General features: G+C 41.2%; 1 protein-coding gene across 1 annotated transcript; it reads right to left on the bottom strand.

The window, feature by feature from the left end:
• Positions 1-15535: 15535 nt before the first annotated feature.
• TRIM24 (tripartite motif containing 24) lies at positions 15536-69946 on the bottom strand. The gene is made up of 19 exons (XM_058022549.1): positions 69553-69946; positions 49083-49201; positions 40301-40448; positions 38231-38363; positions 36819-36935; positions 35705-35819; positions 34947-35093; positions 32225-32342; positions 30723-30988; positions 29558-29722; positions 27896-28075; positions 26005-26140; positions 25329-25401; positions 23857-24025; positions 23013-23311; positions 19931-20063; positions 18893-18967; positions 17562-17711; positions 15536-16529 (listed from the first exon to the last, which is right to left on the bottom strand). Exons 1-19 carry the CDS (start codon positions 69944-69946, stop codon positions 16320-16322), a joined length of 3147 nt encoding a protein of 1048 aa, XP_057878532.1. The 3' UTR covers positions 15536-16319.
• Positions 69947-72089: the final 2143 nt, after the last annotated feature.

The raw sequence follows: 72089 nt of genomic DNA, 5'->3' as shown, positions 1-72089 counted from the left end.
GAAACCTGCTCAAACTGGGGCAAATACACATTCAACAGACTGTAAGGAACAGAAAGGTGAGTTCTCAATTCACTGGCCTTCTTTGTAATCTAATGTTTGTCTCCTGGCTATGCAAATGTTCGTAAAACAACACAGATGACTGGCCAGGATCAGCTACAGATCAGTACACAGATATAACTCTTGATGAAGGGGAACAATGACCTACTGGTATTTACTTTACCTCTGCTATTTTAGTTATGCTTTCTAGTACATTTCTAAATAAATGCCCCTCTTGCTTTAATATTTAAAGATCTCTTGCACAAGCAGACAGCATTTTATATGTCTATTCATATGAAATCTTGTTGTCTGTAGTTATGTTTCTTCATTCAAAAAAATCACATCCTGTAGGCCTCTATAATGTATTCTAAATTCATTGTTTCAGTATTTCTGGTAAAGTAGTTTCTTGCTCTAGATTTACTGTTCAAGGAGCAATCTTTGTGATTCTATGAGTCTATGAGTTGTGTACTTGGAACACAGAGCAAATCAGCAACATGGGTAAAAACGTTTATGAACAACTCATAATATTTATAGTGTACATATTTCTTTGTTACATGGCACTGCTCTTAGAATGTTTCAGAAACATTTCTGAATGTCAACATCTCAATTAATGCAATAAATATTAATAGCAAATGCATTTGTTACCTTTAAAATTAGACCCAGTGAAATTTTGGGGATACACCATATAAAATAATTTTCCACTACCTTTGTGCTGAGCTAAAGTGATGGATTTTTCTTTATTCCTGTTAGTTAGGGTGGATATTAGGAAAAGGGCACTGGAACAGGCTTCCCAGTGAAATAGTCACAGCCGCAAGGCTATGAGAGCTCAAGGAATGGTTGGACAATGCTCTCAGGTACAGGGTGGGGTTGTTGGGGTGTCTGTGCAAGGCCAGGAGTTGGACTCGATGGTCCTGATGGGTTCCTTCCAACTGAGAATATTCTGTGATTCTTCACAGGATTACTCAGATAACCCAGTGTGTTCCCTAGTGGGTTTTTGCCAGTATTTAGGTTTGTTTCATCAGCAATTGGATTTCCAGACCTTCTGCTTTGCAAAGAAAAAAACCTCTTCTATTTTTATTAACTTTCTCATTAGCATTAATGCGACACTGGATATGTCATTTCTGGGCTTCTGCCTTTCAGGCTCTGATTTGCATGAATCTGGTTCTTCAGCTTTTTTTTTTTTTTTTTGGGTGGATATTGACATCTTTTGGAAAACATTTGGAAAGTGCTTTCATGGGACCCCTGATAAGACAACCCAAAGGCAGTGGGACCTGTTTTGCCAGCATTGCCACTTTCTGATACTTCTTTGCTGGTGGTCTTCTGCTACATTAGTTGACAATCTATGAGCAATGATGCAGTCACAATTAAGCCTGGTCACTATATGGCTACATCCCAAATTTCTGAACTCCAGGGCATGTTCTTGGGTGATCTTTTTTAGTTCCCTTCTTGCTTGTGATTTTGAGCACTATATGCATTGCTGTTGGTGTTCAAATCCTTGATTAATGATGTAGTTACCACTGCATCTGCACAGCTCATTTTTTTTCTTTTGGCAACATTTCAGTCCTTATTGTTGCAGACCTCAGTTCTCAGCCTTTGCATCAGTTCTTGAACCTGTTTTCACAGAGAAATGTTAGGTGTTATCTCCTTCAGGTATTTCTCTATCAAGGTAGAATGGAAATGATGCATCATTGCTTGTAGTTTCTGCAGCCTTAGAACTGCCTGGGGGGAGCGTAGTTTGCTTTGCTGAGGAAACAAAATCTGAATTATTCAAGAGCTTTTCTGCTATATCACATAAGTTATTCATACATATTCGTATTCTGAAGCTACAGCTCTAGTAATGAGTTTTCAGCACAATACCAACTTTATTTGAGTCTTTCCTGACCTCATGGTCTTCCATGAGACCACTGTGAATGCATAAATTCTTTGCTTAAATTATTTGCAAAATTAGTCTTGGCTAAAACATATTTGTGATAGCACTTTTCCTTCTCTTGTTGTCCTACCCTTCTCTTGTAGAAAAGCCCATTTCTTTTTACAGACCGGTTTATTGCTTTATAAAAACGTCCTTTTGGAAGGTGGAGTCTCTTCCATATTTTAGTATTTAGTCTTTTTCATATTAACACAAGTAACATTTGCTGATGGACTATTTTTATCTTTATTTGTACCCATTCCAAGACATTTATGACCAGGCTTTCCAAGAACAGCAAAACATGGGGTCAGGACCATCTGACTTTTCATTAGTCTCTGTATGTGCCATTGCAATGACAAGGTTACAGAGTCTGTTGGGATAAAAGGAAACCTCTTCTAACTCTCACTTGCCCTCAAGTAGTGGCCTCATCCTCTGTGTCTTTTAGCTCCTTTGGATTTGCAGTGGTTTCTGTGTTCAGTGAAAATCTGGTGCCATCCACACTTAATGTGTTTACCACAGACACTGAATCTTCCTGGTGATCTGCTGCATTGTTGGAAGCTCTGGCCTTCAGCAGATGGTTGTCCTGAATTTCCATCACCCATATGCTGAATGAATGCCTTCCAGGGTGTTTTTGAAAGCAGCTCGAGAATTAGAGTGGATGAGATTCCTGAATCAGTCTCAGGAAAAAAATAAAATGGAGATGCATAATTATTCCTTATCCACATCTCTGTCTCTTGGCACAAAGGCTCTTTGCATGTTAAGAACCTCTGTGTGAGTACCAGGTAAAATTCTGATTGGTCTTGGATCAGTGAGATATGCAGTCAATGATAGCAATTAGCCCCACCAGTGGCAGAAATTACTTGAATACAAAAATGAATGAAGATTAGGGGTGTTCATCATCATGCCACTAAAGCTCACTTCTTTTTTCCTGTCTAGGACAGATGTTACTTCATAAGTGATGGTTACTGCTTCTTGATAGGCTCTATCAAGGAGCAGTAATCCAGGAATCCAGCAGGGGCCAGGAGAGGATCATTTTCCATCCACCAGCTCTTGATGAAATCCTAATAATGAAGGTCAAAGGAATTCACTTGTTATTAGGTTTGGAATGAAAGGTGCTATTCCAGAGGGGGATATTCACCTGTTAAAATTCTGCTGGGTAAAGGAAAAGAGGGAGGAAGCAGCTGGGGAATGACCAGGTGGATTCAGGGGAAGACATGGGAGGGAGCTCTTAGGTAAAATACACTTCATGGCTGCCACCAGGAAGAGCCCAAACTGCCTTTCTTTCCAAGCTCTGACATTCCAGAGCGGGGAGCAGTGGTTAGCACATCCATTTTTATATTCCTTAGATGCCTAGTGCCTTGTTGGGAAGAGATAATATTTGGAACTGAACAAATCCAGGGATGTAATTCCTTATAGTAAAGCCCTGGGGTTTTGATATTCTTCCAGCAAGCAAACCCAACAGAGGGAATCCTGGAGGAGGTGGAAAACACTGTCATTGGTGGAATTCCTGGGAAATGGAAAGCAGCAGAAGCAGGAAGAACAGAGCTGGAACCAGACTCCAGCTGGGTAAGGCAGACACCAAATCCTTTGGAATTAGAACTAGGCAGGTGTGAGAAGAATTAATTGCTGAATTTGTACCACATGGATTCCTGAGCAGGATCCCAGCAGGGAAACTCCATGAGAAGATGCAGACTGGGGACTGTTCCCAGATGGGAACAGTGAGCCTTGGAATTGTCTGAAGGACAGCACAAAGATCAGCTGTCAAATGTGGAGATGTTATAAGACAATTACTCAGGAATGTTTAGTTCCCAAGGCAAGTGAATCTCCTGTCTTTTGATGCTCAGAAATCTGGGAAGACCCCAAGTAATATAGGGAATTGACTGGCAGATAAAACTGCTAGGGAATGGTAGGGAAAGTCATCCTATTAGGGAGACTTGTTTTGTATAGGAATTATGCAAAAATTATCCAAAAGAACAGGAATCAAATTGGACTGACATATTCCTTGGAGACCACAATCCGGTGGGAAAGCTGAGAGAAGGAAACAAAGCCTAAAAAGGCAAGTGAGCCAAATCTGCCAAAACCCTCAAATGGCCACATTCCCTGGCATTGCTGAGGAATTCAGGCAAGCTCCAAGAGAAAGGTGAGCCCATATGGAATCCTTTATGGCAAACCATATCCAGCTGTGACCCTTCCTGGGGAAAGCCATGGGATAGGTTATCCCAGTTTCAGAGAATATGTCATTTCCTTGGGAAAATCACTTTGCATAACTTTAATGGTTTAGCCTAACCTGGGATATCCAAGTCCATCCTCCCCAGTGGGGAGAGCAGGAGTACATCTGGACATGGAGAATTTCTGGGAGAGCCCTGGAGAAGAAAGAAGGCTCCAGCTTTTGCAGGTCCATGTCATTACCCATCGTGTCAGCCACTCCTGTTTGATCCCAGTGGATTTGTCCTCTTGTATTGAACGTCAGCAGCACTAATGGCTGGGAATTGAGCAGCCTTTGGTACTTCTTCTCCACAAAACCTCTCCATCCCACCCTTCAATCCTGTCGTGCACAGAGGAAAACCACAAAACTTCATACTTTCCCCTCTCTCCTTCACTTTGCCTCCTCTTTTCCTGCAGGCTTTGGGCTATCCAGTCTTGGATGTTGATTAGGCAGAGCACCTTGAAAGTTCAGCTCAAGGTGGGATTGGAGCAGTGTTAGAACCACCATGGGTTCTCTCAAGGTTTGGTGTGAGAAGCTACATCTTGGGAGGGGCTGGGATTTTGTGCTGTGCTGGGCTTTTTTTTCTTTTTTTGCCTTTTGGGCCACCTCAGAGGAAAAGCTGGAAACCAAACCAACTGAAGGGGATTCCCAAATTCTTTTCCAGGCCTTCAGAGGAGGCCCAAATCCACATGGAGCTAGAAGAGGACATGAGGAGAATGGGAATAATTGAGCCTCAGGACTCTGCACTTCATTATTTTAATGTGTTTGGAGGTGCAGGAAAAATCAAATTGCAAGGAAATTCTGTGTCTGTAACATCAAGTGCAACCTCCTTAAAGCTAAGTCCTTGGAACAGGGTTTTCCCCAGGGTTAGTCCACATGTGACGTGGAAAATCCTCAGCAAGGATTTTCCAGCTTTTGGAAAAGCTTAGTAGCCAAACAATATCAAATTTATATCAGATTTCTATCAAGTGTGGTGTTTATATCTGAGACTACTCAGTTCCTTGGGTGTGAAAGTCCTTCAAGTAGCAAAGCTTTGCCATTTTTGAGAATTCCAAGCGTCGTGCCCCTAAGATTCTTAATACAATATTTAAATTATTAATATTTAATTGAGACAATATAAAGTGGATTTGTTAGAGTGGCAGAAATGTTTTTTTTGCCTGGTAGTGTGTTGGGATAATCAACACTCCTTATATCAGAATTAATTGGTCCTCCTTGTTTTCTTTCTAGATTGTGGATAATTGGGGAGAATATTTGGGATAAAGAAATGAAGCGCATGAGGGAAGCTTCATGTTCCCAAGGGAATGCTTTAGGGATGTACAGCTTCTGAACTACACAATTAAGTCAGGCTCCCACAGAAACCTTCCAAAGCTGGAAGGGACAGGGAAGAAAATTCCAAGAGTGGTGTGGGAAGTGCTTTCTCCCAGGTCTGGACACTGCTGAGGTTGGAATGATTTAAAAATATTCCTTGTCCTTCTCCTGTTCCCAGGCCAGGACTCAGCTGGTGTTCCCTGAGTGGCTGCAGCTCCCTGGATGTGGAGGGAGGAGGTCCCTGCTGGAGAGTGGGAGAAATGGCCCTGCTGGTTGCTGGGTCCTTGGTGGGCAGAGAACTCTGATCTTGGCAAGATGGTCGGTGAGTATTGAACCAGTCCTGCCTCCTTTTAAATTAGTCATCAGCAGGGACCACTTTTAGCCAGCTTTAGTTAAGTTTCTTTTTCACAGATTTCTTATTGTTTTGATCATGACATCGCTAAAACCTTAAGTTTGCTAAATTAACCCTGAAAAGTTTCAATGTACAAATCCTGAAGGAATTGGAGATTGGATATCTGGGCTCTTATGGCCCTTCAAGGCCATGTTGGGTTTACCCACTGATTTTGTTTCAAGGGAAACTCCAAGTTAAGAATAATCAAAATATAAATCAGGTCTCATGAAACTCAGCTTTCCAAAACTTTTTTCAGTATCAAAAGAGATGGGAATATCTTTGGCAGAAAAGCACCTGTGAAGCAAAGCAGACTTAAAATGGCTGTAAGAAGATTACAGAAAATCATCATGTGTGGATAGAGAGATATAGAGAGATAGATGGATAGATGGATAGATAGATAGATAGATAGATAGATAGATAGATGATAGATAGATAGATAGATAGATAGATAGATAGATAGATAGATAGATAGATAGATATAAAGTAGATATTTTATAGCAGTTGAAGGTAAACTGTCAGGGTTCTGTTTTGAAATATTGTTTTAACAATAAAGTATTTATAGTAATGCATGTGTTTTTAAACATTTAATATAGAAGCCTAAATCTCTTGCTGATTTTAGAGTATTGCATTGAAAGTCTATGTGGTTTCTCCTCTTTCCCTGTTCCCAGAGAGTTCCTAGGAAACTTCCGTTACCTATAAGAAGGTTGTAACATCAGAACTGCTGATTTCAGTGACTTTATCTGAACTTGATATATTACCTGTATTATTGTTTAGATGCATTGTTTTACACAGAACTAGGGGAAGAGAAAATTGAAGGAAAGGGTTGTGGAGAAGGGGCAGAGAAAGGATGTAGAGAACCTCAATTAGGATTTAAACCCTTCAGTGTGCTGGGTCAGTCTCCTGGCAGGAGGTGGTGAATGAGATCAGTCAGTGTTGAAGACAGGTGTTCTGTGGGTTTGTCCCAGCCAGACGAGGGTGTGGGGGACACTCTGCAGCCCAGCCAGGGCAGGGAGGGCTGAGGGGACAGGGGGGTCTCCTGAGAGTGGTGTCACACGAGGCAGGTGCCTGCAAAGGTGCACTGTCCTTACAGAGATGGCCCCATGGTGTCGGTTTGCCATGTACCTGAGCCCCTGGCAATGGGCTGTCTCATTTTGTAAAGGCTGAGTGTTGCACAGAACGATTCTGAATTATAATTTGGGATGTTGTGTGCTATGGTGAATGGTTCACACTGGAAAGCTTTGTGCATAGGTGGCTCTGATCTGCTGGGTTTTGTGCTGCTTGTCCCACTGCAAGCTCTGAGCAAAGCAAGGACGTGGCAGCTCTCTCGCTGAGTTGGCATCCTTGCCCTCAGCAGTCGTGGATGCAGCAGGCACGTTTCTTGCCTGCTGAACCAATTCTTGGGGTGTTAAGGCTGACATCCAGTGCTAAAGAAAATTCCTCTCTTTTCATGTGACAGCAGCACTGACAGGAGAGGGAAGGACAGGGGCAGAGTACTAAATCCTCAGAATTTCAGGTGTGACACAAAAGAAAGCTCAGAGTGCAAAAAGGGAAATGTGTGCCCAAATTGACTTTGGAGGAAGTTTTGCTGTCTGTCCTTGTGCAATTGTGTCTTCTGAAAATGTGACCATTTTATTCATTGTGCTGTACAAAACACTTCTCATAATTACAAGGAAAGGGATGATATTAAAACTCGAAGGAATTTGGACGTGCAGAAACAACCTATTCTTTCTTTTCCAGTGCAAGGTGCTTGATGTTAGGAAATATGGAAAAGCAAGGAAATGGTTATAGTTGAGTTGGTCTCTATATTTTTTACCCCCCTTTTTTTTTTTTAAACAGAGGAGTAACTGGGAAGGTTACAAGAACTAAAGCTGGATGTAATAAATCCCTAAATCTTAATAACAAAAGAGGCTTAATGGAGAAGTTAACAGTCCTGTGAGGGGATTATTTTTTAATTCTGAGGAAGTACACACTGCAGACCCATGAAATGCCACCTGAAGGAGCCTAAGTCAAATTGGACTTTTTTGTAATTTCCTCACGTTGTTTTTCTTACTTTTAACCTCAAGGGCTGGCACATGCTTCTCCACAGTCTCGCCGTCCCAGGAGGGCACTGGGAGGGTCCTTCTGTCTCTGCGGGAGGCGCCGCTTCACAGCCCAGGGGAGGAGTCACTCATGGGGCAGGGGAAGCCAGAGCTGCCCCTGTGAGCTGGCAGGGGGACCGGCCTGATTTAAACAGCTGAACTCAGCAAAGTCACACAGGGACTCTGCTGCTCCCCCAGCTCCCGCCAGGATTGTGGACGCGGCTGAAAATTAAGGGAAAGTGACCCACATCGAGCTATTTTGTTGTGAAATTGTGTTTGTTAGGAAAAGAAGGTAAGGGTGAGAAATCTTGGGCTGAATGGGTTTTTTCCATGAAATACCAAAAGCAATATTGGGAAACTTACTGATTCTATTGGTAATGGCTATAGCACTTACCCTATTAGTAATGGCTATATACTCCTGCACTTATCCTATTAGTTTTCCTATCAAATACTGGGAATTCAGATACTGTTTAAATGGAATCGTCTCCTGTCCATGGTATTTTCTTGGTTGTTTTTTAAAAAATGCAAAAAGCAAAAACTTGGTCAGTAATAGTTAAAACTCTTGTTCATGACCAATGAAAATGGCTGTGTGACAGGCAAGGAACACAGCCAGGAGCAGGTGATGCATTAATTCTTGAGTGCAGATCAACCTGTCATCCATAGTGGGGAAACTTCTCTACCCCTTCAGAGCACAGGGACTAAATTTGGTTTGATTTAAACCAGGCTTTCCCTGCCCACTCAGGTGGGGCAGCCACCAGCCTGTGACACCGGAGCTGGGGAGGAACTTCAACCCTTCTGAGGACTGACCCCTTTATTATTCCAGCAGAGAGAGTCCTTTTGGGGGGGATGTACAGATGTAAATTGTTAGACCAACGTGCTGCTCTCCAGAGGAGTTTGACTTGTTTTGACTCACCCTTTTTGGGGGTGGGGGAGGAGGTGGGGACTCAGGGGCTCCGATGTCATTTGGGGCACCCAATGTCCCTGGGAGAGCCAGGATGCTGTGGAGGAGCAGGAGAGTGGGGAATGAGGGGGATTATGCTGGGTGCCCTCCCTCAGAGGGACCCAAAACTGCCAGAAAATTCATAGGGAGGGAGTGTGTGTAGAATAATAAAATCTGTCAAGTTTTAAATTTTTCATATTTTGACAAGAAATACTTATTTATATATAAATTCATTTAAAAATAAACCCTACCTACTCTATTATACACAGGAATGTTAGAAACTCTAAGTAGAGATGTGTAGAGTTTGAAAGTAATGACATAATGTTTTTATATATGAATGAAACAATCGAGTGCCTGAAAATAGAAGATGCTCGGGATGAAGGAAATAAAAGGGCTCGATCCCAACTTTTCTCTCCGCTCTCTCGCCACCCTTCGCTGAGCTGTGCGGTGGTGCTGCCGCCTGGCGGCACAGAGCGGCACTGCCGCCCCGGCACAGCGCCCTGACCGTCCCCGCTGTCCCCGGCTGTCCCCGGCTGGGTGACACGGAACACCGGCGTGGCTGCCGAGCATGGGAAGCGCAAGAGCCGGGACAGAGCGAGGCGATGTCTGGAAATAGTAGAGGGGTGAAGGAGAGTTAGGAGTGTAGTCAGGGCCACGAGCGGGACCAGGCGATAGAAGGAGTGCAGGGCGGTGGCTGAGAAGAATGACAGCCGTGGCGCCGGTTGTGCCGGGCGGCAGAGGCGCGGCCGCACCGCGACACGGGCTGGGGACACCGGGCGGGCACGGTACGGATAGAGCTGCCCGTGTGCCACTCTCAACATGGCGGCGCGGAAAGGACGCCGCTGTTCGCCACTCCCAAGATGGCGGAAGTGGCAAAAATCACGTGACAGGACACGATAGATGCCCGCTCGGAGTTGAGCCACACTCAAAATGGCGAATGTGGCGGGACCAGGACAGAGGTGTCCCTGCCTCTGCCTGCTGCCGTTCGCGCAGCTCTCGCCAGCCGCTGGCGCCGTTGATGCCACCACCCGTGTCCCTACACCGGGAAACAGCGCGAAAAATCGCTCTGAGGGCGTTGTGTCGGCGTAAGAGTCGGGTGGGGATTTCAGGCAGCCGATAAAACAGACGCCCCTGTGAGGAGAAACGGGCCTTTAATCGTACCACAGCCAACATGGCGGTTTAGCCGGAGATGGCTTCCGCCAGCACCCAAGATGGCGGCGATGGGCGGGAGTCACGCGGTGCCACACCAAAGATCGGGTTCGTCACGCTGCTGAGTGCACTTCCAAATATGGCGGTATCGTGCGCATGCGCCTTGACAAGGTAAAAAATGGCGGCCCGGAAAAAACTCCTCCATCTATTCGGGTGCCTCAACGCGATCCCGACGCCGGCGCAGCGCTTTGCGCTGCTTTCCGCGGCGTTTCCCGGTTCGGGGACACGGGCTGTGCCGCCAGTGGCGTGCGGGGACGCGGGCTGTGGGGACACGGGCTCTGTGGGGACGCAGGCTGCGGGGACGGGCTGTGGGGACGGGGGCTGTGGGCCAGCGGCGTGTGGGGACGCAGCAGCCTCGTGTGTATGTGTGGAACCAGCCACAGCACTGGCAGCCAAATCTAATCTCTGTCAGGTTTGTATCAAATGAGGTGTTTATATCTCGGCTCAGTTCTCTGGGTGTGAAAGTTCTGGAAGGAGAAAAGCTGAGCAGTTTTTGAGCATTCCAGGTGTGCTCTCTGCTGGTCTGTGGTGCCCAGAGCACGGGCAGGGTGAGGGAGATGTGAATCTCCTCTTTGCTGGGAATTCTGTGGCACCACATGAAGGAACCGGCCAGGCGGGCACTCTGTGTGTGGCAGGGATGAACAAAAGGAAGGGAGAGAAAGGGATGGAGCTGAGGGATTGCTCAGACACACTTACATGTTCTTCCTCCTTCTGAGGAAGGCTTTCAGCCCTTGATTCAGTGAAATCTCTTAGGGCTGGGAGCAAGCCAGCAAACCAGAGCTGTGGTGTTTGGTCAGGGGCGTTCCTGGGCTCTGTGGGGCAGCTCTGGAAGGGTGGAAGGAAGGAAATGGTGCTTTAGGGTCTGGGGCTGACACAGCAGCTCCCAAAGGCTCCGATGGCAGCTCAGGGAGAGACGAGGTGTGAACCCTCCCTGTCCTGCCCAGTGGAAACAACTGCCCCAGATGACAGGGCAGGGAATTGAAAATCCAGGCAGGCAGAACCCACTGGAAATCTGAGGGATTTTCATCAGGCAGTGCTGAGCTGCTGACACAGAATTCTGCAGGTTCCCAGGAAAAGTGAGTTTGGATGGTTCTGTTCTAAGATATATATGGGGCACAGGGAAAGAGAAATGCATTTATGTGGTAGCTTGGGACACCAGAATATATGGTTCTCAAAGCTGAATTGGCTTTTTGTTTGAAGAGAGACAAAATTAATATGGTAGATTGTTGAAAATGGTGAAAAAGTGGAATGAGAGGTTCTTTTTGACCCAAAGTGAAAAGGCTTTTTTGTTTGTCTTGAATTGTGTTGCCTGGCTTAGGGATATACGGCAGAGCTCACTTTTTTCTCCAGCCGAGTGAAGTGTTATCTTTTTAATTCAGGAAGGGTTTGCTGTATGTGTAATATTTCAGCTGTAATTCCTCAGTGGGAGAGAGCTTGGAGCAGTCAGACTGAACCCAGCAGGGCAGGGAGGGAGCGCTGCCCTTGTCCAGCAGTGCCCTGCAGGCCGGGAGGGGGAGGAAATCCCAGCTGGGTTGGAATTCCTTCTTCTGTGGCATCCAGAAGGTACCTGAGTTTGGAGAGAGGAGTTTGAGTGTGTGCTTTGTGTGCACCTGGACTCTGTGCTGAGGGTTGTGCTCCTGCTGGGCTTCCAGGGCTCTTCTCTGCAGCCAAGAGCTGAGGTGTCAGTAACTGTGGTACTGAGGGCGGCTCTTTGTGCTAATTTGGGGTCTCTGGCTACTCTGAAAAGAGCAGGAGCACAGCAGTGACAATGTTTGTCCCAGGGCTGTCATCCTGGCAAATTTCACTTGGAATTTTTCTTTTCGTACATGTTACCCGTCAGGAAAATTTGCTGTGGATGATGTGAAAGGCAGGGAAACAGGGACAACATCTATCCCAGGAGAAGAGATGTGAAAAATGCATATTTTATGATTGGCTTTTTGCAAATATTAAAATGAATGTTATATGTGTTATGTTAGAAAGTAATGCTGTATTAATTCTCTTCTGTTAAATATAGTTTTAGGTTATAACATGTTAAAATAGAAATGATGCTATGTGGGATACTTTTTTTAAAGAAGGGACCTACATCGAGGTAGCAGCCACAGGACACCTGAATCTTTCAGAGAAAAAGAATTTATTGCCCTTTTATCAGAAGAAACAAACTTCTTCCTGCCTTGCTCAGTCCTGAAGGTGCCATTAGGATTATGAGGAAGAAGTTAATGATGACCAGACAGAATCCTGTGTTTGAATGGAATTTATGCATCATGTATGAGGTGTATGAATATGCAACAGGCTGTTGTTTTTAAGGGTTAATCCTCTGTTAACGTGGTTTCTTTTTCAGGCTTATTTTGCACAGAAATAGGTACCCGGACCCTCCGTAACTCTTTGTTCTTATTGTCTCATATTGTCCTAAATCCTAATTGTCCAAATTTGTATTACTCTCATTATATTACTATTTTTATAACCATTTTATTACTATTAAATTTTTTAAATTCTAGAAACCAACTATTGGCGTTTTTCACAAGAGAGATCCTCTCCTGTCCTGTCCTGTCCTGTCCTGTCCTGTCCTGTCCTGTCCTGTCCTGTCCTGTCCTCTCCTCTCCTCTCCTCTCCTCTCCTCTCCTCTCCTCTCCCACTGGCTGCTCTCTGGGGAGATGCTACCTTGGGAAAAAGCACCTGATCATTTCTATTCTGAGATTCCATCCTGCTGCTTATGGTTTCCCTGTGCTGAGAGAGGTGGAAATGTTTCCCTACGAGTGTTGTCTGCCAGTCACTAAAAACAAGACTCTTATCTTCTTGTGTAAACTAAGTTCTCCTTATTTTTCCCAACCTCACTGAGAACACAGGAACTGGAGAAATGATCGTAATTTTTTCCCTGCTCCACACTGCATCTGTACCCCTTGATGGTTCCACCAGGACCTGTGATGGAGTGCATGAGAAACATAAGTTATTTTGCTGATATTATTGGATTCTTGGTATTTTGCTGTGGTTTTGAACTCTTTTCTAGTAAAGCTTGTAAATCTTTTAGATTAGAACAGAAAGCCATGGAAAACCAGCCTGGCTTGAAGGGGTTTTAATAAATAAAGTGGCGGGGCTTTTCTCTCCTTTATGGACACCGGCTTTGAATAGAGTGATTTTCCATACAGGAGAAAACGGAAAGAAAAAGGGGGGGGAGGACAAAAGGATAAGAGAGAAAAGGGAGGCAGAGCAGAGGCGTTAGAAGCGCTCTCCGCGCCGCCCGAGGGCCGGTACCCGCAGCCCGTTCCCATCGCACCTGAGCCGGCCCCGGCCCGCCCATGAATCGCGGCGGATCCGCGCCCGCTCCGCTCGCGGCGGGGATGCTCGTCCCGGGCTGCGGCGGGACCGGGCCCCGAGATCTGGGTCCGGCTCCTGCCGGTGTCTGCTGGGGGTCCCGGGGGGAGCCGCTTCTCCTCGGCGGGCGGGGTGCGGGATTTGGGCTGGGCTGAGCGCCGGGATCGCCGCGGGCGGGAGGAGCCGCTCCGGGCGGGCGCTGGGGCCGGGCCCGGCGCTGCCGCTTTGCTCCCGCTCGGCCGGCGCGGGGCTGGGGTCCCGCCGCGGCTCCGGGCACGGTCCCGGTGCGGCCGCGGGGAGCCGGGGCCGTGCCGCTGCCGGGCCCGGGCGGAGGGCGGCGGTTCCCGGAGCGGGCGCTGCTGGATCGCGGCTGGTGCTCCGGGACCCTCCCGCCGCCGCTCCCTCAGCGCGGCCCCGGCCCCTGGGGCGCCGCCTGGCGGACGCGGAGCGGCAGCGGCGGCTCCGGCCCCGCAGCGCCCCGGGGATGCGGAGCCGGCCCGGCCCGGAACCCCGAGGGCACCGCACCCCCGGGCAGAGCGACTCCCTCGGAACGAGCGGCGCTGGATCCCCGCGGGCGGGAGGAGCCGCTCCGGGCGGGCGCTGGGACCGAGCCTGGACTGCGCCCGGCGTGGGACCGGGACCCCGCCGGGTCTCAGTCCGGCTCCAGCCACTCATCCGACACCTGGGGGGTGAGACTCGATGCTCTCCCTCCTCTCCCTCACTTTCTCTGTGGCTCGGGGAAACTGTTTGCTCTTTATTTCTGGAGCAGAGGAGACCCCAAATTGGAAAGAGCCACGAGGATCATTAAGCCAAACGGTGATAAGTGATTGATCCATGTGGGGATTGAATTCAGAATCTTGGCCCTGTCAGCACCCTCCTCCAATCCCCTGAGCCAGTCTCAGGCTCATGAGGAATGTCCTGCCTGGGATGGGGATGGCTGCTGCCAGCAAGGGAATTCCTATGCAAATGTAGCTCCTTCTTTCCTGCAAATGCTGCTTTACACACCAGCCCCTAGACTGGCTCTAGAGCAGAACTGGCTGGTACCTGGCATGACAGCACAAAACTTTTCCAGTAACCCTGGGTTTCCTGCCCTTTCCATCATTTACCCAACAGCTGTAAAGGTGCTCATTCCATGTCCCTTTCCAGGGAGACATGAGCAGGACAAGCCCTGAGGGATAAAGTTCTTCTGGAGAGTGTCAGGGCTGGTCCCAGCTGCAGAGGGGCGTTTCCTGCAGATGAGTGTTCACAGCCCAAAATCACTGCAGGTGCTGAGGCTGGGGCTGCTTTCCTGCCCCAGAGCTGCATGGAGGCCTTGGTGACTCCCACTCCCTGCCAGGAACGTTCCCTGGTGTTTGCTCAGTGTGTCCCAGCTGGCTGGAATGCGGGAGCCCCAGGAAGGGAACCAGCCCCTCTTGTCCTCGGTACGTGCAGGGGAGGAGCTGTGCCTCAGTGTCCTGCCCGTGCCACACACACGCCCTGGAATGGGCACTGGGATGGATGTGGATAAAGGGCTGCCCACGGCTCCTCAGCCAGGGGCTGCTCTGACAGGCACCTGGCGATCCTTCAGCCTGGACAGACCCCCTGACACCCCAGAATTACCCCGAGGAGCAGCTGCCATTCCCTGGGAATGTCAGCACGGGGCGTTTGCAGAGGGGCTCACACAGCAATTCCCGGTGCCGACCTCCCGGAGCTCCCGCACACCCCAGGTATGTCCCAGCCCCCCAAACCCCTTCCCTTCCAGCCTGAGGACATCATCCATCAGCAGTGTTAAAGTCAAGGGAACCTTCCCTCACAGAAATGAAACCCCAAGCAATGCCCTTGGAGATGCCTTAAAATAAAAGGTCAGAGTCGGATGAAGTTTGGAGTTTTTCAGGGAGCCAGCTGAAACCACAGAACTGATGGAAAGCTTTCACTGGAGGTGTGCTCCGAGGGCAGAAGCAATCCCAAGCTTGTTGTCAGAGCTTCTGGAAAGTAGATGGAACAAAATAAGGCAATTCATCTTCGTTTTCTGGTGATCAGGGAAAGATGGAGGCCTGAAGAGCAGCAATATCTTTCTCTTCAAAGTTGTGTACTTCCAAGTGAATACTGCTTGTATTCTGACATATTTAGAAATGTAGGAAAAGAACAAGAAATTGTGCACAGAAAGGATGCTTTTTCTCTCCTCTTTAAAAATTCACAAAAATTACTGCTTTTGCAAACAAACATTTTTCCACTTAAGACTTTCCCACCAACTTCATTAAACAGAGGTACATCACACTTGAGACACCTGTTAAAATAGTACAGAAATACCACAGGCTCCTGCTGGTGGTGAGAAACATGGCGCAAACCAAAATATTCTCTTCTTTACTTCCTCCATTAGAAACTCTCACACAAATTCCTCTTCTTTGTTTTTGTTTGTTTGTTTGTTTGTTTGTTTTTTAAAGTTATTTTTAATACCCTCTCCCTTACATTTAAAAATTTCCAGTAACTTCTTTGGGGGCAACTACACTCTCATTATACCAACCAGTACTGCAGGACAACAATGTTACACCATCTTTTTTCATGGCTTGTGTTAAATACAGTACAGAGAGATCAAATTATGGCCAGCCACATGCCTTTGGTAAAATTAAAAGTCTGGTGAGATCACATTTTAAATTCAGAAAGCCACATGTTGAACTCATGTCGTGTTTTGAAGTTCAATTCTGTACAAACTTCTTCAAAGCAAAGTTAAACAGCTGTCACCCCACGCAAATGGCAATTTCTGAGCTGCTCCAGAAAAGAGATGAAAGGTTTGAACTTCAGAGAAGCTCTTCACATGCCTTGATCTCCATTAGATTTGTGTTGCAGTCAGGGGGTAGAAAGTCTAGTAAATATTCACAAACCTACAAGTCAAAACAGTGATACCAGTGATAAATATTTTCAGTTTTTAAAAAACTTTCTGTAGTAACACATGTGGCTCATTTAAAGAACTGCCGCTCTTCTCCTTTGAGGCGTTTTTTCCGGGGCTGTACAAAGTCATCATCCGAGTCATCGCTAAGTTCTGGGTTATCTTTTTCACTCTGGCTGCTTGGCTGTACAGGGAACTTTCTCTCAGGATAAAGGTTCCTTAGGAGGTCTTCAAAGTAGGCCTCGAGTTTCATGCCAGCATCAGCCACTTCTGAATCAGGCTGTGGGTGAATGAACAACATCAGTGCTCTGTGAAATAGCTCTGGACTTAGATCACATTAGTTCTTTTAGGTACAAACTACAAATAAAAACTTATTCATCAGCAGGAATGGCTATGGAGCACAGGGCCCCAAAGAGCACAGAAATGCAGAGTGAGGGCAGATTTTCCAGCCAAAAACCACCAATGATTTTTTTTCTCTAACAGGTGACCACAGAAGCCACTCACAAAAGCCACATTGCCTGGGTACTCAAAGCTGTGTAAAGATTCTAAAAACTCTTAAATCCTGACTGGGTGGGAGCAGGGGGACAGAGTTGTGTTGTGAAACACAGATATGCCCTTAGGGTGTTAGAAACTTTTCTAGCTTACAGATCTTTTAGTTACATAAAATATTACTTGGTAGATAATGAGTGTAACATGGAAGACTGAGCAGTCCTAAAGTCATCCACAGCCACCACAGCTACCAGTTTCCTGAAGCAGATATCAACAGTGTAGGAGTAAATCCTAGCTCTCAGGGTGACTGGATGAGAACCCCACAGAAGCCATGTGGAAAAGCCTTTATTCCCACTGTAATTCTCTCTCATTTTGTGGCCCACTCAGAACGTGCATCCCTATTTCACCACATATTCCCTTATGTGCAGTAGGGGATAATAACTATTACATGCAACTTGAAATCATAAGGGATCCCAGAATGAAAACCCCACTGAATTTAAGATCTGACACAAGCAGGATGAAACCAATTTTTAGATCGTAATGCCCAACATTAACCTGTATGATAAACACTGTCCTTTTCTTTAGCTGCTGTCAGGCCATTCAGCTGTGCTTGCTACCACTCTCCTCCCTTCTGTGGAAAGATCTCCACTGCAGAGTTACCTCAGCCCAAAGCAGTGTCAAATCTGATCTGTGTTTTCACTAGAGTCTCATCATCAAAGTAAGTTTACTACAATAAATTCTTGTGTTGTAAGTTGTACCCCCATTACAGTTATACTGAAAACAACTAAGCCAACAAAGCTGATAAAGTATCTACTTTTCTAACCTCGTTAAATTCAGCACAGTTTTGGAAAATCAGTCTGAAATCAGCCACAAAATCTTCTGGCTTTGTGTAGAATGAATTGGTCCCTTCAAGTCTTCTCTTGATGGTTGACAAGTCCATAGGCTTCTTGATTATTCTGTAGTAATCAGGGACCTAAGTGTGGAAAAAAAGTCCAAAATGCAATCATGTTCATAATTTATTGTTTTTTAAACACTTAGATTTGAGGGAGTAGGCAAGATTTAGTCTCATCTTTAAAGTACAACTCAAAGATACAAGAACTGCACATCTAACATAATGCAGGCAGTTTCTGGTTTAACAGTGATGTATGACAATTTGTTGGCTAAAGTATAGTCTTTCCAATGCCTATTTTAAAATCGAAGAGAAACACATAAAACCTCCACTAAGTACATATAACAGAGCAAGTGAGTTGGTTTGGATGTTATTTTCAGATGTAGTCAAATAAGCTCTCTATTAAGTTTCAGTCTCAAGACCACCATAAGAAATAAGTCCTTTGAAATTATGGCAAATTTCAGAGATATCAGTGGTTTTCATACCTAAACTGTGGCTGTAGGATCAAGAGTTTTTTTCTTTAGAAAGAAGAAGAAAGTAAATAACAATGAAAACCAGTAGTAATATATTTTTTTCCTACTTTCTCCTAACTGGATGCATGTTTTTAATACCCGAATTTAATAACACATGACCATAATATGAATAATAAATTAATCTCTTGTACCATTTTTTATCCTTAAACTCTGTGGAATGTTCTTCAAAATTCTTATTCAAATGGAGTAAAGGCTGCCTAGGAACATACTGCTTTTTGATGAACTCTTTCTCCATTGACTTGTCATGAAGAACACCTTTTCATCTGATCATAGTGGTAGCTCTTTGTAGCTTTGGACTCCTACTGCACCCAGGTACTGTTTACCATTTTAAACTAACAAATTTCCAGTCAATAAGAAATTCAATTTCATATTAGTACTATGGAGTATCCCAATTCTCAAAATCAGGTAATGTTTAAAACCCCCAATTATATCCCAATTTACCTTCTCAGTGATGTAACTCAGGGTATGAAATCAGCAGTGTTAGAAATTACTTTTTAAACTATTTTTGAAGTATTAAGTAAAATCAGTTATTGTGGAATTTTACTTGTAAATCCCCTGCCAACCCAATGCTTCAGCTTTTAACTTCCCCCTTCAGACAGTTTGAATAAAACTAAGCATGTTTAATACATTGAATGTCTGTGGAATTTGACTTATGATAATGGACTTTAGAATGCCACTAGAAACATGGCAAATATGCTGCTAACATAAAATAGAAAGAAGTGAGGTACATACTGTGGGAGGAACTGGATCTTGAAAGGCAGGACTCATTTCATGACAGTAGAGGTATAGCAGCAGTCTTTCACACTTCTGTGCCAAGAAAAATGGATACTGAAGTAATTCAGGAATCCTACACAGCTTATTCTAAAATCACAAACTACAGAAAATACAGAACTCAGTATTCCCCCTTTTTCTTTGTGTACACCTATAAAATTAACTGGATCTTGAACCTTGAAAGAGATTCTGAAAAATACTTCTGTGTGATTTTATGCTTGCTGGTCAATTATTAGCATCTTTACAAGGCTTATAACTTACATTTAATGCAAAACACAAACAGAGCACATGTAAATAATGGTGTGACAAAGTCTGTCCTCCACACACACACACACAATTGATGGGCAATGTGATCTGTCCTAAGATAAGAACACCAGGTGGGAATTGCAGGAGGAACTGTCTGGATGCTTGCATAATTAATGCATTCCAGAGGTAGGGAAGTGATGATGGCTGTGACTGATTTTGGTACACATGGGCCTACAAAGGGCACAAAATGCTCCTGGAGCCTGGGCCAAATGGCAAAGTGACCTCTGAGGATGCAGGGCAGCTTCCAGGTGGATCCCACCCCTGCAGGGCACATCCAGCCCGAGGATGGGAACACTCAGGTTTGGACAGGGGAGTAACAGGTGGGGATAAAATCCTGATGTAGCTCCATGGGTGCTTTGCTGCTTTGCAGTTGTGCTTTCTGCAAACCTGCATGATTCCAGCCGACCCAATGTTACAGCCCTTCTGACCTGCTTATATTCCACACTGCATTGGCAACATTTAGATACTGTGTTAGCAATAAATCCCATCACACCACCCACATAATCAGGGTCATACATCGTGAGCCTGGGAGTCTCCATCATTCTACATGTAGACTAAGACCCCAAATGACATACTCATTTCAGCATATTTACACAAGTTGCCAACTGAAAACAGATAAACACTGACAAAAGTTTCTAACACAGCTCGAAATTGCTTCAGCTTCAAAGTTTTAATTAAAAATTTTATCCTTACCCTGCGGTCTATGGGTGCCAAACCCATGGTGTCTTCCGATTTTCTTTTTTCAGAGCTGTGAGCAGGTTTATCACAGTCATATTCAACTTCTGGCTTGGACAAATCCCGACAGAATGTACAGATCCACTCTCCACTAAGGAAGACAAATAGACACATGGACACCTCAGTGAGGGAGCATTCCTTTGTGGAAGGCTTTCCACATACTTCTGGGTAAATCCCTCAGCTGTGGGGTGAGTTTTCTCTGCATCTCTGTTGTTTTCTTGGTGGTGGTACAAAAAGCTGCTGGCAGAAATGCTTTACTACAGCTTTGTTTCCTTTTTGTGGCACTGGTACCATTAATGGTGTTCTGGACAGACAGGTGGTCTCTACCTTTGTCAATCCTGAGTTTTTTCATTTGAGCTCACAGGATTTAAGGACAGCACTATGAAAGCCCTGTACAAGCATAACTACAGAGAGACTGAAGGAGTCATATGGGCTGAAGAGAAGGCAAAGTCTTAGTGTTATATGTGAGAACTACATGCCCTCTACAAGCTTGATCCTACAGCACATTACTAATCTACAGAGATTACCATAGACAGGATTCTTTGTAAAACTGAAAACATTTAATATTCATGAATTTACAAGTTTGCATAAGACAGTACTGGAGATTTAAAAATCAGTATGAGATTATAAGATAATAAGTTCTGCAAGCTATGTCTACTGATTGTTGAACACAATTTTTGAACTTGAAAGTTTTGGAAAAAAAACTATGAAGAGTCTATTTTTTTACTATAGTTCTCTGCAAAAAGAAACTGCATGCTTGCAGATAACCACCAGAGGGCTGAATTGTCAAACAATAGACAGAATCCAGCAATAACCAGTTGTGAGACCAAATGTATGCATTTACCCAGAAGTATGTTATGATAAACAGAGTCTTCATCAATGGGAAATAGTTTCTGCAGCACCCTTTATTTCAACAGTAAGGCAGAAGAATCCACATATTTAAAAAGAAAATCTTACTGGTTTCTATTCAGAGTGATGCAAAGATTTTCACCATCTGCCAGTTTCAGCATGCAGTGCTGAATGATGGGCATTTTGCTTCAAGAAGTTTTACTTTCTACTGTCTTAACTTCACAGAGTGATTTATGACAGTGTCACCTCTGTGCCTGGATTAGCCTCACAGAAATGATGTGGCAGATACACAAAAATTAATACAGGCTATGACCTAGAGACCTTGAGATACAAGAAAACAAGGAACAAATTAGAGGAAAGAGGTGTTAAAATATCCAAGACTCAGAAGGAATGTGGTAGGTTGGAGTGAAGGAGAAAAGATGCTGTGGCCTTATTAATATACATGAGAACATGGTTTTAAACTGAAAGAGGGTAGATTCAGACTGGATACAAGGAAAACGTTTTTTACAGTGAGGACACTGTGAAACACTGGCACAGATTGCCCAGAGAGGTGGTGGATGCCTTATTCCTGCAAACATTCAAGGCTAGGTTGGATGGGGCTCTGAGCAACCTTTCCTAGTTGAAGAAGTCTCTGAGTGTTTCAGGGGGGTTAAAATTAGAGGGTCTTTAAAGGTCCCTCCAACCCAAAACACCCTGTGACTCTGTGAACCTATGAAATTTCTCTATCCACCTAAAACAGGAAAAAAAAACCAACCATGAAAGCAGCAGACTGACACCCCTGACACAATAATAACAGAATTATTTTGTGTGTTTGAAGGAACTAATGCTCAGAGATTAAAGTTTGTCTGGCAAATTTAGAGTTGGGAGGAAAAAAAAGCAAGTAACCCCAGAAAGATGAGAACAAAAACCTGATACATCAGAAGTCAGGAGGAAACTTCACCTAACTGCTCTGGAGCCCAGGAACACAGAGTACCTGGAGCAATATTGCACCTTTAATGATCTGAACACCTGCCACCAAAGTAGGTTTTGGCTCTCTTGCCCTCAGACATCATTACCTCAGTTTCCACTGAATGATCCGGGAAAAAATGAAGCATTTTAAAGACTTGCTGTTGAGTATTTAATTTTAACAGAAACAAAGTCTTGTAATGCATAGTTATCTGCCTGCCTCAAGATTACTTTTTGTTTCCTTGCCAGAAAAGATATTTATTAATTTAAGTACTTTCTGTAACCTTACTGGGTCTTCCTTATGGCATAAAGCTGTAATGTAGCATTACAGCTGGATATTGAAGTTTCAAAAAGTAAGAGAACCATTTTTATATGCCATTTCAACTGACATTTAAAAGAAAGACACTTCCAGAAGTATGCCTGTTCAGAGTAGCACAGAGATGATCAACCTGCTAATCAAAGTTGCTATCCAAATGTTTTACACCAGTTAACTATGCTGATATTTAATCAGAAAACCTAATATTTAGAAAAGCATTACCCAATGAGCATGTTATGACCAATGTTTTTATCCTTTAATGCAAACAAGCTTATTGCATGACATTTCCAAGCCGGGGCATTGACAAATGCCCTTTATTTCATTTAAAGACACTAATTCCAGAAGCAAATGCCAGTAATGCTTATAACAATAATCTACTTAAGGCTTGATTTTGAAAGTCAAGAAACTGAGCAATGGTTTTGTAACAGCCAACCAAGAAAGCCTAATGCTTGTTTCAACACTGGCTGTTATAAAATATGTCAGTCACTACACATCCCATGCTTGGAGTCTAGCCATGTTAAGCACTGAAGTAATATATTTAATTCAGATTTTTCCTGTAGACATATCTTCTTTATTTCTTTATTTTTTTTTTTTATAAAAAATCATTATTATTAAGGAATTTAACTATTTTCATTCACCCTTAAAACATTTTATGACAGATTGCTAATTCTGTGTCCCAGTTTTAATAATAGATGCCCTAGATGTGATCTTGCTTAATTGTCAAATAAGTGAAGAGTTTTACTAGATTTTGTAGAAAAATTACAATTAAGCTGAAGTTTCATGAAAATTCAGATTTTCTCCATCCTGGATAAAAGACTTTAAAGAAGGCACTGCTCTTCCTCTGAGACTGAAACATTTTACCCTGAGTTTCACAATAGAAATCAAATGTCTTCTAGTGCAATTTTAGATGGAATTTATAAAGTCAATTACCTTGGAAAGCTCATCAGTGTAGGGACATGACAGGAAAGATGGAATACTTTGGGACACTTCTCACAGCAAAGGAGCTTCCCTCCATTTTGGCATACAGCACACCAATCTTCATTGGGATCATCCTCTTTTCTGCCCTCGCCAGCGTGGGAGGATCCCATCCATCCTGTTTTCCCAGGGAATGTGTTCTCCTGCAGTGCCCCTGGCTGGTCATCTGTGCTGTCTGGGGCATCTGTTCTTAGCAGGGCTTCCTCAGGAGTGGAATTGTGACTGGTATCCAGCAGCAAGGAAGTAAGTATGGACTGCAGGAAGAAACAAAGGAAGTCAGATTACAATTATTTATGTGAATTTACATGACCCTAAAAACGTGCTAACTGACCTGAATAACAGATTTATATACCAGCAGCCATACAACTTGCTACATGCAAGCAGAAATTACTAACATCTATAACACAAGCAAATGAACACCAGAAATTAGCTGTGAAAGGCTATTTACTGCTCCACCAATAGAAAAACTAATCTCTGATGGCCCAAAAATCCAGTACCTTGTTTATTGATATTCCTGCACTATGACTAGAAACATTTCCTAGCAGCACCTGAAAATGTCATCTCTGAAAGTTATTCCTGGATTTCCCAGGTTTTCAATGGATAAAAGCAGTCTGATCACACCATTTAATTTAATTGGCAGTAAGCTAGTTTGATTTTGAATTTCACCTCTTCCTTTTACTTTGTTTTTTAGTTTTCCCCTGAAACAGTTCCCAAGAGAATACAAGTAAATTATTTTAGTCCCCATAAATACAAAATGCCCTCCCAAGAGAAAGGAGCTCTTTCCAGCTGCAAACATTACATTCCGAGGCCGGGGTTCCTCCTCCATCTCCTCCTTCACCACCACGATGGGGAAATCAAAGGTCTCGTTTGAGGGACTTGGCTCCTGCTTAATTCTGATGGGCTCCAACATAACAACAGGGACTTTGTGTGTGGAATCAGCTCCTGGTGGCCTGCTGGAGGAGCCAGAACTGCAAATGACAGGAAGAGGCAGGAAAAAAGGAAATTGGCAGTCAGAACTGGACACCTTTTGTACACTGATGCTTTCCAAGACCTCAGGATGTGAATCTACTTTGTTTCTTTGAATCCTGAGTATTATTCTCTTTATGGAATGCAACATCCAAGCTTATTTCCATTGATGTATACTGAAAAAGCATTACCAAATGGGAAAATTTTAATGGCTCCACCATTAAAATTTGAGAATTACTCATGGTTTGACCCACTAGTGCAAAATTTGCAAAGTTCAGTTTCTTTCAAATCATGCACAAAAAAGCACCTTCACTGGACATTGTAAACTACACAACCAAAAAAAGCAGATAAAATACATATTTATATTATCTTGGGAAACTTAAGAGCCTTGCAGCTCCACCAAAACTTGGACTCTACTTTTGGAACTAGATCTGTCTTTTTTCATGTATTTAGTCCTAACAAGATGAGAATGGAGAATCAAACTTTAAAATACCTGCTCATCTTTTAAAATAAAAGTGAAGAATTTAAATCTAACAAAATTAATTCAAGCAGCAGCATATCAAATCACATTTTCAAATGCAAGTAAAGACTCTTCAACCAACCATTTAAACTGTTCATTTAAACTGTTCATAAGAGTCCTTCACAGAATTTACCATGTAAATGGAATAGAGCAAAAGGTATTCCAGATTAAAAAGCACCTGCATTTCCAACTCAAGTAGGATGAATGTCATCTGATTTTTCTCTGCATGAAAAATTAATTTCATGTCAGATGCATGCTCTAATTTATTGCAATGCATTAACAGATCTGCACTCTTTAAACAACGCTGTGTAAATATATTTGTTCATTAATATTCCATCAGTTAGGGATAAAAACATTTGTGTAGACTCTCAGTAGATATCTAGTGCTCACTTAACTGGTTTGTAGCAGAAAATGCTTAATAACCCTCTTTGTAGCATCAGTTCCTTAATTTTGGAGTAATTTATAGTTCCACAAGGGCCTTCAATATGCAGCTTTTTCCTTTAGCTGATTTTTCTGAACTTAAAACCTAATTTATAAATTGTATTCTTTCAATAACACCAACCTAACCCTCATTTACAGTCAATACATCTTTAGATGTTCTATTAATGCATTACAAATGAAATTACTGCTTTTAGAATGCAAAGAGTGCTGTAACAACCATCAGGCCTGACCTGTTAAGAGAGAAGGTGAGACAAATCCACATCTTTATGCATTAAACAGAGAAGAGACTCAGGCATGCTCTGTGGAGGTGGAAGTTGCATTTCCTTCTCTCACACTTTCCTTACCTCTCTCTGCTCCCAACACTGGAGGCACTGGGTGAACGAATTGGAGGGTGTACGTTTGTCACACTGATTCCTCCTAGGACAGAAGGATCAGATTAGAACAGAACACAGGCCTGAGATGTGACTCAGAGAAGTACACACGTTTTGGGGAAAATTTCTCCTGCAGTGAGAAATATCTCATTTTAAACATTTTCATCAAAGGATGAGAGGCATGAGCTCACAGAGGAAAAGAGGACTAAGAAAGGGCCCATACATGCAAGCAGGCTGATGGGTGAGTACCTTGCTTGGCTGACCTCTCCACCTGATCACTGCAGGCTCTTTGGTCTTACTAAATCCAAGCAGATCTCTCAGGAGAACTGCCAGGAAACTCGAAGCTGCGAGCAGGAAGAAGTCTGGGGGACAGATATGAGAGAGACCAAAGGTCTGGGGCCCACAGAGCCAACAGCCTTGTGAGGCAGAGTGCTGAGCAGCAGCCCTGAGCAGGCTGAGTGGGCTGTTAGTGCTGCTAAAATATTATCTCAACTCTACCTCCTATCAGGGTTTCTACAACTTCGTGTTCATTTTCTTATTTCTCATGTTTTATATAAAACAGAATTAATTCTGATGTCAGTGTTAACATTGCCACATTTGATTTTTCAATTGCACCACTTAAATAGAAAACTGCACCACATTCAATTACCTGAGAGGCCTGGGGATGGTACTGAGGAATTTGGTGACTGCACAGTCCTGTTTGAAGGGGGTTTTGGCTGATTCTGCTCCACAGTGCCATCCTTCCTTACAGCATTATCCAGTGTGATGTTTCCTGAACAATCAATCTAAAAGGTGGGGAAGCAAAGGGAAGCAGTTAAGTGTTGGGAAGGGAAAAAAACCCCTCCAAAACAACAAATACAAAACAAAACCAAAAAGCCTCTGCCATGCTGCTTTTTGAAAACAAAGACCAAAGTGCATTTCACCAAAGTTTACCCATCCAAAAGTGAGATGGTTACTTTAAAACATTAATCTTGCTTTCCCTAAAAAGAAAATTAAACAGCCAAATCCAGACAGTACTTCATTTTAAGAGCAGATAATTCTGTACGTGTCGATTTTTCTCCACAGGCTATAGAGAAGGCTTAAAGCAAATATGGAGCTTTCACACACTGAAGTAAGTTTATCCCCACACCTTCCTTGGACTTGCTCACATTAATACTCTTAAAAAGATAATATGCTATACACAAACTTAATCCATGGGTGTTGAACAGGACTGGAAGAAACTCAAAGGACACTCAATCCCATCTGTCCCACATACCCTCTGGACAGGAGCCATGCCCATTGACTCAAAATGGAAACAGCAAGCCAACACTTGCTCTTTCACCATGGCTCAGGCCAGACAACTGAATTTTATTCAGTTGGGGCTCCCAATGCAGCATTCTAACTTTCCATAAAAACTACATGTTCTGGTTTGATGAGGAGGAATGATTTTTTGAAATGTTTGGTTTCTCCCAACAGGTAAGATAACATTTGATAAGACGTATCCAAAGTGGATGCAGCAGCCTTGGCAAGCTCAGCACATTTACAGTGATTTAGGCCATGTATCTTGAAAGCGTGAACTCCATCACATACAAGCAGAAGAGTTCATAATACTGTCACAGAAACAAATATGCTAAAATGTCTCACAGACTCAGTGGTTTAATGACCATGTTGTGTCATTGTGTCACCCCCTTGAAGTCTGACAAATACTGTGACTCTGTAGCCTATGTGCTCCATTTTAATAAAGAGAACACGCAGTATGTAGGTAAAAACAAAGCATGGATAGGAGATAAAGGAAGTAACAGCAAGCTGTGACTAGAAAACCATGACACTTCAGATATCTACAAACCTTAGACCACAAAAAACAGGTTAGGCAGTTATGTGGAAAAATAAAATCACCTAAGACTCAATAACTCCAACATGGACCTCTGGGAAACATGTACCATTCAGAAGATAAAAGATTCTAAGCTTCTCTTTTATACATACTATAGAAGAGAAGCTTAGAAGGTTAAGAAATTATGACCTTACTATGCTCTTTCTGTCACCAGCTCAGAGGCACATTAGAGAATATATGAAGAAAAGAAGTGCCAAAAGGAAAAGACATAAGGAATATATCCAGTATGCTGACCAATAATACCTACTTAAGATAGCTCCTTTAATAAGTTAAAAAGAGATTTTTAAAATGTTAAAAATATACCAGAAATGCCATCGGCAAACCACTGCTATCTATAGACACTGGTAAATGAAAGCTAAGCTAACACATATTTGTAAGAATTTTGTAAGGATCATTATGAGGGCTGCAGAAAAATATGCAGCATACAAATAAACATGTCCAATTACAATTACAACTTGTAATCCTACTCTTCTTTCTTAGTTGTCCTAACAGATGTCTCCCAGAATGGTTCTGAGTATTTCCAGCAACATGCAGGCAACTCTGCAATGTTTATTTCCCAGAACTGTTTCATTTTGACAAACAGAATTTCAGTCTTAAAGGTTTCCACTTCTCACAAACATTAAGACTTCAAAATAGAATCTGTAAAACACTGCCTCTATGTCACACTCACATCAGGGAGCGATGGCAGATTATAGGAGCTGCCCACTGGGGAACTCAAATCTATCACAGGGGGGCCATAATTCTTCCCCTCACACCCAGCAGCGCTGGTCACTGTGGGGCTGGATGGAGTCGATGTGGAGCTGCTTGCAGTAGAAGGGGTGGATGGAGCTTGTCCACTACTGATCTGCCACTAAAGAGAAGAGACAAAAATCCACAATTCAGCTTTTTTTTTTCTTTGCAACAGGTCACATCTAACTGAATATACTGACAAAACTAGCAGCTTAGCTCAGGAAGCTGACTTCAAACATAAAATCCTGATTTACTCTGAAGTTATCTCATTTCATAAACCAATCTCACAAGATGATGACAAGTAGTTGAAAACTATGAATAGAAGAAATGAATGCAAATTCTTAAATTCAAAGCTATGCCTCAGTGCTAAGTATCTATTAATATTTCATGCTGCATTGACAGTGTTGAGGAAGAAAAGTAACAGTTTTTGTTAAATAAAGGTATTACAGGTAATAGGCTGAAGGCACAACTGCTCCAGTGCTTTACCAAATAAACCTGCATGCCTTGAAGTCTTTGATGTTCCCTTAACAACATAAAGTCATTAAGAATTTGAAATGCTGACTGGATCTCCATCCATATATATATTTAACACCATGATATGAAGTGCACAGTCAAGTCAGACCAAATTTCTTTCTCATCTAGATGAATGCAGTTTTCAATGACTTTAATGGAATTTCCTGGCAACTGCAGGCAAAATCTGACTCTGCTCAATTTCCTTTTAGTCAGTCATTTTTTCTACTGGCCTCTAGTTTCAGAAAGACATTACTGAATTATGAGGTATCTTGAAAGAAAGGCTTGTAGACAGGCCAGCCTTCTTTTCAGAGGCACAGAATAGAAGTGACTTACTTTTTATTCTCACAAGTTCTCTTAGATATTGTTTAGCTTTCTTCCATTTAGTTGAATTAGTTCTCATAACCATAAACACTGCAAACATAACTGGTATTACCTCACTTTTCAGGTGACAGATTTGTTTGATTCTTTCCTGCTTACCTATACCCAGTAATAATATGCTTTTTAATGAAGATGAGGCTTCCTAAACACCAATGTGTTTGCTTCTGCCCCAGTTCAGCTGCTGATCAGCTGGGCATTGATCAGTCTCACTCAGCAGGGGTCCCACAATTGTGGATTCTCTTTTCTTCCCTCACCTGTAAGGGTTCACATTTGCCATTCCCTGGGGAACCATGGCAGCTCTAGTTTTTTAGTCAAGGTTTTACTTGCTCACAAGCTCCTGGTGAAGCCACTATTACCAAGATAGACTGGGATTTTCTGATTTGTCTACTCACTGACTGCAGTGTGCAGACAATGGCCAAGCTAAGTTTTGCATAAATGGTCAGAAACCACAGCAATATCAAGTAAGAGAAAGAAACACCTGCCCAGCAGACACAGTGGCTCACCTCCCTAATGCTTCAGCTGCTTAGAAATGTCAAAATGAAAACAACTTGACAGTTACATCATGAAGAAAACTATGGGTATCTTGTCATAGAAAAATAATGCAATCTCTGTTTTAATTGAAAAGCACTCTAGAAGTATAGTATAAAAGATGATATAAGGACATTAGATGTTCAATTTCTAAATGGAGAGTGAAAAGGGAAAGACACTCTACCTGCTTTATAGCTTGCTGTGCCAAGAATGCCATTTGCAATGGGTTGGGCTTCACTGCTGGCCTGGGTAGGTTCTGATTTTGGGGAAATCTCATCTGTTGTGCAGGAAGAGCTGAACCATTGGGCTTGGGACTATGATTCTGGAAATGAATCAAGCGTGGAGGTGCCTGCATAAAAACAATAAAAACAGTTCTGCAAGTTAGCTGAGATCTGTTCTATATTTTCACACATTTTTTACTAAAGGGTCCTTTTAAACTTCTGAAACTCCTCATAAATTATATAAATAGTACCACAAATAAATAGTACCACACCATTTATCTAAATTATCTAAATTATCAAAAGCATTGAATTTCTATGTTAAAACCTGTGGAAGGGGCTAGCAGCAGGCCTGTTAGCTAAAGGAGCGAGAAGTAAGAAGAAGAAGAAGCTGATAAGGAGCTTTCTCCAAGGCCGTAACCAAGGAGATCGAGAGAAGGAAGATAAGAACATTCTTCAGCTGGATGAAGCATTTTTAGAAAGTTAGGTGGAGTCAGAGTAACTTTTCACCAATGGCATGGTATTGAATTATTGTGGCCAATAGCTAAGGTAGAGGAAGGGTAAACAACTGAAAAGTGTATAAAAGATCAGCCATTTTCATTAATAAACTGTTGCCAAGTGTTACTAACTGAGACTGCTTGTGGTCTCTGCTTTATGTCGTGACCGCCTCGACTGCGACAAAAACCTAGTAGACAGTTTTGAATTATTTTATTATATGAAGAGACATAACAAGAGCCAGGGAGAGAGTTTCCAACTTCGAAAGATACATGAGAACATCATTGGGTGTTATGCAAAATAGATGTAACAAAAAAAATTAATGTCATTAACTTTTTGATCATTTGACAAAACCAGAAAAATGTTCCTAAGCACTGCATATGGCTGGATACAACAAGATTTTATTTTTTTTAAATAATAAATACAGGCTGGGTGCTACCACACATTTTGCAAGGCAAGTTTAAAATGTCCACTTCATTTCTCAGTAAAGAAAATGTCCTCTAAACCATCTACACAGCTACGGGCTGGAGACAGCTGAACTTATGTATGTCTGTTTAAGTGCTTCCTTTTTTGTTATCTTTATTTTCTCCTTCAGTGCCATGGAAAAAAAGAGATCTGAACAGAGTCCTGGCTTACCTGATGAGAAGCAGGAGGCTGCTGCATGGCTCCTGGCACTCTGGGGTTGGGCAGAGCTGCAGGTCCTGCTCTGCGCTGCGCTTGCTGCCTCTGAGCCATGACCTGCTGCTGCATGTGCTGCAGGCGCAGCTGCGCCAAGCTGATCTGCGTCGGGAACTTGGAGAGCTGGTTGGGAGGTAAGCTGCCTGGTGCCTGCAAGTTTGCTTCCATCACAGGGCTCTTGGGCATATGTGGTGGAGTTTCCTTATCTTCAATTACTAAAGAACCTATTTTAACCAAAAGAAATAAAATCAATACTGAGGTATGGCAGTTAGCAGAAATGGCAGCACACTGGCAGCGACATGCAGCCTGACTAGAACTCAAAGCCATTTCTGAAGTAATTTGTTTCTTTACTCAGACTTCATTTTATTTTTCTTCACTGGTTCTTATATCTAGCTTATCTTCAAAATTGAACATGTCTGATCATAAACAAAATGGCCTGAAGGCTATGATTTCTGAAACTAGATAGATAAACATGATTTGGTTTTATCTGTCACCTAAAGTCCTACAAGAACCCCAGTGCTGGTCTATACAGGTGCCATTTCTATTGTAGCACTTTTCAGAAAATAAGGGACCATATTTCAGAGGTTCATGAAATAAATATACACAAGAAAAAGTCAACCAAACACAGGAAAAAGTCAGCTCATGACAAACATCTCAGCTGAGCAGCAGTTCAGTTATCACCACACAACCTGACAGCTGGTTTCTGAAAACATGTTTCACTTTCAATTCCTGTCTCTAAGAAAATTATTTATAAAGAAGGAACTTGGAGAACTTCCTTGCTACCACCCAGTGTCCTCGTGTCTGGGAAGAGGAGCTTGTTTGCCTTGAAGAACTGCCATAACACTTTCTGCCTCTGACAGAGAATCACACATCTGCACCCCGGTACACTGAGAGCACTTTCTGATGAAAGGCAGAAAATGTCCCACAGACATCTCACTTCTGCACATGACAGAAAAAAAAAATGCCCACTAAGATAACAGTGGAGAGAGAAAGGAAGCACAACAGTAAAAATCCTGAAAGACCTCTAAAACCTTTAAGTCCCTTGCTAAGCTGTTGAGTTCTTAGGGTGCTTATCGTTGTGGCTGAAAGCTGTCCCATGGGAAAGGACCTGGGAGTGCTGGTTGACAGAGGAACCCTTTCTTTGGATGTGAAATAAGGTTTAAAACTGTGTTCCTTGTTTTAGAACCCAGAAGTTAGAAGTATTGACCAGAAAACTGAAAGCTGCTATTTTCACCATCACATATGCCATTCAAACACGGTAAGTTTGTTAATACTTTATCATAGTATTCATAAATATTACTTTTCCCCATACAATGCCCTGTAAATGTTTCTCACAGTTAGGGAAATATATTTAGGAGAGTAAATGAAGAAATGAATAGGGCAGAGGCTGTCGTCACAAAAAGAAAGCTGCTTTCAAAATAGGATCAAGACACTGAAAGGCTAATAAAAATGTATCATACCTAGATTGAAAATATTCTGAGCCCAGAAGCTGGGATCACAGTGGAACTGGATGGTATTGTTAGTCACTGGGGAAGGATCACACCTTGCTCGGAGGAGATACCGCAGTCGATATGTAATCTAGAACAAGAACAAAAACAAGGGTTTGGTTTTTTCCCTCTGGGGCCAGAGCCATGTATCTGAACAGCACAAGAAACCCAAAAATACACCCCCTCACACCCCCACACACACCAAACAAAGCAACCAATCAAAAAAAAACCACTATCAAAAACCCCCTGAACAAGCCCCTAGAGAACTGAGGTTAAAGACAGAGAAACTTGTCCAAGCTAGAAATAAAAAGGTATTTTTAACATCTTTCCCTTATTCCTAAAGTAGTTTTAAAAAGAATTAACTACAGCCGAAACAAAAATAACAATTCTTCCCTGTAGAATATATATCCTTCTAAAAACTTGGCCATTATATTCAATGAATTTAACTACTCAGATTTACATAACCATTGATGCTTTTCCCCCATGAATCTATTTTAGCCCATTCATTTCTCTTTCAAAGTATGCTGTTCATTTGGCAACAAGTATGATCACAGGGAATTTTCTTTTGTACTAAATTTAAGTTTTCTTCAGACAGCCAAAGAACAGATTTTTATAAACTGTCTTTGAAAACTCAGATTCACAGATATTTTCAGATTTTTCCAATGCCTTGGTTCCAAAGAACTGGACTGTGATTACACAAGAGAATATTCTACCAAATGCTCACAATTTATCTAGTGCCTAGAAAGAAAATGTTGTCTTGCAGTTGTTTCACTAGAAATGTCAGGAACTGATATGCCAAAATCTAACAGGCACTAATTTTAGAATCACACACAGCAGATCCTAGGAAAAAAAAACTTCAGGAGTTCAACTCTTGTCTTTCTTGAGTGATAGATTATTTCCTGGAAAAGAGAGATACTTGGCAAAATCATCTTAACTGTTTAAATGACACAAGATTTTTTTCTTTTAATTTTAGGCAGGTCAGTTAAAGACCATACTCAAAAACCATTTAAGTTGACTCCAGATTTTTAAATGACCATGAAAAAACTTTAAGTGCGTTATTATTATTTTGGTTAGAGATTTCTTTAGGATTTTTGTGTACACTACCAGAATGAAGTAGATGACACTACAGAAATTCCAGGCTTTTGCTCTGTTACCAGTACTGGTCACACACAATTCCTGCCACAGTTTGCTCCACTATTTTCCTACTATTGTGCACACACTTGTGTTGTAAATAAACTCCTCCTGGTTACCTTGTGTTAGTAGTAGTGAACAGTACAGCCTGAGAGTACAGCCCCCAAGCTCTAATGCTGCCTTTAAGTCTGATGGGCATTCCCTCCTCTCTCCTGGATATGCTGGAGCACAAGTCTGACATGCAAAACTCCTTGGAAATAGATTTTTCCAAATGCCCACAGATGGGTTATCTACTCAACTCCCAAGCAGCACCAGCTTTCTAAAGCTCAATCTGTTTTTTTGAAAAATACTTTTCATTTGCTGAAGCTTTCTGGGCTAGATGATCCTTTCTTTCAGCTGCCTAATGTTTATATGATTAAGATGTGTGAAACACAACTTGTTTTCTTACTCATGTAGCAGAGTCTTGATGGCAACACTAAGCAATTATAAACAATATGACTCAGTTTGATGTCCTTTTTCTCTATTCAATTTTTAAAAAATGACTGGCTGAGGCAGTGTAAGGCAGATCAAATTAATTGAACTACTTGAAGTTGATAAAAACAAGTATAATTCTACTATAGCCTGCAGTATCAATAATGGGTATTAAAAAAAAAAAAAAGGAAGGAACACCACCAAAGACCAACAGCAAATTCAAACTCAAACAAAACAAACCCCACCAAATACCCTGGTAGGTACTCAACTAACCAATGAGAAAATATAGAAAAAAACTTCATGAACCAGTTTATAGGAATTGGGGAAAAAAGGCATCTAGCATCTTTCTTCAGCATTGCCCCAGATTTTTGCTGTCAGGCAAGTACAGCCTAGTAACCTTTGGAAAAATCAAGGTAAGCTTTTGGGTTGGGGTTTTTTTTTGTTTTTTTTTTTTCAAATTTTTTAGGATTTCTGTCCATCATGAACATTCAGCTTAGTGAGACAACATAAACTCAAATCTTAAGGGTCATTATAGCAATGAAATATTTAGCTTTGTAATTGTTTGTATGGACAAACAAAAACTTTAGTTTAATTTTTATCCATTCTGAAAGTCTTTCAGTGGGAGATGAACCTGACAGAACCAAGACATACAATAATATTTACATTAAATGCTAGATACCAGACACTATGATATACAAATACTGTTTTTCATGAACTCAGATGCTGTGGCATCTGTACTTTATAGGTACTATAAAGAAGCACAATCATTATGTAGGACACACAACATATTTTTGTCTGTATTTCATGTCTTCATGGTTTTCAACCCACAGAAAAGGAGTTGTTCCTGCTTCTGCAGATCTACAACAGTTCTATGGTATTGTAACAGGAGAGAATGATGACCAGAGAGCTAAATTAACAGAAATATTCTGTATTTATGTTTAAGAAAAAACCATAACAACCATATATAAATATTCCAATTAGTAAAAAATCATTAAAAATTCTAATACCCCAGTACTCCAGACAAGCATGTGCATGCATATCTGAGTTTACCCTATCTCTGGGTGAATGGAGAGAGCTGTCTTCCTAACCTTACCAAACGTTTACTGTACAGCAGAGCTGTGCTGCTCCCACTGGAAACTGCCCATTTGGAAAAATTCATGACATGTTCCAGCTGTTTAGAGAGACCTGCCACTTCCTGTTGTTGCTGCAGAAGTTTCATCCTGTGCTCTTTTGCCAGAGTCTGCAAGTAGAAAAGCAGTTCCAGTCAAAAGGTTGAATTTACAGTTAAAAGGCATTAACTTTCATACTGGTAATTCACAATGATCAATGGTTTCACTTAGCTCCTCTAAAAAGGACTCCTGCCCCCTGATGCAGCAGCTATCAAACAGAAAAGTCAGTACACATTTACTCAAGATATCAGGGCTTTCTGTCTAATGACACATTTTAACATATATTTATATATATGTATGTGTGTGCCTCTCTACACACACACACATTCTCTTTTTAAAACACAATTGGAGATCTTATTTTTCCAGGTATCCATTCTAGATAATTCTCTCCTGTGACTTGCTACTGGATTACTGAATTTATGAAAAGATCTGACAGAACACTTTTCATGCATGATGTGTGGAATTATGAATTGCAAAAGCATGGAGAAAGAAACTGGCCGCCCCTCAAAAACCAAATTTTCCTCCACCAAAAACCCCACTTGCTCAAGCAGTTGTATAGGACATCTCTCCACTTTGGAATCATGCACAGAGGACTAAGGCTAGAAATTTACGGTAATGTGAATACATAGAAAAAAATTTTAAGATTTAAAGTTTTTCTTTCTTAGGATAGAAATGAAATTACCTCCAACTGATGCAGCAGAGCTTTTCCTTTTTTATTTATTTCTACCATCAGTGTAAATATGGCAACTTTAATATCCTGTTCCACCTGCTTTTGATTCTGATTCACTTCAAGAATTCTGCAAGTAGACAATATAGAAAATAATGTTCTTTAGCTCATAAACCCATCTAAAAAGTATTTTAAAAAAAATCTGTGGCTTAGACTACAATACTTCTTGTCAAATGCAGCAATTAATACATGTATCATCAGATACTTAGAGCCAGGAAAATTACTGGGAGAAACAGAGCAAGTAACAGTGACCTATGACAAAATTCATTAACTGGTTGCAAACTCTAATGCCATACATCTGAGATCTGTCACTATTAAATGCTCATTGTAATTGAAGTTGTTGATTTTCAGAGTTCTGGCACTTTTCTGGACTGGTCCATGCCAATCAAAACTGCTTAAATCTAATTTCCATCTAAGGCAGAATGGCACTAATTTAGCTGTTTCAGCAACAGTGCTCAAACAGCAAAGCTTAATGTTATCCTGGGGAAACCTCTACTGCAAAGATGAAAGGAAGAGTTCAAGCCACACTTGGCATCCCCAGCTGTGCTGACCCTCCCTGGGTACTGCAGCACTGAACTCTGCTGGAGGAGCAGCCACAAAGGCTCGCTGCAGATTGCATCTTACAGGTTTGTGTTTCTCCTGGGTTTGTAGTACCCAGTGAATAGAGCCCCAAGCACAAAAGTACTACATAAATCTTCAAATACATGTCACAAACATTATGAAAACATGAGTCATAACCTTTCACTTTCTACGAGGGATCTACACTAAGAAAATAAATCTGCTGATGGTGGGGAGGCATTAAGACTGTCTTCTACAGTCCTTATTGCATAAGTTGTTTTGTTGCACCCAAGAACTGCTGCCCATTAAGTCCACAGGCTGAGCAGAAGAATTACCCAACACAGCCAAGCATGCTGAACAGGCAACAGCCACTAGAGTGAACTTTAGAATCCCTCTTTCTGGAAGAATAAAAGGAAGGAGGTACAAAATACACTAACTTAAACATTTCAAAAAACTACAGTAGATGTAAAGTTGCCTTCAGTCAGTTTTAACCTCATAATCTAATACAAACCTGTTATGGATCTGTTTCCCTGTATATTTTATGTACTTTGTCTTCTCCATCAATTTGGTGATTAGTGTCTCAATGATAACTTTCTGGTTCTGAAAAGCTTCTTCTATAAACTGGTACCTGTAATAAAAAGCAGTGAGGATTTACACATATAAAAGGTGTTATAGACTTGCTAAAGAGCAGAGTGACTTACAAAATAATACTTCTTTAATTGAAGAAAGGGGCTACTCAAATCCAAAACTTAACTGTCATCATGGAAACATATGTCAGCAAATGCTTATATATTTCATTTATAGTATATTTAATTTACAGTCTATTTTCTGTCATACTGGGGTAAGAATTTATGATTTTCATAAATACAAAAGGATTTTGTGTGACCATAGCCTAATTTTAGCAAAAAAAATGTTCTGTGGTAGTCATCACTTTGAATGTGAAAATGCAGGTAAGCTATTACTTCATGCCAGACAAGGATGCAGAAGCAGAAGAGATTGCTGAGTTGGTAAAAATTGGCAACATTTTAAATCAAGGAACTGAAATCTGAGTTTAGCAATCTGAGGAAAAAAAGAGGTGGCACATTATAAAAGGGATATAAATCCTAAGGAAAGGAGAATAAAAGAGGAAGACTGCAACTCTGCAAGAGCAATATTTAGCCTGTTCCAAGATGCAACAATGGCCAACACTTCTCCACCTACTGACATTCACCTGGTCAGGCAAGCAAGCTCTTTGGGTGGTTGCAACAGGTATAACAAGCATATTAATATTTAACCAGGGTGCATCTGCCCCAAAATACAACAGTATGTGTTAACCAGCAAGATTTTTGCCTTGTACCCAGAAGTTTTATATAATTCTGCTTTCCAGCTCCAGTCACCAGTAAGAGATGACCAAAAGAACGGCAACAAAAAGATTTGACTGTTATAGTGTTGTCAAAGTACAGTATTAGCCAAACTGCAGGTTAACTCTTCCTCTGAAAGGGCTCTTCACAGAAAAATGAATTCCCATTTTCTCCATTTGAAATGGTTTGGTAATGTTGTTATATAATCTTGGTGAAGGACAAATGGAGAAATTACACGTAAGTGTACAGTTGCATAACACAGCCCCTGTGTTTTCTAAGGACTCTCTGAAGAGCTGCATTGCAACAAATTCTGACCAAACAACTTCACTGTAAAAAAGGTCTTGTGCTCAAGTCACCAGATTAACAACTGGAAGAATTAGGTTTTATACAAAATGTAACACACACTCATCAGTCACATTCTTTGGGATACAATCTCTGTTTTTTTGTGAGTTTCATTTCTGAGCAGAAAATTTTAGTTTTCACTTCTTCCACCTGACTGTGCTCCATACAGCTAGAACTACAATCTACTTCAGGCTACCCTCCAGCAAGTGAGATGGATAAAATGCACACTTTGCTTTGATACCTGTGCTCTTTGTGCTCTAGTAACTGGCAGTCTCTGCAGGTCAGCTTGTCACAGGTTTCACAATACAACTTCAGCTGCTCCTTTTTGTGGTAAGGGCAGAACACTGGTCGCTGACTGGTCACTCCAACTGCCTCTGTTGAATAAAGGAAGATGTTGGTACAGTCATTCTACTAACTGGTTCAAGATTTGCACTCTCCTGTTTTTCCTTAGATGTACCAGCGTGTGCCAGGTCTCTCACTGAGACTGTAACAGCCATGAGCTCAAACTGCAATGTCTCACTCTTCTTGCTCAAGCATGGAGCTAGCACCCTTTCTATTGGAAAATGTCTAGACCTATTTTAACATAATCTCTTCTGGCCTCACAAAACTATTTACAAAAGGAGCAGCCAGTACTGCTGCAGCTGCAAAAGACATTGCACTATCAGTAGGTTCCTTTCTTAAATGGAGATGGTTGACTTAATTTGTACTCTGTCTTCTTTCTCAGCTCACTTGGTGGAAAGGGGTTTGAGGATCAAGACATGGACATTCAAAGTGTAGACCATACAGAATGTAATAACCAGGAGATATCAGCTTCCCTTCAGGATCCCATTCTAAATGGGTGAGAGGTCTCATTCAGTTTCTAGTGAGCAAGTATCAAAGGGAGCAGGAAACACCACCAGACCACAGAAATGGAATCTGTTTCTTTAAACAATTTAACTGACAAAGCCTGATTTCCTAGGAGTTAGGTTGGACACTGAGCTCATAAGGATTATACAGCCTGTAATGAAAACTGGCTTTACACTGCAACCCATCCCTCACTGCAGATCAACATCCATTCATTTACTTATTCTCCAAAACTATGGAAGAAGTTACTTTCAGATCTGTATCCTGCAGCCAAAATTCTTTCCAACTCACCAACAAACTGCCTCCCAAAGAGACCTGAGTGCACTGAAATCATTCCTACCACCAAGTCCTGTTCTGCTCTCTAACAGTCCATCAGCCACTTCCACCCACTTTTGTCCTCTCTTGAAAGTACACTCAGTACTCACTTTTGATTAACCACGGGTGAAAGTGGGATACACAATACAGTGAATATCTCCAAAATACCATGGTGGAGGAGACCCTTTGAGCAATAGATTACCTCATAGTACTAGATAGGGTGGAACAAAAATAAGTATCTATTCTAATACATATCTTTAAAATAATACATAGCAATTTCTAAAAATTATGTATTTACAAGAAAAATCATGCAAGTTCAAAGGACATACATAGTTTCAGCAGAATGCTTGTTAGCATCCTGTAACATTATCCTTCTCCAATGACAGTACAAGACAAGACACAGTGGGGAAAAAACTGAAACAAAAGAGGCTCTCAATGAACAGAAAAATACAACCTCTTCTACCACAGAGTAGTCAGGATTTCTCAGAGAGGCTGTACTGTACACCACATTCAGCATTGTTGGTTCCCACGGCCCAAATGGATAAATCCCTGAGCACTGGAACTCAGAACTGAAAGCCTGAAGCAGGAGGTTGGACTAGATGATCTCCTGAGGTCCCTTCTAGCCCAAATTATTGTAGATCTAACTGAGAAAAAATGCCCCAATTCATAATATACTTCCTTTACATTTTTAAGGCAAAACATTTCAAGCTCAAAAGATACTTAGCTAAAGCATGAAATTTGGCTGGCTTTTTATCCAAATGCTGAAAATGTATAATCTATTAATGCTCCTTTTCCTGCTGGATACAACAATAAAGCTCATATTAACCATTTATTAGACCTCTAGTAAAACTAGAGGATCCAAATGCCGAAAGACGTATTTTCTGCAGCTTATCTCTGAAGTCTAGATAATAATTTGCAATCAATCCACGTGGAAAATAAAATCTATGTGTATTTATTGGTTTAAAACATGTTAAATAAAAATTTAAAAAAATTAAAAAAGGAAAAACAACCTGTACCACTATTGAACTAATCTGAGACAAAAAACTGGCAGAACACCAGCTTTCAAGTTACCACTTTTTTAAAAAAAGTGTGTTGGTCCAACATAACTTTCCATTGCAGACACAAATTCTTTCTGAAATTATAAATATGTTACCTGGAGATACTTCCTCTTTCTGCCTCACAGTATGATCCTTTGTGAATTTAACCCTCTGGTGAGCTCTGATGCAGGTCTTGCACAACCACTCCACACATTCCACACAAAACCCATGAGCTTCTGCATTGTCTTCACAGCTTGTGCAGACCTGACAAGAGGAAGAAAGGTGGCTGTTAAAATAAGTTTGCAATATACACACAGGTTATTTTTCATACATCATCAGTGCAGTTTAATAGTCTTCTGAAAGCAGTGAAATGAGAACATGAAACTGCCTGAGGTACAGGAACATTATAAATAACAGCACAGAAGTAATTGAATGTGACTTTTCAAAGAAACAGGTCATTTTGTCAGTGTTACCCTAAAATCTTTGCCTGACATGAAAAAAGTCAGACCACTACTTTCTGCCATTCCCTGCACACTTAAAAGCCAAACAACGTTTATTGTATACAAGAAGCTGTTGTGAAATATTTGCTAGTGACAGAACACAAGCAGCACTACTCTGATTTTAGAAGCCTCCCTCAGTTCACCCACCAGCTTGAATTTTAGCTTCCAGTCACCTGCTTGGTTTCAGGAAGAACACACCCTACTGAACAGCAAGGTTCCTCTCAAGATTCTTAACATCACATCTTAAAGACAGCATTCCAGTTAAGTTTGTCCAAAAAGCACCCCAGAACAGATTTGCAACCAATGCACAAGAATTCCCAAACTGTGGCCTGTTAACTCCTGGGCTCTTTGGACTACACCCAACAGGAAAAAGAAATAAGTAAGGAAAACTAACATGTCAGCAGACCAAAACTTCTCCACACAGAGTAAACACATACCCAAGAAAAAATTGCTACAGTTCCACAATCTGATCAACAGGTTGAAAACTTTGAATGATGGACAACACCATTTCACACACTCATAATATCATTTCATTTTTACCCCTCCTTTCCAATGCCTCTGTAGTCCTACCTCCAATGGGGTTTTGGTATTAAAATCAGTGAACATGCTGATGTGGTGCTGGTTTAGCTAACTATCCCCATTTCTGGCACAGTTTAGCACTGCTGCAAACCAAAGCCTCAGGGGTCTGAAGATTGCTACATCCTACAGATCACAGCAACACATTTCTGCTTGCAGGAGCAACAAGGAGAACACTTCAGGTTTTAGTTTTGCTTTCAGTTTGATTAAAAAAGCTCAACCAAACGACTTCTGTACCCACACAAAGTAAATATAGACTAAGTTAAAGAGGAAGGAAATATTTATAACTCATGCAGACAAAAAATATATACATAGAACTGTGTTCCAGTTTCCCCTTCAGGAAAGAGAAAAATTAGCACAAAATTTGCCTTAGGCCACATGGCAAGTTACTGACAGAACTGGAATTTGAACATGAAATCCAGATTCTCAATGCTGTGCTTATGTTTCTGGATCATGTTACCTCTCAAAACAAGTAGCTTCTGAGAAATGAAGTTACAACACAAAGGCTGTTGACCCCTCTTGTTGTCACTTGGAGTTTGAAGCAGTTTCTTTTCATTAAAAGTGACCTGGAAAGGAGAAGGAATTGGGCTTGAGCCCCTTTTTCTGTTTCTTTACAAAAATGAGGCCTGAAAGTTTCCTTTTTCAAAATAATCTCAAAAATGTAACTTCTCCTTTGTTTTTCTTTCTCTTCCCCTTCTTCTCTTAACAAAAAATATTCTTATTCCTATCCATACCAGTAGATCAAGGAAAAATACCAAAGTCAGGACATCATTAAAGAAGTCTAAAAAATTGAAATAAAGCAATTAGAGGAAGTGAACTGTAATCAGGAAATTGAAAATTTCTACTTTCTGTCTTAATTTCAGTGGGGACCGAGTGGGGGTTTTCCTCAGTAGCTGGCACATTGCTGTGGTTTCAGATTTAGTGCAAAAATAACATTGACAGCAACAACCAGCACATCAGTTTGTTAGGCAGGGCTTACACAAACTCAAGGAGTTTTCAGCTTCCCAAGCTCTCTGCCAGTCAGCACAAGCACAAGGAGGGAGTGAGGCCAGCACAGGTGGCCTGAGCCAGGATAGGATATTCCATACCATATTCCATAGCGCAGAATATCATGCTCAGCACATGAACCATGGGGAGTTGGGTGGGAGGCACCAATCCCTGTCCAGGGAAAGGCTGGGCACCTGTCAGTGGGTGGTGAGCAAATTTATTTGGCATCATTTGTCTTGGGCTTTACTCCTCCCTCCCTCTCTCTCTCTCATTACTCCTATCATTATAATTATTTAATATTACTTTGTTACATTTATTAAGCTGTTCTTAGCTCAACCTACAGTTTTACCTTTTTTCCCAATTCTCCTCCCCATCCCACTGGAGGTGGGGAGGGAGGAAGGAGATAAACTGAAAGGGAGAAGTAAGAAAGGCTGCATGGTGCCTGGTTACCAGCTGGGGTTAATGCATAACACTTGTTATTAACCCTTAAATTCAATGACATTCTGAAAAACAAAACAAAAAAATTTAAAATTATTCTTAATTCTTGGGGGGAAACTCTTCTCCCTCCTTTTTTTTAGTCATTTGTCTCCTCCTTTTTGTGCCAGTGCAACTCTCTGCAAGACTGTGATGCAAACCAGGACTGATTACACCACTGTAGCCCAAGGCTCAGTTACATCAGCAATGCTGACTGCAGAGTGAACTGAACAGGCAGCACAAGAAAGTTTTCACATCAGTCTTGTGGCCAGAGAGGTGAGATTGTGCTGTGCCCCCAGATACCCAGACATGTTTTTGAAAATCAGATTGAAGAGTTACATACTGGATATTTGATTTTCTAGTGTAAAAAAAAAACAGCCCTAAAAACAAAATAAGCAGAGAAAAAGAACAGAAAGGTCTTTCAGGCATTCTCTAAGAAAGAGAGAAAGAGAGAAAGAGGCAGGAACCAAATTAAAAGCAAAACCAACCAACCAAACTCCCTGCAACACCTTTTCCACATCACCTTTAGCAAAATCAGGCAGATGAACATGCCAGGACATTTAGGTAAGTTCAAAGAATGTTTGAAGTTACTAATTCTCCCTAGATTCCCAAGAGCTTCATCTATTTTCTTTCTTAGTTGAGTTTTTTAACTCCTTTGACCTGCTGTATGTGGAATGAGATGAAAATTGTGATTCAACAACCAATCATCAGGCGCTGCCAAAAAAATCCAAACTCCTCCTTTGTAGTATCAAAAATATATATCCCACCTTTATACTCTTCAAATTCACCACGTGGACAGGAGACAGATTTTTAAAGCTTTCCATAGACATCATAACTCAGGCTGTCAAAACAGCAATGCCTTCTGGATAGCATCAGATTTGCTCCTATCCACTCCTGATTTGAAATATGCATTTTCAGATATAGGGTGGATTGTGCTAGAATTCCTAGTTATTACATTAAGCCATACAGCTAAAACACATGGAAGTATCATTACTGCAAATATTTGTTATGCACTTACAAAACCTAAAACTCATTCTCATTTTTGTGACTCACACAAGCAGTGTTTCAGTGATTTCAAAGAAAACTCTCCCTAGTTAACCTAGAAGCCTTTATTCTAGTCAGACAGACATTTATTTTTAATTGAGTTTTCCTTGTAATTACATTTAATTCAGTTACAAGTTCTAGTATTTATAACCCCAGGAAGTGTTCATTCAGCCTTCAGTCAAATTTAATGAAAGCAGAAATTACTCAGCATGTTGCAGGTAAGTACTATTTTAAGAAAATACACAAGCTTTTATGGCAGAAAAAACACATTTACTTGCAAGAGCTGTGGTAATAGACCTGTTTTCTCAGCTCCTGTAATAAGTAACCACTCTTCCAATTAAACACACTCTGAGTATTAAAGAGATTAAATAATCAAGCAAAGGTTTCAAAGGAAGAGAGCAAAGTAGTCCAGATGAATATTCAGTGAACTCCAAATTTCACCAGTGTAAATGAGATGCAATGCTTTCCCCCACTGGATCCAAAACTCACTGATCCCAATAGTGACACAACTATCTCCTGGCACATAAAAAAAATTACTGAAGACAGAGACTATAAGTAATTCCCAACATGACCCATGTACTGACAGCTCAAAATGCATGAAATCCTTCTTACCCCACCATCCCATCAATATCCACATCACTTCAAAGCATACATGAGCATATTTTGACTCTTCCTGAGCCTATCACCTACCTACATAAACCACTGGCTTTCAGAGATGTTTTGGTCACAGGTCCAGCTTTCATTAACTGTTTAAGCATAATAAACACACACAGTGGTTCCCCTGGCACCATACAAACTTAAAGAAACTTATTGTTCTAAATTCTCCCTATTAATCACCTCTGGCAGTCAGACTTGCTTTCCTAATAACTTGATCTAGTATCAGATCTAAGCTGATACCTTGTTACTAAATTCCTGTTATGAATGAAGTTCTATATGTCTAATAAATAAACAACAAAATTGAATCTAGCAACAGTTTTAATTGAACAGCAATTTTATATAAATGAATACAATCAAGTATATAAAATATAATCAAGCATATACAAAAATGTGGTATGTTAAAGGTTCATATAAAGCATAAGCAACACCCATTGGGGTACGGGGAGGGCTTCTCACTCTGCCTCATGTAGGAAACAAAGGAATCCAAACTACACTTCTATACTGTACGCTAATACATATCCATCAATAATTTTCCATAAATCTCCTCCTATTTTCAATTCTTGAACTCTACATCACTGCACTGCATAGCACATGCTCCATTGTTGCTAGGGGGTCTCCTGGCTTTTTGGTGGTCTTTCCAGAGGAAGGCTCATCATCTTCCTCGCTGCCCTCTGAATAACCTGGCAGGTTGCACATGCACACTAAGCTCTGTGTTATATAAGTAAGCATTATATTCCAAATAAGCCTTATTATTTGACAGATAAAACCACAATTTAAGATTCCATACCTGGAATTGTCCCAGCTTTGCTCATCCCAAGGCCGTTTCTGTTTTGGGATCTTGCTTATCTTAATACTACATCCTGTATCCTGTTTTTCACATCAGCCAAAGGGGCCCATCTGCTTTGTAACATTAATCACATATACTTTTCCTTTATTATTTTATAACAATTATTTTCTAAAATATTGATATTGTTACAATTTAGTTAGCACAAATCATATCCATTTATCACAATTTCCACATCTCACATAAAACCCAGCTGTTCTTTCCTAGTACAATATTTTAAACTGTCAGGTCAGTAACTGGTAAAGATACAAAATGTTATTCTTACCATCAAAAATATTTTTGCACACATTCTGTTTTGGACACAGGAGCTGTGAGAATTAGAACCTAGACTAAAATGCTCTAGAGGCTCAATATGCTGCACCAACTCCCATATTATCACTAAGGTCCTCTCTCTTGCATCAATCTCACATTTCTCATTTTTATTTTCATGGGTTTGCATACACCATATTCCTCTGCTGATGTCCCTAAATTTCCCTCACTTGTCCACCCTTTAGTCTGATTCAAATCTAGCACTTGCTTCAGCAACATCTCTTAGGTCTGAAGCCCCTTTCTGCTCACTCTTATGAATGAAGTATAAATTTTTTTTTCAAACTTCTCTTCAGAAGCCGGTAATTTTGCCAAGTCTATCAATAAATCAAAATGTGAAAAAAAAATTATAAAGCATCTGCTCTTTCAAAGTATTTACTAGCTGCCCACAACCTACACAATTACTGCATTTCCTGTGAGTTTCTTTTACTTTGCAAAGTTTCCTATGCTAATAGTCAGCACAAAACCTTTAATGCTACCCAGGAAAGCTCTTGTGGAACGTGTACTAGGGAATTCAAGTTCTATTCTTTCTTCATGCTCACTTCTTGTGCTCCTGAAGTTTTCAGCAGAAATTGCTAGAAAGCACAGCTATGCCAGCTCTGTACTGAACTGCCCAAATCAGGCTCAGGTAAGATAAACATGATTATAGATTGATGGACAGAACTTTCATGGGTTCCACTTATTTCTCTCTTCCCACAATGCCAGGCTCCATGATATGCCATTCACTCCTGCAGTTTTAATTCAGCATGCTAAAAACTGCTGTAGCATTAGTACTATTTTGAATCTGAAACAATCAAACATTTCATTTGCAAAAGGTCTTTTGCAGTCTCTTTTGGATTGAAATAAAACAGTTCTTCCTGCCAACACACATAAAAGGCTAATCATAGATACAGACCAGTGGTTCTAAGCCAAAACAATATTTGCACAAAACCCTTGCCTTGCTTCCCATTCTAATTTCTTAATGATTCAAATAAAGCTCTAAAACTACTTAAGACAAAACAACTATCTCAGTAGAAAAAAATCCTACAAAATAGCCACAGTTTTGGATAGAATTTGGATCACCTCTGATGCAGTATTTCCTGCAAGTGTATCTTTTCTACTTTAATTTCTCTGATCTCTATGCTAATGAAAAAATTTTCTTGCATTTCTCTTTGCTCCTTCAAAGACAAAACAAGACAGGCTGATTAGAAGGCTGTATCATCCTTAAACCTCATAATATTCCCCCCTGGACAGTACACTAATCAATTTAACTATTATTGATTTAACTTTGCTGTTCCACAACAGAGACATTTACAGAACAGTGTAGGTTTTTTTCTTATGTCAAGGTACAAATGAATGTAAAAAAACTTTCATTATCATACCAAAATAAATCTATTCAAATGAGGAAAGCTGCACATCATTCATTTCCAAGAGGTAAGTTCCACACTCAGTTAGCAGGCATCTAACAAAACATCTAGCTCCATTTTTTTAGAAAAAAGTCAGCAAAAAAGCACATGAATGTCCTATTCTGCTGGTTCAGCAGAGTCTGCTGGTCTGCCTTCAACTGCTAAAGAAAGTGTGCTGAGTTCAGCCAAGGACCTTAGCTGCAGAACAGACTTGCTTTCAAAGTGCAAACCTGCTGCTTTGTGAGAGCAGGGGTTTCCTCCCCTCTCTTCCTCAGGGAGAGGGAGAAACAAATATGAAATGGAAGAGTAAGAGCAAAGTCTAGAAAGGATCTGAAGGAAACACAAATGCTTTCAAGAACCTCCCTGACAAATGCTCACACCACTCAGTGAATGGAATTCTCCACTTAACTTTCACAGGAACCAAAAAAAATATTGTGAGGGGAAAGAGGGGGACATCAGAGACTTCAAAAAATTGGTTACTACTCCCAAGGGAAAAAAAAATCCATTTCTATCACCACTCCCCAAAGCAGTATCTTCAAAGACTTGTTATATAACTAAGCAGAGGCTATGGGACACTCCCACCCTCTCAAAAAAAACCCCCAAATATTTAGGACTGCTTCTGCATAACATTATTTGCTATCTTGCTTCTCTTCCTAATTTCAAAGTCACTATAAAAGTTATGGTCAAATTTTCAACAGGGACTACTCATTTTATCAATCTTACTGGTACAGTATTGAGAGACTATGTAAATCTCACACCCATCTGCAAAACTCAGATATTATCCTGCAATTCCCAGGGGACAAACAAAAACCAAACATTTCCCCTTGCCAAATCCAAAAAAAAGCCAAGTTCAAACAGTCCTACATTGCAAGAACACAGCTTGTACTTCCAGCAAATCACAGCTCAGTTTCTGGTAAGGTCTAATATTTCTCAGAAATCCAGTTTCAAAATTCCTTAAAATCTGAACGGTTTAATGGCCTGCAAGACACAAGTTCTGTTCCTCCGAAATTATGACACCACTTATTCCTTCAATAGCCAGTGAGTGGGAACCACAAACCTGACTGGCTCCTGCCATCTGCTCCCAAGAGATGTGGCTGTTCCCACACAAGCACAAATTCCAGCTAAGCCTTGAAAGGAGCAGAAGGCACAACAAAGGACCTCTAAGACACTGCCCCTGAAACAAACAGCTCAAGAGCCAATGATACTGTCCCCCCTAAAATGGGAAAGTGAAAAAGAGGCATTTTGAAAATAAAAGGAGACCACCATCCAAATATTAGGGCATGAGTTGGAATGCAAGCTACACTGATACAGCAACCTTACTGTATTATTCTTATGAAGAATGCAGCAACCTACAAAGAGGTTGGATTATTTACAGTAACTTCCTGGAGTTTAATAAAATGTCCTTGAGTAAAGAGATGCATGAGATACTCCCTTACTAGCTAAAAATGAAGACATGCAGCAATCTCTGTTTTGCTAACAGAGATTGTTCAACTGTGATCCTACACAGATGTGACTGTTTGGTATTGCTTCCACCCTAGCTAGTGCTTGCCTCCTGAAACCCCCCCCCAATATTACTGTTTTTTCAGATAAGCAACTTTTATGAGATGGCTATTACTTGACTGTACAAGGAAGAAGAGGCAGCCTATATAAGGAAAACAAACAAGAAACCCTTACAATATACCATTCTCCCCAATTAGCATTTTGAGCCTCTTCCTTGGCAATAGGACTCCAGCTATTTAACACCATGTTTTGTCAGTAATGTGATAAAGTCCATTTAGATCTCCTGGTGTAGGGTTATTCAAATCTTTGCTTCAAAGAGTGCTTCAAGTACCCTGTCCAAAGTACAGAAATTCCCATTCTAATGCCTATTGCTTACTTTTATCTTTTGCTATTAAGATGCAAACTAACATCAACAATTAAAAATAGTATAGGGTAACATAACCACCTTATTCACATGCATTTTCATACATTTTAACTGATTTTCTAGAGTGGCTACCCCATGTGATGTCTTAAGTAGTTGAAGTTCTGTCTGCATATGAAGAGCAAAAAGGCCACACAGCAAGAAGCCAAGGATATGCACACATGTCCAAAAGGTGTTAACTTGATTACATGGTAATGCACTTACCTGATTTGATTTCTCTACTGTGCTACTGGGAACCTCTGTGGTATCCTTCACAAAAAAGTTATCTATGATGTGTCTCTCTGCACATTCCTGACCACAAATTGGACAGCGGATAACACCGACTGGGGGGAAAAAAGAAAATCTGATTATGCTTGCACAAACTAAGATATATTAAATAATTTTAAAGACAACTTGCAAGGATAAATAATTTTGAAAGGATGTTATACTACTTTCCTGTCAATAAGGTGTAAGAAAAATAAAATTCTCATTTATCACTGAAGTAACATTTACTTGTTGACATATTCCATCACCCAAGGTCAAACACTTTCTTGTTTCAATGCCATAAGGAATGTGCCTTAATCTTATAAAGAAATAATTATTTTACTATAAAGGGAACATATTCCCGTTGACAATTTGTTGCTGTAGAATGGATTAAAGTAAACACTTATTAGTGTGGAATATTAATAAGGGACACTGAGTGGTATTACACACACACACACACAAACACGCCAGCAGTGTGACGTGACTGACCTTGATCCATGTCACATGAGAACACAAATGCAGTACATTCAAATTTAATGAGGTCACTCGTAGAGAGGAAGAATTGACCTGTATTAATATCATGACTACATTCACATAAAGAAAGGGAAAGTAATAAAAACTTAGGAATAAATAAGCAGGGCTCTCTCCCTCCTCTCCTCTGCAAGACACAATGGGGTACAATTCTAAGACAGAAACATAGTTAGGCTCCGGGTTGAAGAAAGCTGAGAGCCAGTAACACAAAGGGTTAAACAATTAGTCTTTTCAACAGAATGGAAAGGACAAAGTAAAGTTCAAAACTTGGGGTTGAGCTGTGAGTAGATTAGGTAGAAATGGAAAAGATTTTTAAGCAGAAACTTTTCTAGCTGCAGAAAATAAAAATGTCCTATTAGAACTAAGGCTTGTTTTTAACATCCAAGAAAAATCTCTAAATGCTAGGCACTGATATCTTGCTTGAAGAAAATTACTGTAGTCATTACAACCAAAAAAGGAAGCAATTGAAACTAAGTTAGGCTGAAATAATCACTTAGGACATGGAAGTCACATGCAAAAAGCCTACAGTAGAACAGTCATGCAAGTCTACACTGACACAGATTCTAGACCTTCAGCTCCCATTTGTGAGGAAACATAAATTTAGGGCCTTAAAAAAGATCTGTTTAACCTGTTTAACTCAATGAATTCAATATCAGTATATAACTCACCACTGGCATATTTAACTAAACCAGTGTGGGCTTAAAGCAGTTTCTGTTTCATTTTTACAATAAAATGTAAAAGTACAGAAACTATTAAATATTTCACTTTCTGCAGAAGAACTTAATTCCTTACTCTAATTGCTTCATACAAGATTTAGGTAACTTTTTCATAAGATTCTTCCAACAGATGCTCAAGATTTAACTGGCAACTCAGTATAAAGCAGTGCTGTAATAAAAGTCCACCCATTTTACTAAAGCAATTCTTATTCTGGAAAATCAGCAAGCAGTTTTTCACTTGATTTCTGAAGGCATTTCACTTTCATCTGAACAGCTATGATGTTAAGCCTGGTTTTACTCCAAGTGCCATTTTACCAGTCTGCATTTCAATACACATTTGTGCAGTTTCCTTTGATATACAAATTCCATTTTTTGGCTACAACTTTTGTAACATTTTTTATATCATCATCTGCAAGGATAATTGAGAAATTCAGTTCTGGTAAGTCAAGTAGCTAGCAGAACTGCAAGTACTGAATTTCTCCTGTAATTAAGCAAATCAATTTACAGTCAAGAGTGAACACATCTCCTAATACTCAAGCTACACATTTTCCAAAAAAGACTATTTTTTACATTTTTCAACACCACCAATTACAAACCACCCTCTCCCTGTTCATTCTTGATCCTGACAAAGCAGAGTGCTCTGGGTTGATACCAAAATAAGCTAGGAAGGAAACTTTCTAACACAATTTAAAGTACTAAAAAAAGCAGGCATTCTTTAGTGCAGCACACTGGATGAACAGAGGTTATTTCCTCTACTCTGATGTGTCACGAAACTTTACAAAAAATGTATTTATTCCATTATGATCATAAATATTGATTACTGTGTACTTCCTGGCTAATACATCACTTTTTCTAGAACTAATTTGCATGCATCTACATCTTAGTAAGAGTAGTCCTTTTGTGTTCCTACAAAACACCTGTGAAGGGGTCTCTGGTGATTGTATTCCCGCAGAGTTACAGGTGACCTTTCCTTGAATTTCTCTTAAGAATTCAATTTAACAATTCAACAATTCACTGTTGCCTCTTGTTATGTAGCTACCACAAAACCCACTGTATTCCTTATTATCTGTTTATCCATTGGTTCCAGCCACATGGAGCATCCTGTGTGCCTACTTATTCATTATTTAATCTACTTCTTTAAAACACATTGTTCCCTTACTTGGACAAGTCAGGCATCATGATGTTCTGCTCCTTTTATCAAGGTCAACACAGGTGTCTTGAGCTGGTCTTTGCATGCATTTGGAAGATGGGTATATACACAGAATGAGACTGGCAAACCAGTTCAGGCATGGATTTATTTCTCCTGCTCTCCCAAGCTTTACTTTCATCCCCTGCTCTGCCTCACTGCCCAAATGCACTAATGACTGCAGTGAAGAAACATGAGAAGCAGCACAAGGATGGGAAGAGGACAACACCACCCCTGAAGATGAAACCTGGAGCCACTGAACAAGATCAGCATTAACCAGGGTTTGTAAGTCAGCTTGAGTTTAAAGTATGGAAGACAAGGAAGGGGAGGCAAGAAATTAGGAAGCATATCAAGACAAACCAAATATTTCACATGCCTTTTCACCAACAGAATATTGCCTACTACCTATTCAAGAAATCATTTAGAATTTCTAGTGTGACATGGGAAAATGGTGGGGGAAAAGGAAAAATTGCCTAAAACTCCCAAAGTCTTCATGAATTTTCTTTTCTAGAATTCCTTATGCTGTCTAGCCTTATGTCCAGGGTTTCTTCTGCCACTGTGTGAAGGTAAACTGGCTTTTGTTATAATCCTGAGTTGATGACTGCTATACAAATCAGTTTTAACCCAGATTAAGTCAACCTCAGGATGGTGAATTTAACCAAAAAACCTCAAGTATCAGGTTTTCTATTAGTCAAAGTAATTCTATAAGATTCTTATTTCTCTGTAATGGAGCAAACACAAGGAGGTGAAAACATATTACTTAAGTTGGGAGGAGTTTCATAACCATCATCACTATAATTTTGAGGATGGTGAGTGAGCAGATCCCACATTTTTAGCTACTCCTTTGTTCCAGGTGTAAGGAGTTAACACAGTTTCCCCGTCTCAAACATTGTCACAGCCCCAGGTTGACTTTGCCATGAGATAAGCACAGAATGGAGTGACAGGACAGTGCTATCTCCAGGCCTGGCAGAGGTGAGACATGGTTAGCTCATTCTGGGTAATGCATCCCAACAAAAATTCCCACTGGGGAAATATGTGTAAAGAAGCAACTGCTGGTATGCAGATCACTGGCCAAAGAAAGATCACCCCAAGCTCTGGAAAAGCTGAAATCTGTGACCACTACCAACCACTGAGGCCACCTGAAAGTGCCTGAAACTTGGACTGTAAGATAAGCCACCACAGCAGGAACCTGAGATAAGATAAAGGGGTGCTGTTGTCTGAGTGTTATCTGAGATCTAGGGGGAGGTTAACAAAGCTGGGGGAGAAGAATTTGTCACACAACTGCAGAATTTATGGGCCACAAGGAAAGCCAACTCAGCAACTGTACTGAAATCAGCTCGGGCTTGGTAAAATGCAATTCCAGTGGGGGGCGGGGGGGAGATCGACCACCAACTCAAACAGACCACCAACTCAAACAAAGAGGAGGAGTACAAGGAGTACAAGGACTAATTAGCATTAGAAACAAGGGAATTGACCAATAGAATAGTAGCACTGTGTAGCCAATGAGCAGTAATTTGTTTCTTTGCTAATATGTATGAATAGTGAGAACACCTGGAGAATACCACTAGCAAGAGAAGCCCAGGGTGAAGAAGGATCAAAAAGACACCACTGGATCTATAGGTGGTGATTATCTGATCTCTCTTTCTGCTCTCTTTTCCATTTCTTTCTACCTTTCTCCCTGACATTCCATGTTCAATAAAATCTGTATTATGGACTTCAGCGTATGATCTTGTTTGACCCCTAATTTGGGCAGAGGCACATCTCAATAGCTGGATCTTAGCATCAGGAGCATTGTTTTTTCAGCTGTAAAAGGAGCTGGATCAAGCCCTTGTGGCTCTTAAGTAGGAGTAAAAGAAAAGACCTCCACCCTTGTGAGCAGCATTCTTACAAAAACCAAGCAGTTGTGGAATGTCACATTCAGATTCTGCTTGAACCAGGCCAGGACACCACAATGCTAACTAAAGTAGCAATGCTGGCTCACTTGCTCGCTCATTTCTATCCTGTGAGAACAAAGATTTGTGCTGCCATGCACTGGGCTGGATTAGGGACTGCAATATTGATTCAATGGGGCTGTGCCAGGAAACGAGAGTGTTTTCCCCCACTCTCTACATGCTCATAACACATGCACCTCTTTCAAGGAATGCCAAACTGCATTTTAGGTATGAAAAATCTTAGTCTTAGTCTTCTTCACAAGTTACATGCTGCATCCACAAGGGCATCTCATGCCATTCAGTAGAATGGATTTATAGGTTATACAGTATTATTTCCAACTCCAAACTCAATTTCCTGGGAGTGCATTCAAGACCACTGAAGCATCCTGAGACAACAGGAGGAGACTGCTCTGCTTTGCCCCAGTTTTGACTCATTTGCGTCTTCACTGTTGCAAACACGTTTCAGAGCCAATTTAATAAAGCCACTGGATGATCATTTGTAGATCCAAGAGGGTATTTTTGTTAGTAGATGCAAAGTGCTTTACTAAAAAAAGGAGGATTTAATAGTTCCCTTTCTTCAGATTAAATCAGTCAAAAAACCCACTAGTTTTCTGAAAGAGAGCTCTCTTTATTAAATAGAGTGCTCAGAAGCAACTGGCAATTTTACCTGCAACGACACAGTCATTACAGAATAAATAATTAGAGTTTTGTACAGCAATCTTTCCCAGTTTTACAGATGTTTTGGTTGAAATTCTAACCATACAGATTTCAGAACAAAAAAATATTAACAGCAAGTTACACATCCAGTTAAAATGTTTAAAACATGGACATGCTAATTAAAACTAATAAAAGGTATGTCAGAGATTGAAGGCAGCACCAGCTATAAGATTTTTAACATAACTACACAGAAAATTAAGAGTGTTTTTACTGTGAGCTACAGATTCTTTTCTCCTCTTGCTCTTTCTATAGATACCATTAATACTTGCAAGCCTTTTCATTAAAATGCATGGGTTTGAGGATAAGCAGGTTATATTTACACAGGTCATGTTTCCCAGTTAAGAACAAACACTTAGAAAACTTCATTTGAGAGGCAGTATCTTGTGAAATAATGTCTGAATCAATTTATAAATAATTACTGCTTTCCTCTTGCTTCTCATTAAGCCACTACTGGTGCTGCAAAATTGGCAACTTCTTCAAACCAGTTTGTTCCAGAAAAAGCTGCTTCCATCTAGTTGTGACAGCCTGCTGCTGCTAGTAGAGGGGAGATAGGTTAAACCAATAAGCAGGCACATCTCAAGGAAAAATTGGCACCTACTGCCAAGACATAAACATTCTAACCCACCACCAATCTAGCAAAAAGTTTATTAAAATTAAAATTAATTAATTGTTAATTTAAATTAATTTAAATCCTTTAAAATGCAAATAAATTAAAACCAGACAAAAACTATTAGCTGTAATCCCCCCTCTGGAAGAGTGTTACAGGCCAGTTTTTATGCTGCAGTACATTGACTTTCTTGGAAAGCACTGCAGAGCTGAATTAAAATATTTCAGCTGCTCTGTGAAATGGTTCATTGTTTTTGCTATACATGCCCAATCTTCAAACATTTTAGATAGCATGTATTAGACTTCAAAATTTGTAAATTTTGCAAGGATTGACTCTCCAGCCACTTCTGAATACCTTAAGAAATTCTGGTGGCAGAGTTTACATTCACATCCAAAGCTGTCCAATGAATTTTCTTTAACAACACAATTATAAGGAGTGTCACAGTGCTAACAAAAGAAAACATTGTTATTGTGGGATGGACAATGTTTAAGTACAAGATGATGAACAAAAAGTCTCACTGTCTTGCAATGAACGTGCTTAAACGATGATGCAGAATCTGCCAACAAGCCAATTGTCACTGCGGACTGTGATGAGCATTTCTTTCATCAAAATTAAAATACATTCTTTCCAGTCCTGAAATTGTCAAGTATTTCCAAATGATATGTAATGAATTCAGACATATAACATGCAAGGATGTTTAAGATTCTGTCATACTCTTGCATTATTTTCTCTGATTAGCCAAGTATTTAATTTTAAAAGTGGGCTTAATGCTGTTTAGATTTATACATTCTACTGAAATATCATTTTGCAGATACTCTTGGATCTTGCCAACAGTGCTCAAGTCCATTGTATCCATGTGTTTCTGGAACAAGGAAATTAGTACCTTTCTCCATAAATAGCAGCATGTTAACATGTTATAATTAATTAAAAAAAAATATGACTGGGATAAAAAATATTTGCTGTCAGAACCTCTGGTATGAAGATGGACCCTGCCTTACAGCACAATACTACTAATAATTTCTTTGGAGCACTACATTTCATACTATGGTCTTCATCTTTTTGAGTTCTCATCTACCACCAGCTGTTAGTTCAGCAGGGGCAGTACAGTGCATTTATTCCCAGAAATCCTAGCTATAAAAATAGCAGGTTAGCAGAATGTAATTTGGACAGCAAGAGCCAGTCCCAACCCAAAGAACCAAGCCCTTCTCAGGCACTGGAAGAGTTAGTTCTTTTTAATTCTTTGTTGAAAGGATGGAAACTACACTCCAACATGTGACACTCTTGAGTGTTTGGCCCACTTCTTCTGTTTAGCCCCAGCTACCTTAATATTCCCATCAACACTGAGCAGATGTGAAGGTAAAAAAAGCCTCAAAAAATAACTTCTAAGAATCAGGATCATATTAAGGGAACCGAATTAGAAGCAGTAGTGGGAACAACAGTGGGTAACAGGCTTTACTCAGAGTATTTCACTATAAATGTCATCCAAACATTATAATATATATTATATATATATTATAATAAGTGATAATCCAACTCAAGGCCTTTGTGATAATCCAACTCAAGGCCTTTGACTAGCTCATGCTACTCCCTCTCTTTTTCAACTGCTCAGATGCATCCTTGCAACCTGTTCCTCACCAGCCTGCTTCCATTCTCAGTATGTTCACCACTCAGAAACTGGAAACTACCTAAGAGACTTGGCAAACTACCCTCTTGGCCCTCAGTTTCCCAGCCACCAGCCTCAGGGGAGCAATTCAGGTGCCTAAACAGACATACCTAATTTGAAGGTAATATCCTGCCTGGCTTCCAGCTATATTCCAGAAGGAAATAGGCTCCTGTGGATTGTGCAGTACATTTACCTGCCCTTTTAAAATATCACAGGCATCCCAAAAATTCAGCAATGGCAGAAGATATTTTAGTTCAGACAGATGAATTTCAACTTACCTGCCTATTCTATGCCATGTACTTTTGATACTGTGATCTTAAATTCCTGCTGGAGAACACAACTGAGGCACACAGATCTTTGCACTCTAACAAACTGGAGTCTGTAGGTCCAAAGGAAAACTTGGTTTAAAATGCTGAAGTGTCCATATTCAGAGCCATCAACCTGTTAACTGCAGTGTTCATGGCATCTGCCCATTTTCTGCTACATGGATATTTATTTTGAGGTTCTCCTCAAGGACAGAGTTCAGAAGTCATCAAGACCTCTTGTTATGCTTCCTTCAAACTATCTCAAAATACAGATAACAGTGACGCAAAATGTATTGGAACATTCCATCAACTTTATCCGTAAAGTATTTGTGCAGGGAATGGATGTTTAAAACAACATAGAAATAATACGTTGGTCTAAAATAATAGGCTCTGCCTTTATTTGGGTTATTTTGTTTGGTGAGAGGGTAGAGAGAAAAAAAGGGCTGATTGTTACTAAGAAGAGATTTTTTATTAATTAATGTCTCTTCAATATATTCTTCAACAACACTACAGTAATAGCACATTTACCATCCAAGTACACTGGCCAACACTTACATACCCAACAGCAAAAAAAGAGGAATTTATGTATTTATCAATAAATTCAGAGTATTTTTAAAGGTACATTTTGAATCAGTGTGGCAATTAAATCTGTTCTATAACAAATATTTTGACCTGGCAGTATTTTAAAATTTTCTAGTTTTATTTTTTAAAGCTTGCTGTTGGACAGGGACAGAGGCTATGAAAAGTACCAAAAATATTTGATGAAAATTCCCACTCCAGTAAGAGAAAAAAATAAAGATACCTATTTCCTGCAGTTTATATCAGATAAGTCTGAGTGCTGTGCAAGACATTATTAATGGAATAAAAAAGTAAAGTTCCAAGTCATTTAATGCATTTAAGTAATAAAACCCAAGACTCCCAAATCCAGCCGATTCTGACTACATTATATTGAAAAGCTGTTCAACAATAAAGTTTGTCTACAGGCAGTATTTTTGCATCTATGAAAAAGCAACTCTTAATGGCAGCACAAAACTAATACTGATTTATTATGCTGATTCCACAGAATAGAACTTTACACCTGAAAATTTAATAACGTTTCTTTGCAGTGTGGCCAAGTTTTAGTACCTTTAACAGGATTCATCTAAACATTACATGAAGTTCCCTTCACTGCAGATATAGGTAATAGGTCATGAGTGGTCTCCTTGTTAAAGCTGATGTTTACCCTTGGTCAGATGAACTACACCTTAAAAACATCCACTTCTTTCCAGTAATTATATAGTACTCTTATCCACTACTGGGCATCCACTTCAATTGCAAAAATTCCTCTGATATTCTAAAACTAGTCATTAAAAGAGAAGAACATCCTCCAAGTATACTGTAGCTTACAGGGATTGCACTTTTGGATGTGGATGGTCAGGAATAAAAAGCCAGCTCACTTTATATTCTTCTCTTACATGTGTCCAATATGCCACAGCACCACTGTAAGGGTTCAAAAAGCAAGGTGCCCAGCTTTTCCCAGCTCCCACACAGTTTTAAGAGTACCAAGCTGGAGCAATATATGCATTGTGAGATTCACACATGGCTATGCCGCAGGCAAGAACCAGCATTAATTAAGAAGCAGCGTTATCATCTCCTCTGACACTGTATTAATATGAAAATTACTGAATGTAACTAAAAAACCATATTCCTTCTGGGTTGAAGAGATGAACTAATGGATCAAATAAGAACAACAGGGATTTCTAACAGCTGCCCTACAGTTTCCAGAAAACAGCAGGTTACAGAGCCAGCAGTGATAGTGCTTATGTTCCCATGGTGTATCTCCTTCTGTTGTTGTAACCTGCAGTAGGTAACTGAGCCATGAGCCAGAGCCTGTTGGCTGATGTGAATTAACATCCACATCCACTGAAGCAATCTAGTATTCCTATGGTTTCCTCCACTTTCTCAGAACTAAAGAACTCATTCAAAGGAGCTCTCCCAGCATGACACTCTTGGCACAAAGAACAAAGCTTAAGAAAATTCATCTTCCACCAAAACTGGTCCTCATATGTGCCATTTATAGATCTTCTGTTCTTCACTCACTCAATCTCTTTCCATCTTCTTGCACCACACTGCCTCAACGGATTGCTAATGAAGTTGTGGAAATACTACACTTGGCATCCAACAGCAGCTTGGGAATGAACTAGGACTGTACTTCTATTCCTTCTTAATTTTAAAGGAATAATCACAAGGGTTCCACCATGGCATTGTGGTTCCTTACCTACTTGTCTGGCATAATGACAAATGAAAAGCAAAACCAAGCAGACACAACTTTAAGCCAGAACAACAGTGATTCTGGCAAAAGTTTGAAGCCAGACATCCTGCAGCTTACAACATCTACACTATATTCTCAAAAATTTAGATCAGTTAAAAAAGGCAGCCAAAGAAACCATTTTAAATCTGACCTCATCTCAATGGAACTGGGAGCAGGGAAAAGGAAAAAAGCCCACACAATACAATCAGATTGGAAAACAATACAATAATGCTGTTGCCAAATGGCCTTTTAAAAGATGTAAGATTAGCATTTAGCTTCTTAAAGAATCCAGACTACATTCAGCTCTTGCACAAAGGGTGGAAGAGCTGGTTTATGGATATCCATTTGGGATACCCATAAACAAAGTCATCTTCATTTTGCCAAAACAGCTTCTAAAATCATTCTTTTGAGGAGAGCTCCTTGGCCCTGTTGAGTGTCAATGGCTGTGATAATAATCTAGAAGACACATGATCCACCACAAATCATGGCTTTGCTTCTAACTTGTATCTAGTCCAGCTATAAGGCCATTTCTGAAAAGCAAAAGGCACGAGTGCCATCTCCCTGCACAATCCATCAAGATGCACACAATTTTATTGAAGGTGCCTGTGCCAACAGTCTATATATCAAATACTTGTTTACTGAGTGATAGAAGCAATACTTGCAAGTCATTGTTTTGGTACAGATAGGAGTTACGACAAACATAAGAGTATTTTCTTTTGGTTTTTTGTTTAAAATTCACTGTTAGATGAAGGAAGACCACAGGTCCTCCTGCATGCTCCATTCCAGAAACCTCTGAACACTCTTTCACAAGACTGGACTCTGCCTTTGCTATGAAGCAGAAAATAAACATTCTATTTAACAACTTGGAGTGCAATATTTGAAGAAAGTTTATCTGTATGGGAGTCCAGAGATGCTAGCAGCTCTATCTGAACACCAGCTATGCTTATCCAAGGAAAAATTTTATGTATCTATTTTGAGGTAATACTTACTCAGACAACATTTAACACATGAGCTCTTTGAATTTCTTGCACAGAGAAGGGACTGAAGAAAACTTTAGAAACTTCTATAGGAGATAAAGTTCCTTTAACAGTTGATTAAACTAAACAATCTAAGTACTCTAAGTTTAGTGATTTCCAATATATGCTAACCAGTGGGTTATACCCTCACAGTCCCTACTCCCAAAGGGAAGATAAAACTGAACAATTGAAGGTCAAGCAGTCTGTAGTTAGTAAGCTCAACAACCAGCCCATAAGCTAAAACAAGTGAGAACAATAGCTGCTAATGTGTGAAAAGCCCCTAAACAAGACAAAAGCAAATAAGGAAAAGAACTATTGAGTGCTGAAAACCAACTGCTTAAGCAAGAAAAGGTAGGAATCTGTAAACACACAGAAGAGATAAATATAATTCAGACGTACAATACTCCCAGAGTTTCAAAGTTCCCAGCCATTTCTGAGGTCCTGCTATGGGACACTACCCATCATTTTACAGCTCTACTTTCATTCAACAAAGCTTGTCTGCTAAACAGAGTGTCTTTATCTGTGTCCAACTGATGAGTTGCCTGCTACCATAATTTATCACTTTGGGGCTGTGATACTGAAACCAGCCAGATAGAAACTATTCAACAAGTTTTAAGTATTACAAAGCAGGCACTCTTTACTGCAGTGCACTGGTCCCTTGGAGGATCTTTACTCCAAGCAAGTTCCCTGAGCCAACAGGTTCTCATCATACACACTGGTGGCATATTCATTAGCTATCCCCCCATACTTGATGTTTATGTATTACTTTATTTGACACAGTCACACCCCTTATTGGGAGTCCTTACAGGGTTCTTTGGGGGTCTTTTTCAGTGGCCCTCAATGTTCAGTGTCCTTTTGAGGTGGCTGTTCCTCGACCCCTGTGGCCACATTTCTCTTCACAGAGAAAAGCAAGGCACAACTTCCCAAGGATATTTCTGGGATTCCCATTCTCTGAACCTCAGAGAAAGGAAAAACAATTCTTATCTCATTAACTGTGCCCCTGTGCTTTGGAACAAGTGGAATGCATTGAGGAAGACTATTTACCTGAAGGAATTTGCTTGATGGGATTCTGTTGTGAGTGTTTTGATTCATTGACCAACTGAATCCACGTGTGTGTGTCAGGACTGTTGGCTGACACTCATGAGATTCCATGCAGTTGAGTAGAGTGCTTCTGCAGCTTCAGTTTAGATGTAGTGTAACATAGTACAGGATAATATGGTATAATAAAGTAATTAATTAGCCTTCTGATAGCCATGGAGTCCTCCTCATCATTCTCTCCCCTTCATCAGGGTTGCCCTGTTTTCACATAAGTGGTGAATCCAACATTGGCGGTAGCCTGGGCTGAAGAACCCAGACCCTGCGACTCGGCGGAGTTCACAGCCAAGGCTGAGCATGGTGGATCCCAGAAATATCCTTGGGAAGTTGTGCTTTGCTTTTCTCTGTGAAGAGAAATGCAGCCACAGACCTCCACTTTTGAGTAAGCACAATATCATTGTTTTCTGTAACTTCTGCTTTGTCAGCCTTGCAGAGCTGAGCCGGCATCCCACTTGCCTTTTGCGTGACTTCTGTTTGCCTAAGTTACATCCTTTACCTATTCCTGCAAGGCTGTGCTGTTCTGTTCCACTACCACCAGACTAAAATGGTTTTCTGTTCTACTGTCAGCTGGGCAATGCTATGAATTCCAACTTTTACTTGAAAACTGTTGAAAACAATAGTTACAAATCACCAAAAGTTTTTCCAAAGGCAAAGAAGATTCAAAGCTGCTACCCCTTCCTAAACCAGCTGGTGACAAGGGCATGTAATTGACACTCCTACATTATTTCAGCAACTACTTTACTCATTTTAAAGCTAAGTCCATGATAGAAAAAAAAAAAAGTGTTTCAATTCACACTTCTGCTGTTCAGGACAATTTTGCATACTGCTTATTTCTAGTAACAGACTTGTTGGTGCTGGGCTGTTTTGTCAAGGCACTGCACCTTGCATTTAAAATTAGAACCTTGCTCCCACTTTAAAATGTCTCATTCTCCAGTCCCAGCAGTGCTGCAGCTCTCTCCCTCTTCCTTTCCACCTACTCATTCCCTGTGCAGCTGCCAGCATTCCCTCCCCTAAGAGCATCAGTGTTACAAGTACCCTGGCACTGCAGGTTCCCAACATGAACTTGTGTGAGGGCGGGATCAGAGCATTAGTTCAGCAAACTTCAGCTCCACACATCCCTGACCACACTCAAACAAATGAAGCCAATCAAGTAAGTTTTATTAAATGCTTTCTGACCTCATGTAGGCATCCTAGAAAATACAGGGGGGGTTTCCAAGTCAGCATCTATGTTAAAATAGCCCTGTTTCTTTTTTATGAGCTACAGTCCAGACAGATGTGTTAGCTCACTGGGAAAATTATACAGTCACTTTTCAAATTAGGCAATCATTTTAGTTCAAAGGGTATTTGCACTACAGTCTTATTTTATTCAAATTCAAACTATATTCACTTGAGGGACTACAGTTGAAAGGGAAACTCTCCATTTTAATAGAAAGTTGCCTGTGGCAACTTAGTTATTAATCAGAAGCAGAAATCTTTCTGCATTCAAAAGGCTCAGCTCCCCTGTCCATGTACTCCCATTTACACAGGATTTAGCACCAGATTTCTTTTTTGAAATGAGGATGTCTCCATGACCCAAATCCACGTTACAAACAAGGGCCCTCAAAACCCATGAGTGCAGTTCAAAGAGCTGAGCCTTGCTTACTGTCATCTTTTTCCCATAGCCCACTGATAAACTTCAAAAATAACTAGAAACCTGGTTTCACATCAGTCCTCTATCACGTTAGTAATGTATGTAAGGTAATGTGCAATTTTGTCCCACATAAAAGCTTCAGATAAGCATTTCCTTGAATCACTGGAGACACAGTATCAACTAATTAGGGACATTCCTGGGTTCAACCTTCAGTTTCATAGCTGACTTTACAAGACTGTTTCCTGGTAAAAAATGTGTCATTTTCTTACTTACTTTACACAACTGTTTCATCCTTTCTTTGAAGGCAAAGAAAGAGTTTTACACATACCCTCTGGCCAGCAGGTGAAAAAATAGATTTGGGCAGTTCAACTATGGCACTGATGCCTTCAAAGCACATTTGAACTGCAAGCACCTACTTTAAACATACACAACTCCATAGCTACCTAATTGCTGAGGTAAATTTTAAAAGCATCACCATTGCATCAATTTAAAAGCATCAATTTTTTATGAAACCATTTTTTCTGTGTCCTTTTAAATTTGCCAATTGGTGGGCATCTGGCATCCATCCAAGGTCAAACCACTGTACTACTGTATTAAAGTATATAATTTTGCTGCAAAAACCTTTTAAAAGCCTGAATTTCCAATTTCAGAAATAATGGATTTTTTAATCTAGTCTCTTACTCATCCTGAAATACAGTCCTATTTAGAATTCACCTAAAGTTCCTTTTGGTATTCCCCTGGCTTGTTTTTAGATCAGGTGCAAAATACCAGCTTTGCAAGTTCACTGTTACTGGGAAATTCCACTAAATAATATGGAAATTCCTCCTACAGCAAACACACGCAATACTGGCATAAAGATTTACCTGTACAAAAGACAAGTTTCTTTAACAATACTACATTCAGAATCAAGAGTTGCAACAAAATTTCTTTCTCAGATTTACCAAACTGGGTGAAGTTGAGAGAATGTGGTCACTTTGTAGCACTCATGGAATTGAGCAGATCTGCTGCATAACTGAGTAGTTCTTCAGAACATTTTTCCTAGGAATAAACCAGCCCACAAAAACATTCTTCCACTTGCCTCTTCATGAACATATGCACCACTATTTTCCCTTGCTCTTCAGACAAGATATTTTCTTAAGAGATATCCCTACTATAAGCATTAAAACAACCCAATTCATTTTCAGTTAGACACACCTGAGAATTTTTAATACATTAGTATATTTGCTTTCCTTATGATCCTTTCACCTTATGATTTACAATTCCTTTCCAGTGCTAAAACTAGTTGCTTACCAGAGACATAATTAGCTGATTTTGTATTGAAACAGAGCTAGGTTGGCCTCTGAGGATAGAAATCTTTGTCTGAAAAGAAGTTTCACACAATGATACACCTATTTTGATAACTTGTACAGCCTAATTTCTCTGATAACTTGTACAGCCTAATTTCTCTAAGGCTTCCAACTGGAACGAACTTGGCAACTGCAGTTGTTTTACCACTCATCTGATGTTCCTGATGGCTTCAGCTTTTCAATCTCCCACTTTCTATGGGTGAAAGAAGCAAGAACATAAATGCACCCAAACTAGCCTAGAAATACTCCTCTGCATACATAAAACAATGAGCATCTATTACATACTTACATTAATCATATATCAGGGCAAGCATGATTCAAGCTAATTTCCACAACATGCAGTTGCCTGCCTTAATAAAGGCTGTACAGGCATGCCTCCAGATTTTTATGGAATTCCTGGTAGAAGAGAAAGCAGTAACTTTTGGCAAATATATCCCTACTTCAAATTACACTTGTACAGTAAGCATCATATCCCATGACATATATCTCGAGAGCATACTTGTCTCCAAAAGAAGGGTACTACAACTAGAAAAATAAGAACTTTCTCCATTAATATTTATATTAATATTTTAAGCTTCTACTAGTTGTTTTTTTCACCAAGAGGTTAAAAACGTTACGGGCTACCAAAACAATAACATTGTATTTCACCTGTAACAGTGCTAAATTAATTTCACATATGCAATATCTGGGGCTCTGGGAATTTTCAAATCAAAATAAGCACAAATCCAAAACAGAATGAACACTAGACATGTCTTTCCTATATGTATTCCTATAACATACAAAATATCAACATATATATAAAATATAACATTTCAAAATATTAGCACTCTCAAATCTCCTTAAGTTGGAGATTAAAAAATTCACTTCTTGATGCACCAAAACAGAAACAAGATGATGCAACCATGCCTGTGAAAGTGTGAGTGTATAGCACACAAACAAAATATGGGCTCTTTGTAATGGCAAAGATGGAGAAAAGCCACTTGGAGCAAGTGGCAATATCAAGGACTAAATGGAAATGATAATTTGTAGCAGCAGATTTAGAAAAAGAATTTAAAGTCTTCTTAGACTACCAAGACATGGAAGAAAAATTGAACTTCACCACAAGAAACCTCAAATGAAGCTATTATATCCTTCAAACTAACTAATAAGGATCCCAATAATTATCCAACTAAAGGAGGTAAGTAACTAAAGAAACAAGTAACAAAATTTAAGTTGATGTCAAAAGCTGTATTTTCAAGGTCAAATGAAGCAATGACACCAATAAAGTCCAGATGTAAAGATCAGATGAGAAGCTGAAAGCATTTGAGCCTATCTGTAAAAGGACTGCCTGTGGGACATCATAGAAAAGCAGATGCCACACACATATGTGAGGGGATGTCAAGGGTAAGGTCTTCATTGCATCATTAGAGAACTTCAAACTGTATTGACAAGTAAATATCTCTGGAAAATAATAACCTGAAACAGGAACACCTCTGAATCCTTGTTTAGTAACTCTGAAGTATTTATTCCTTATTTAACAGCATGTATTGAGTATATTTAAAATGTTAGTGCAGACACTCCTCAAGAATTTAGATAGTGGGATTGTCCAAATATTAAATGCTTCTAACAGCTTCATTTAAATTTGTTTGCTAGCAGGTTTGCTATAGACGAGTTACAGAAAAAAAATACTTCCCTTTACTATTTTGGCAAGGGCATTAGTAAGATTTCATTGTGATAGCTGCATAAAACTTTGCTATGACACTCCATTCACAAGCATTTCCCCCACACCAGTTCCAAGTCCATTTCACGTACAGATTTATGACAAAGAACAAACAAGGCTACTTGCAACTTTAAAAGTTTTGAGAAGGGACTGAATTTCAATCTCTAACTTTGCAGCTTTCACGTACCTATATCACATTTGAAAATTCCAGAAGAGTTCCATGAGGCTCTGCATGTTACAAACACCACTCTTACAGGTTACTCACTGAAGTGCAGCCCAGACAAAATCTGGGCAAATTGCAGACTTCTAATAGCAGCATTTCTTGTGTATGCTCCAGTTGTAACCCACAACTAGACAGTAAAGAATGGTCATTTGAGAAACTAAAAGAAAACCCATATGAACTTAGCCAAACAGTTAGTAGAGGTGGCTGTAGACACTTGCTCACAAGCCAGTGTCACATTTACAGAACTGCTCTTGCAGCACTCCCTGCTGTCCATAATGTTCTGTCTGACAAACCATTTTTTGGCAGTGCAACACCAAAATTATCACCTACAGCAAATAAACTACTGCTGAACATTCAGAAAGCAGTGAACTCTCCAGTGCTAAAAGCACTGGTGTCTGACACACTGATGATTCTTTAACACCTCCAACTTCAGGAATGGTAGAGAAATCAGAAACTCCAGGTTTTCTTTTCTATAGAAGTTATTCTACTTTAAAACTGAGTGCCTGTGGCAGTATAGAATTCATCCACACCAACTGGCCTCTCCACCAGTTTGCCTTTGCAAGAGGAATAATAGTTAACATTTATCACATGAAACTCCTCTGTATGTCTTGCCACTTGTCTGCTGTCATCCATACTGAATCTTGGATTCAAGTGAGCAACTCCTAAACTCTTAATTCACTTTAAGCTTGAAGTCTTTTCTTTCACAGCTCCTTAATTAGTTGTTAGAATCTTCACAGAAAGAGAGCCAACAAATAAACTCATCTATATGCTGGAAGTTGAAGGCACACTTTATTCCACTAAAGTGAACAAATGTTTCTTCTTGGAAACAGTTTGATGGAGACAAAAAGTCTCTCCAGATTATACTTGAAGCTCAACCTCTTTAGCTGCCTGTTTCGCAGCTGATTTCAGTATCCATACAACACACAAGGCTGGTTTGGTGAAGCACTTTTCAAATCACATCCTGTCTTTTGCTCAAGACAGACTCCATTGTACCAATCTTTCTTCAGGCTCCTTTTTGTGCAACTCAAGTGCTCAGCATAGGTGCATAAGCAGCCTGTCTGCTTATCTCTCAGGACATTTTCAAAATTTGCAATTCTATTGTGTTCCTTACTCAGGACATCCCTTCCAGCACAAACAGCTTCCTTTATTCAGTTTAGTCACAGCAATTTCATAATTTACATTAGAAGAGTCATTTGTTATCCAGCTTTCTAAGATTATACTCTTCCATTCATTTTTTCATGTCATTCCTCCTAAGCCTTTCGTACAACATATTACCAGAAGAGACAGTTTTGCACCACTTTGGTCCTTCCTCCTTGTGAGAATTTAAGAACTCCTCTACGTGTAACAAATTTTCTCTATATAATCAGTTTTGGGTGATAACAGGTGGATACTTTCCTAATCCTAACTTCAAATTCACAGGTTTTTTTGTACCAGTTGGAAAACAAAGTAGACAATGCACTTCACCAAGTTTGGCCATAGATAGCTAATATACAGTCCCTGTCATTTTAACAAGGACAAGCACAGGACAAGTAAAGGTATAGAAAATGCCTCAAGGTGAGTTTGAGTTTCTTCTTCCAACTGGACAATGAACTCTAGTATGGAAGCATAAAAGTAGCTTGGGAGAAAAGTCAACAGGATAAAAATAACTGTCACCAAAAATACAGTATGTCTGCAAATCTGTAGAATGAGGAGGAGTATGTACTGTGAAATCATTCATACAGAACCAACTCACAATTGAAAGGAGGGACAGAGCCACAAACTCACTGTTGCTGTGATTCATTATCAAGCAGATGTCTGAACAGCACTAATCTTTTAATTCTTATGATGCACCTCATTTCTCATTCAGCTACAGATCCCTGTTTCTGCTATATTTATATAGAACATCTGGGAATGAATTGGAAGTTCATGACTTCCAATCTCTTGCAAACTCCTGAGCTTGTATCTATGCCCTCTTTCCTATTTCCAAGTATCTCATCTTGAAATATCTCATCATACTCCAGAGTCTGTGTTTTCTGTTCCTCCCATGCATAATTTCCCATTTCTACTCATAGATGTATGAGCAGTAACACGTCCTGAATCAATCAAGCTTAAGTATATAAGCTTCGGGTCCTACAGATTTTCCCACTCTGTAACTTTTGATTAGGCAGTCTGACTACGACAGACTTTACATGCAAAAATTATGACTAAGTGAATATACTAACACAGGCATTCACATAGATGAAGAGTTCAGCATATCCTGTTAACATACTTGGGAGTTTCTCAGATATTCTGAGGCAAATCTCTAGCTGTTCCAAATATTTCCCTCTCTGAAGAGGGGTGTCTCCTTTACGAATTGCTGCAAACACTTTATTATATAAAGTGGTAATCTTTGATCAGAACTCTGGCAGGATGGTCAAGTTTTCCTAAGTCCACTTAAAGGACTTAAGAACGTCAACCTGGAGCTACCTATTTTTCACTTGAGCCCTTGCTACACATTCCAGCAAGTACAACCTCCACTAATACTTATGATTAGCTCAACTTCCATCACACTTCCTTTTTCCTATACAAGTTTTACCAACACCTCAATCAGCTTCCACTACAGGATGTTTGTTTGCACTTTTTTCTCAGACGAAAACAAAACCAAGTGATCTATTTTGCCTTTAACAAAATCAAGTGATCCATTAGACCTAGCGTAAGAGGGCTAGGGGAAAAAAAACCCAAAAACATTAGGAAAGCAGTTTCAAACGGAAGGCGTTTATTCCACACCTTCTACAGCGACATGTACTTTTCAAACACACTGACAGCGGCTACTGTGTCAGTGCATGAGCTGAACAAAACTTCCTCGCGGCATTCTTCCTCCGGCGCGGTAATTAGCGAGTAAGTGGTGCATGAATGCCTCAGCAGAGCCACGCAGGCTGCCCATGGCCCGGACGAGTGCGATTATTGCTGGGCCGCCCCGGTCCCCGCCCAGGCGCGGCGGATGACACCTGCAGGACTCCCCTCCGGCTGCGCTGCAAGCACCGCGGATACAGAGTGCGTGCTCTCGCTACGTCTCTGTGCCCTGCTATCAGCCCGTTCAGGTTTTCCGCCGGCCAGGGGCCAAAGCCTCCCGGCTCCCCGATAACGGCTGCCCGGCCCCGCTCCCGCGGCCCGGAGCGGGAGGCCGGCTCTCACCGCCCCTCTCCACCGCACACAGAGAGAGGTCCTGGCAAAGCACGCTAGTTCTGCCTTCCCTCCGAGGTGGGAAATTTAAAAAATAACCATTAAAACAAACCGAGCCGAAGCACAACCCCGCCGCCAGCCTTGGCGCTGGCGAGCAGCTCCCATCCCGACAGCTCCGTGCCCCGGCAGCTCCGCGGCCGGGCACCCGCACCCGCCCACGGCACCCGGTCCCGACAGCTCCCCGTGCCCCCAACGCGACCCACGGGCCTCCGGGCTGGAGGGGGCAGCACCCCCAGGCAGGGGCAAAGGGGGTACGGGCAAGAAGGGGCACTTACTGGGCGTGCAGTGCAGCGGTGAGGCTTGCGAAGAGACGGGCGAGGAGGGAGGCGCCGCCGGCGGCGGCTCCTTGAGGGCGGCGGCGGCCGCGGAGGTCAGGACGGGGGGCAGCATGAGGTACCGGTCCGGCGGCGGCAGGCAGCGCTGGCACACCGAGTGCAGGCAGGGCAGCAGCTTGGGCCGCCGGCTCTGGATAGGCTGCCCGCACACGCCGCAAGTGTCCAACAGGTTGAGCGGGGCCGCGTCCCCGTCGCGCTCCGCCGGGCCCTGCCGGCTCTCGGCCTCGTTCTCCCCGCTCAGCGCCGCCGCCGCTGCCCCCGGTCGGTCCGCCGGGCACGGCCCCCCCGCCGCCGCCGCTGCTGCAGCTGCTAACGCCGCTGCCGCCTCTTCCATTGTCCTACGCCGGCCGCCGCCGGAGAGCCGAAGGGAGGCGGGGCAGCCCCGCCGCTTCCCGCCCGCGCCGCCGCCGCCTACCGGCCCCCGCCCCGCGGGTGTTCGTGCGCCCGCCCCGACAGCGGCTGCCCCGCCGCGCCGCGCCGCCAACGGCCGCCCGCAGCCCGCCCCGCCCAGCGCCCCGCCCCGCCGGGACCGCGCCCCCGCCCCCGCGACGTGAGGGGAGCGCTGCCCCGCCCGCCCCGCGGGAACCGGCCCGGCCGCCGCGGAGCCCCGCCCCGCCCCGGGAGCCCCGCCCTGTCCCGGGAGCCCCGCCCTGTCCCGGGAGCCCCGCCCCGCCCCGGGAGCCCCGCCCCGCCCCGGGAGCCCCGCCCCGGGAGCCCCGCCCCGTCCCGGGAGCCCCGCCCTGTCCCGGGAGCCCCGCCCTGTCCCCGGCACCAGTGACCGCTCCCGCTCAGCTGGGTGCCTGGCCGGCTCGGTCCGGGTGAGAGGAAGGACGGGAAGTTTCTCTTGAATATGAGGAAAAACTTTTCTGTGTGGGTGGCCATGCTCTGACACAGGTTGCCCAGAGAGGGTGTGGAATCTCCCTCACTGGAGATGCTCGAGAACCGTCTGGACACAGTCCTGTGCCATGCGCTCTGGAATGACCATGCTGGAGAAGGGAGCTTGGGCAAGGTGGCACACTGTGGTCCCTTCCAACCTGACCCGATCTGTGATTCTGTGAGAGGTCCCTGTCCCTTGGACAGGGTGTTAAAAGAGGTCACCCTTCTCCCTGCCCTGTGTGCAGTGAGAGTTTGTGAGTTCTGTTGGCTTGGTGAATCACAGCAATACCACCACATGCAGCCACGTTACCTGACTGAAGCTAATTGGTGATTGGTACAATTAAAAAGATACAATGGAAGAGTACGATTCTTGTTTAGACACAACATTTTATGGATTCAAAGGCCTTAAGAATTGAGCTGGTGAGACATTGGAGCAGGCTGCCCAGAGAATTGTGGATGCCCCAACCCTGGAAGTGTTCAAGGCAATGTTGGACCAATACTGAAATCAGACAACAAAACTTTCTAACACAATTTTGAGTATCAGACAGCAGGCATTCTTTATTACAGTGCTGGACACATCAGAAGGATATCTCTGTTTATCTGATGCGTGTCCAGAAGGTAGAACAAGGTATTTATTCCATCATAATCATACATATTGATTACAGTGTACTTCTGGCTGATACATAAACATCACTTTTCGTAGAACTAATTTGCATGCAGCTGCCTCCTACAGGAAGTCTTTTAATGTCCCTAGAGGGTTGTCTGAAGGGGTCTTTGGTGGTTGTACTCACCAAGTGCCCCCCATATTACAGATGACATTTCCTTGAACTTTTCTTAGGGCATGCGCTGTTGCTTCTTTTTACATAACTTGGCCCAAAAAGCCACTATAATCCTCATTATCTGTTTATCTACTGGTTCCAGCTACATTTATCATCCTGTGTGCACACTTTTACATTCTTTTATCATTTTTGTTAGTTGGTCTTTAAGCTCTATCCAGCAACTTCAGGAGAACTGAAAATTTCTCTTCTCTGTGTTATCTATGAGGACAGGACTTTGAGCAACCTGGTGTAGGCCCATGGTAGGGTGGGGTGGAAGCAGATAACAGTTAAGGTCTCTTCCAACCCAAACTGTTCTGTGATTCTGTGAGCTTCTGTGATGTATGTATGAAGACACAAAGCTAGATCTAGCATGTTGGTTGATAGATCAACCATAAACCAGATCCAACCAGATGTCTGTGCCTAAATTCCCAGAGCAGCTCGTATACTCCCCACTTCCTAGCAATTTCTCCAAGACCCTAACATCAGTCCCATAATAAAGAGGACCATAATAAAGCTGTACATGGCAAAATACTAATTTCTCAGCACAAGGAACGACTGTGCACAGGAGCATTGTCATGATTCAGCGTGTCTAACATGCATAATTTATCATGGTAACAGGAGAACAATACCACAGGTTGTTTTGGGGAGGAGGAACGGATTTGGCTTTACAATGAGGAATTGTTAAGAGGTAAATGCCATTCTCTGACTAAGAATATCAATGGAAGGGACAAGCCATACATTCTCAACTCCTGACCTGCCAACACATAAGGGAAAAATGCCTCC

This window comes from Melospiza georgiana, chromosome 4, assembly GCF_028018845.1.
Source record: "Melospiza georgiana isolate bMelGeo1 chromosome 4, bMelGeo1.pri, whole genome shotgun sequence".
Classification (NCBI taxonomy): Eukaryota; Metazoa; Chordata; class Aves; order Passeriformes; family Passerellidae; genus Melospiza; species Melospiza georgiana.
The sequence above is the reverse complement of the archived record's forward strand: the minus strand, read 5'-3'. Positions and strand labels throughout refer to the sequence as shown.

Coding starts and splice junctions, on each gene's coding strand:
- TRIM24 (XM_058022549.1), bottom strand. CDS start 69,946: ATGGAAGAGGCGGCAGCGGCGTTAGCAGCTGCAGCAGCGGCGGCGGCG. Junction 28,076..29,557: donor CACAGCAAGCTATAAAGCAG/GTAGAGTGTCTT, acceptor TCTTCTCTTTAG/TGGCAGATCAGTAGTGGACA. Junction 18,968..19,930: donor TGGCACCCATAGACCGCAGG/GTAAGGATAAAA, acceptor TTCTTGGCACAG/AAGTGTGAAAGACTGCTGCT.